Genomic DNA, 72,089 nt, shown 5'->3' on the forward strand with positions numbered 1-72,089 from the left:
ATGAGCAAGAGAATGAAGAAGAGAAGTGACTCACAATGTATGGGACCCAAACTGTCTGCCTAAGGACAAGTAGAAAAATCCCCTGGTGGTAGAAAAGATATAGTAACAGCAAAATTTTCATTTTAAAAAGTACCAGATACTAACCAGCTCACCATTCCAGAAAGCATCCATGACTTACTGAACTGTTGCAAAAACAGCCATTGTGTTGCTGAAAGAGAGCTGATGTTTGATTTAAACACAGCTGCAAGAATACCTGAACATAAACTTCAGGTCTTCGGTCTGGTACTGTTGTCAAAACAAATTAAGATAACAAGGTAGACCTACCACATGTAATATTCCCGTTTTATTCTCAATCACAGTTTTCAGTATACATGTAAACAATCGTGAGGCTTCTTGTTTTGTAGTTCAATCTTACCAAGCTAATAACAGATAAACTTACAGCATAGAAACTCCTCAAACTTCTGAATCAAACCGCTAATGGTTTGCCTGTCTACAAAATGAAGCCCTAACATGCGCACTTCCATTCTCATATTTTAACTGAGACTCTGAAACACTCTTGGAGAATTATTCCACACAGCAATTCATTTCATGCAAAACCAGAAAGAATTTCTGAAAAAAAAAAAAAAAAACCCACACACAAAAACCCACAAACAAAACAACATAAAAAACATCTTTTGGGTTGGAAGAGACCCTTGAATGTCATCTAGTCCAACTCTTCTGCAACTAACAGGGATGCCTACAGCTAGATCACATTGTTCAGAGCCCCATTCAGCCTGACCTTGGGTGTCTCTAGGGACGAGGCATCCACCACCTCTCTGGGCAACCTGTTTCAGTGTGTCATCATCCTTATTAGGTAAAAGTTCTTATATAAAATACTTCTTCCTTATACCCACATTCAAATTTCCCCTCTTTTTCCCCTTGTCTTGTCACAACAGATCCTATAGAGTTTGTTCCCTTCTTTCTTACAAAGAAAAGTCCCCTTTAAAACAGAAAATAAATTGTTGCCTCTTTCTTGTCAAGGAATACTGTTGGCTTTACTTTGGATGAGGGATATATATGATTAATTGTAGGTGTCTCAAAGGAACACATCTACATCTGCACAATCACCCTGAGCTGCTTTAGTAGTGAAGAGGTTTAATCCGTACAATCAATGCAGATTGCATGTGATGTAGCTTGAGGATATGACTGTGTTTGGACACATGAACTCGCAGGACTGTACTGACAGACCAGATGGAGGGATAGCAAGTAGTTCTCTTGCAAAAACTATGCTGCAGTCACCTAAAGGTAGGACAGCTGAGTATCTTCCAGAGATACTTACACCGATCTCTGTCCTAGGCTTGAAAGCATCAAGACTGGAGTACCCGACAGAAGAGGGCTCCGTGATTTACTCCTCAAGGCTTTTCAAGCCCAGGCTGCATGAATAAGAGTTTGAACTCCTGATAAGGCACTCAGTGTAGTCGGGATTTGTTGCTCTAGAAGGCAACTTTGGTTTGAGGAAGTCTTAAAAGTTTCAGTGCATCCCGAAATATTTGTTGGCCCAATCTCAAATGACAAAGTGCATTTGACCTTGTTACCTTCAGTTTTAGGAGATAGTAGATATACACAACTAGTAAACAAAAACAAAATGATCTTCTAACTTTTTGGTATTACCTACCTATATGCTTGCTATTTCACCAGCATTGTCTATGCATGTGTTAGCGTTAAAGTCTCTTCTGGTCCCTGTTCATGTGAAGACCGCTGCACTTTGAACGCAGCAGCACTAGAGAAGATGGTCCTTGTTCCTAATGCCAAGAGATAATAAAATTTTTAGAAATGCTTGGAAACACATCTGTCCCAGTTCTGTTGACCATAACACTTCAGAAATTAAGTTTAACACTTCTGTAAACATACGTACTGCCCAGCTTTACATCAGAATTAAAGAACAAAATCGCATTCAGTGGGAATGGAAGCAAGCAGGTAACTGCTAAGGTAGCTTCTGGTTACAGAGTGCAGGACAGGAAAAATGAGTTCAGCTTGTGGCAAGGAAGATTTACGTCAGACATTAGGAAATACTTTCTAGATAAGAAAAGCAAAGCACAGGAATTGCCTGAGGATGCTGTGACGCCTCTGTACTGCAGGTCCTTAAAATCAGGTCACAGGCACATCTATAATGAGTGTCCTTGGTATGTGAGATTTTGTCTTGGGCATGTGAAAGTGCTGGGTAACCTCCTTTCAGCTCAGTGCTGCCACCATCTATGTTAGTGTCATATAATCTCTTTATTGGAGCTAAAAAAAAAAGAGATAAACTGATCAGGTTCTTTGGATATTATTCTTAACAGGAAGCTCAGCAGGATGCAGGGAAGTTTCCAGGAAGATTTCAGTATCTTGAGGCCCTCACCCATTCCTCCAGTCAGAAGCAATTTAGACTCAAATTTCCTTGCTTCACTCAGATGATACTCAAGACCACAGACATGGTAAGATGTTTGCAAGAGTGGGGCCCCGAGCAGTGGCCATGACCCTTTGACCATTCTGTCACCCGATGTTTGAGCTCTGGGAAATCATCAGGCGACATGCAAAAGGGAAAGAGTGGAAATATCTCAGCATGCAGAGCTCAAGTATGAGAAGCAATGAGCAACACAATATGGCATTAATCAAGCAGAAAGACTTCAAGGCTCAGTGAAGCAGGGGAAGATAAGTCTTCACTGAGTGCTAACCACTTGCAAATTGCAAGCCTAAATTAAAGCATATGTGGAAAATGCCAAGCACATGGCAGGCACATTTCAGCCAGCACATCGAGAGTGCAAAATTCAGCTCTTGTCTACAGTAATCTCTCATGAGTTGCATCACAGTAGTTTGGGGACTATGTATATCCAACCTTTGCTGTCTGAGAAAATGAACTTCCCAAAAGTGAATTTTTGGTGTTTTCACCTATGAATTGAATGACAGCTATACAAAATAAAAAGCATTTTAAGTAGCACTGCACATTGACATGTAGGGGAAGAGGATGCAATAAAGAATATACATATATAAAATCTGTCCAACAATAAATAATAATGTTATTTAAGTGCTCTAACTTTTCCTCTGCCCTCCATCTGGCAAACAAGAAGGAGCTCAGACACTGATACAGCATAAGCAGATACAAAAGCTCTTTATAGATTCTTTGTTTTCGTTTAAATAATAATGAATAGAGTTGAAATATCTTCATATTTTTAACCTTGCTTATTCCCAACATTTTTGTTTGTTCTCTTCCTCCTTACCAAGGAGAACATCTCTTCCATCAAGTTGCTGAGGGTTCCAGCAATTTATAAAATTTTATAATATAATTAAAAATAAAATCCATGTTTTTCCAAAGCAAAGAAAAGTGATATATAGAGTGACCCCTGATTATCAGTGTCTCCAGTAAGTGCGTGCCATATGTAACTGACAAGCAGCTTTTGGGCTAGAGTTCTCTTGTACAGCAAAAAATTCTTTTAAAAGGAATTCAAATAGTGAATAAAGATCTAGAAATCTGCTAATTCCCAAACTAACAAAAAAAAAAAAAAAAAAAAAAAAAAAAGTGAAATGGCCTCAGTTCTCTACATCATTCATTGTGATGTCTGATGTCAAGTCATAATTTGCTTTAAAGAATAATCCTACAAATGTCACATGCAGTGAAGAAATTGCCATCAAGGAGTAAGTGTGCAAAGAAGAATCCTAAGGATTGTCCATACTATAGCTCCATCTATCTATCAAACCATCTTTATCAAGCATTAGAAGTAGGTTTGCAGGTAGCTCACCTTGAAAATGCAATTTGGTCATCATCGGGAAAGATGAAGAGGAAAGATATTCCCCTATTAAAGTGCCAATGAGCAGTATCTAACAGCGCTAATCGATGTTGCACGAGGAAAGGAGTGTGGCCTTAAAAAGATAATGGTAAGTAGCTGATGGACAGAGGGATTCTGTAGTGACTCATTAGGCACCCCCTGTGCTGCTCACTGGTGCTTCTGGACAGCTGTTTCATTAGAAAAACTTTGCATTAAGCTACATTGCCTTTTCAAATAGAAAACTACCCAATTAACAATCCTATTTCTTCTGAGCGTCCAACTATGTAGGCTTAACTGAGCTGCTGCAAATGATTAAATCTTTTCAGCCCTTGCAATATAGTTTTACTGTGAGCCCCTGTGTGAGACAGAAATACTTACACTGATAATGACAACAGGGTAGGCAGGTACATGTCAGGCAGAATGCTGTGACTAAACTCCCATTTACAGCAGGGCAGCAAGCTCAAGCACTGGCAGGAAAAGCTTCTCGTTGAATCAGCAGTTCCCAAACCAGCGTGCGAGACTGAAACATGCAGCAGCATTGCCAGGTTTTGCAGCAGAGAACAAAGGATGTCTGGGAGTTGAACTGGATTCTAGCGTTTGAAACTTAGCTGTATGGGATACTGCCCTACTTTGATTCTTTGGGCAGCATACATTGTATTGGATTGGGTATCTCTCCACAGCACTGCTCTACATAGAGCAGACAGACAGACTCCTGCTTTCTTTATTCATCCATTCTCCCTCCATTTTGCACACTTTTATCTCTTTCTAGGATAAATAAATAAACACTGCTCAGCTCCCATTGAGCAGCAATAATAGCCTAAACCATGGGAGTGGGAAAATTTCCTTGTTTCTCTTGCCACATTTTGCAAGGCATGCTGCTGAAGGGAAGGGTGTTCACAGGGAACTCAGTGATCTTGGCTTTACACGCATAGAATTCCTCGCTCTCTGGGAGGGCTTTGAGAAAGAAATCATCCTGTGACCCTATTTTTGAGAAGCTTCAGGCTGGTATAAAACTACACTTGCCAAATTGTGGGGAGCTGAATCTTCTGCAAATGGCAACAACTTTAATGCCATTTGAGAACATACTTTAGATGTTCCTCTAGGAGACTGCACATGTCCTGACTGGTGAAGCAATGCAGTTATTACAATTGACCTAGACTTAACCTTTGATCCTTGGAGAAGAGCTCTTAAGTCATTTTTTATTAGTCATCTCTTCTGGGTCATGCCTCTGCATCTTCCTCTGTCACAATCCTTTGCTAACTCACCTTCAGGACAGATGCTGGCTGGCTTCTAGCTGAATATGCCAAGGGAGAAATACATGCTACCTACTTCTGCTAATACCCCAAGGGCCTCACTTATCTTTCTGAAGGGAGCCTGGGAAAGTCTAGTGGAAGCAGGCAGGGCTGTGCTTTGTACTCGGCAGCATCACATGAGAATAAGAAATGCAGCACACAGAATAACACTGACTGAAGTTTTGCCACAATCCCACCATCTCTGAGAGCAATCTGAGTAAGAGAAGCATGGCCATGCTTGTTTCCTTAGAAACACCACTGTGGTGGAAATCTCTGTTGGTATAGAGCTATCTATATGTTTGCACAGCCACTTGCAGAGGGACCACTAATGGAGCTGCAGATGATAATCCATCCAAACATGGATGTCCAGGCTGCAGTTAGTGTCACGTTCTACCAGGCATACACAAAGGGACTACCCAGGCCCTGAGCCTGCCATATAAAGGTGCCTTCAGTCATTAATTTACTTCCCCCTGTGGTTGGGGTTCACAAACCCTATCAGACTCCTGATCGTAGTTTGGAAACATCAACATGCTCCTTGGCAGCATGCCACTGTCACTGTCTGCTGCAGCCAGGCACCATCTCGTCTGTGTTCATTTTTGGGCCTTAAATTCTCCCCAAGCACTTTGACTGACTGCTCCTCATGGTTTCCTTGTTGGCTGGCCAGTCGCTGCCCTTCCCGCCTTGGAAATGTCCTCTGGGGAAGATTAAGAATGTTTAGCTTGCTGCAATTTTCACATCAAAAGCATGAAGCCCGGGCAATCCCTACTAGCAGATCTGCTCATTTTCAGAACTCAGAGATCTTGGCATCTCAAGAGTGTATTTTTCTAAAGGCAGCTTTATCTGAACTACCACAGCACACAGTGAAGGAAAATATGGAAAACACACCAGGCATATAGATGGCTATAAACATGACTGCAACATTGCAGGCTGTGATAGAGCTAATACATAAAACATACAAGATTAAAATGCACAGCACCTTGACCCAGCTGTTATTGGAACTGAGATTCCAACACTTGTGACATGGGTTGTTAGTGCAGAAACAAAGAAATAATTAATCACTGACTGCACACCACTGGCCTTTGATTTTAAATAAAAGAGATTATAAACGCTGTCAGATGAATGTTAGTGTTCTGCTGTGTCCGATACAGATCTGTTAATGTTTCCTGCAGAGAGCACAGAATAGAGTGATGCTGTTCCCACTGTAGTGGAGAGAGGCAGAACTGGGAAGATGGCTCTGTGGTGGGGATGCTGCTGGGGCAATGAGATGCACAGAGGTAGTTGTGCTACGTTCCTTTCCTTTCTTCCAGCTATCCCCAATTATCCCCCACTCCTCCATGACTCCAGTTTGCCTGTCCAGTATCCTGAAATACCCAAACTAAACACCAACACCATAAGCACTTTTGCAGTCATCAGTCAGATGTCTGCCTTGCTCAGCTCCTGACACATCCTGATTCTGAGATACAAATGATGACCACAGAATTGTGTACAGATCCAAATGTCAGTTTCAATGCATTAGAAACAGTGGTGGCAATGTTGGAATATAGCAGAGTTTACACCAGGTGGATCCCACAAAAGCTCAAGCAGAAACAGAAAGAACACTAGGCAAGTTTGTCATATTGAATCAGTATGAGGCTGAAGCTGACAATTTCCTGGATCACATTATTACCAATGGCAAGATGTGTTGTCACTGCCATGAGCTGCAGCCAAAATTGCAGTCCATGGAGGGGGACACATGAAATCCCCATCAAATAAATGCTTCAAGACACATCCCTTGGTGAGTAAAGTGATGTTTGCTGTCTTTTGGGATAGGATAGGGATTGTTCAATAGGATTTATTGAACAAACCATCAACGCTGACTGCTGCTTCATGACACTGACTAAGCTGAAGGTTCAAACTTCCAAGTCAAGCCAGAGAAGAAGATAGCCCTTCTTTTGTAACACAATAATGCCAGACCCCATACGTGTTTGAAGACCATTGAGCACACTACCCGTCTAAGCTGGGCTGTCCTACCACAGCCTCCATATTATCTGGATTTGTTGCCTTCTGTCTTCCATGTGTTTGGGATGATGAAAGATGAACTGCATGGGTAACATTTTCCTAGCATCAACACTGCCATAGCAGCTGTGAAACAGTGGGTCACCTCTGCTAGGGCAAATTTTTACAAGTGTGGCCTTGTGGGCTCTTGTTCATCACTGGCAAAAATGCATGGCTTATGATGGTGATTGTCTCGAAAAATAATGTTTTGTAGCTGAAAATTTGCTCTATCAAACAGTGTTATTCTTGTATGCTCCTTGTATGCCCTGTAGTTTCCATGGAAAAAAAATAGGAGGCATTAGTTTCAGAGAGGCCTACACATAAGGGGTAAAGCAACTTCAGCAGCTGAACCAAAGCTCAGTATCTGTGAAACTGAGTTTAGATCTAGTGCCTGTTGAAATGAAAAGATAAGGAGGCTCCATGCCAGTCTTGCAGATCAGTGAATCAATCCCTAGGTGGCAAAACGCTTGTTTTGAGTCCATCCCTGAGAAGGTAAATCACAGTGTCAGCTATCTTGTTGTTTGGTGGTTTTTTTTTTTGCTTATTGTTATTGTTTGGGTTGTTGGCCTTGAGAAATAATCTCACATCACAAACATATGCATCAGACTGTCAAGCCCACTTAATTATTTTGTTTATTTTTCTGAAAAGCAATATGGGAAAGAGCTGCACTGTTTTAATGTGCTGGGTCATGGTCAAAAGAGTCAACTAATATTTTCTGTAAAGGCCAGTATTTACTATATGAACCAACTATCAGATTCGACTGACAAGTTAATCCATTAACCTAACCTTCATCTAATAAATACTGAAGAGAACAGCTTCCCATTGATCTCAGCTGTCACAGGGATTTTGGACTCTTTAAAGTCAGTATTGCCTGTAGCTAATGGGTCTATCAGAGTTAAACCCACCACGGACGTTGTCTACTTTCACATGTCTTATAAGTAATTCCCTGTGCTGTTCTTATCTGCTCAAGCCACTTCTTCACTTACTTATTTGTTTATACTTACCTTGTGCTCTCACACTGAGTTCATCCCTGAAAAACTTCAGTGAGCTCTTTTCTGCTTCCACAGGGCTTAGCCCACCTAATCTGATTGCACATTCTTAAAGAAGTCATGTCATAAAATGCATCGACTTGTCTCCTGTGATCACCTTTTCTGTGCTCTGTCAGTGGTACGTGAGCCAGGAAACCCTCTTACCCATTCCACTGGGAATTATGCACGTGGCAGCTCACCTTTCCATTGAAAGACAGCGTAAGTATGCCAGTAATGAACAGCACAAAGACAAGCATCCACTGGCTGTCAGAAAGCACCCAATTTATATCAGAATTACACAGTTTAAGTGCAGTTTGAAAATAAAAGTCTCTTTATAGGACTTCACATTAGAAACTTCCTACCAATTCAGCTACTGTTCAATCCACATTTGGTTTGCCAGGTTTAAACAGACAGAAAGACTTTAAAGGTAGATCCTCAGAAGCTGCTGTAATATGGGAATCAGAATTCAGACTGGAGGAGTTACAATTGGTGGATCAACCGCCATGCAACACAAGTAGCCTTTGTAATCCCATCTCTACTCACCAAATCTGTTTCCCCTCCCAGGATTATTTCCCCCTTCTCTCACTCATGTTCTCCATGGTCACTCCATCTCTTTCTGTGTCAATCTGGGGTCTTTTTTGGCTCCAATCAGTTGTTGAACACTTTTAGAGTGCACGAAATATCAGCGGTGACTACACTCACAGAGAGCAGCCTTTTCTGCCTTCCATGAGCCTCAAGAAACCCAAACAATGAAACATTTCTCATTGCTACTGTTTCTTATATTCTCCACAGCAGGAAAACTGGACATTGCTTCATAGAGCTTCTGGGGCGTTTCAAGCCTAAATGTATTTTGCTATATAATCAGCCTTTGGAAATTATATGCATAAAAGCTATCCAAATAAGTATAGCTTCTGATCTTTGGGGGAAGAATTATCTCACACCTTTCCTTTAGATTAGCCCTGAAATTTCTATCTATCTTTTAATTCCTTAATGATTTATTATTATCATGTTGACTTAAAGCTTGGTTGTTGGAGCAGACAAGCTTAGAAAGTCAGTGCTGACACCACAACATTTGCAAAGGGGATTAAAATCTTGGAAGAATCAGCAACATCTTGTTAATAAATTCAATCAGCTTTTTAACATTTATTTTTCCCATTTATTAGAAGAATGGGATTTCTCTTCCAAATGCTGTTCTTTGTAAACATAATCTGTCACTTAAGGTCTGCACTGCTATAGAATGGGCTTCTTTTCCTTTTGTTTTTATTCTTTTTAAAGGAAAAACATCACTGAAAGGAAAAGGGAAGCTACACTAAAGCATAAATGTCAGGAGTATAAAGCAAGCCATCCTCAGCCACCCCTAGTGAATAATAAATGCCAGTAAAATTCATTCCACATCTGGAATGTGGTCTGTAGAAAACCCAACAAGTATAAATCACCACCCTCGATCAGAATATAAATCCTGCCATGATGCAAATAACGCATAGCTCGTATGTTTGTGTATTTTACTGCAGTATCGCAAGGAGGAAGGAAGGGCCAGGTGACAGGATACAGGGAAGTTAGAAAATAACTTTGTCCATTTCAAGAAACAATGCACAGCTTCCACCAGCAGAAGAATATACTTCAGAAAGGAAATTTACTCTCTCCTCCTTCACCGCTGCTAACTCCTCCTCCCCCAGCACAGAAGCCTCTAGCAAAAAGAAATGAAGACATCTTGAACTCTGCACTCAGAAGGTCATGAAATACCAGCTTGGCTCTGCTACCTACATTCGCTTTTCCTTTGTACGGCAGTTATTTCAGATCAGATGTAAGAGCATGTCCTGCTTCATCTCCTTGGAGATGGTGCTCCTTCCTCCCTCACATCGGTTCACCAGCAGGTCACATCAGCAGCTTCTCACTGCTTTGCAAGAAACCGGGTCTCGCAAAGGTGTCTCTGAACACATGCAGTTGAGTTAACGCTGTCTTTCTCTGATCTATCCCAGGACATGACATGCAATCTTGATCCAAAGACACCAGAACCCAACAAAAATTCAAAGGAGAATCCTTTTTAAGCATTTCACAGTCTGGGTGTGTGGCAACTAATACTTTTTGAACTCTGACTTTGAAAAATGAACTCTATGGCACGTCAGCACCACCATGGTAACTGACACAGACTTAGCATCTCTTCCATGGATTGGCAATTGGATGCTTTCATAAAGCTCCTACTTTACCTTGCAAAGGGGGAAAAAAAAGAGTTCTTGTAATTCATGATTGAATGATAAAATATCAATCTGAATATCAATTCAGCACATATGAAGGAAGGTCTCACAAGCCTATTTGTCTCCCTTCTATATTTTCTTTAATGCAGGTCTTAGTATTTACATAATGCCCATGTTTCTAAATAGAGGAGATTCCTTTCAGCATGTTACTATAAATCAGAAAAGCTCCACTTAACCAATTATACTGTCTCTGTGTACATTAGAAAAGGAGGAAAAAGGGATTTGAAGGAGCACATGACCAATGTTCTTCACACAAACATAGCAAGGCAAATTCAGCTCCCGAGAGGACGGCTGTAAACATGGAGTAATTCCATTTGAAACTTATACATGAAAATAGAATTAGTGCATTGAATGCTATTTCACAAAGACATATTTTTGATCGTACATCATCAGTGTGTGAGGTATCCCCTTCCTTATGAAGTCGTCTAAATACACATTTATAACAATTATTGAAATTGTGAACTACAATGTAAAACAATCTACATGCAAAAGCACAATGGGCTGAACATTTGATCACTTCCAATTTGCAGTGATTCCCTCAGCATCTGACCCAGTGACGTTTATGTATGATAAAGCCAGAGTGCGTATGGAGGAAAGGTAAGCCTGCTGAGACACAGGCTGCAGATTAGAGTATTCCTCCTTCCCTAGAGGTAATTCCTGTTATGCAGGAGAGACAGAAACCTCTAAGTCAGTCCTTACAAAGCCTCACTCTTCTGTCATTTGAAATGGTACGTTGCTTATCAAAATAAGATCTTTTTTTTTTTTTTTTTTTTTTTTTTTTTTTTTTTAATGTAGGCACACATTAAGTACTGCAATTCAGTCCACGGTCTGTAGGTAGTCTGAAACAGCTCTCTGAGAATCAGACAGCATGGACATGGAGTCCTTGGTGCAACCCGTCCACATTGGTACTCCTACAGTGCAGAACCAATGAACCTGCATACCTGCCACTGCATTGTAACAGTGCGCTCTTCTGAGAGAAAGTTCCCATAATTTACTGATGGTATGATAACTGTCTTGGTGTTCAATACAGATGCACAAAAAAACTGGTATACCTTGATTACCTTTAAATTCCAGTTCCCTCTCTTCCTGCAAAAATTAATCACTTTTTTGGAGAATTTTTTCCAGTTAAACATTCATTTGTCCTGATTCCCCTAGAAAACTGTTTTGAAGAACAACTCATGAAATTGCAGGTACCAAAACCTTTTCTTAAAACCACAAAAAAGGTTTATTTGCCACTTTACAGTTCATCTTAAAGAAACATGGTGTCTCAGTCAGTCTCAGGTGTGTTGCTGCTGGTGCCAGGCGTATGTGTTGCTGGTGCCAGGTGTCAATAGGAAGCTCACTAATGACTCATCCAGTTAAAAACTTCCCTTCCTCAAAAACAACTCACTGCATCTTAATAATTTGGTGTATGAAGCTGGATGTATGGTAGCTGCCTAGAGAATAGAGTTTGTCTCTATCAAAGGTTATTCTTAAACCTCTGAGGCTTATTTATTTATTTATTTTTAAATCAGATTTTTAAATACATAAATGCTGTGACATTGTGTGTATTTTGCTATTAAATTTGGGCTGCTTTTTCAGTTTTGGTGAATCCTCAGGAAAATATAAAGACTGTATCCTGAGAGTATGGTCCTTCAGTGACAAGAGAAAATCTGATGGAAAAAGTGTGCCGGAAGACAGGAAGGAAAACAGTCTTTATAATTTCTGGAGAGTAGTTAAGATTAACTCCTTCTCTGATTTTATGCCCAATATATGCTGCCTTGTGAGCTATTTATGCATAAGATGTGAACTACAGTAACTATGCTTTTACTAAATTTCATGTTCATGCTTTAAAGTCTATATAGGTTCCATAGCAGCGTAGAGTTTGGATGTGTTTTCTCCTGTAAAAATACATAAGCAGAAACTTCACAGTAGAATGGTTTAAGCTACCATAGAGCAGAAAGAAAACTCCCACTTGGGTCAGTCACAACTGTCCCACTGTGGCTCAAGTTAGCCACAGTGCAGGGATGCCACCCAGAGAGACCTAGATAGGCTCAAGCAGTGGACCCAGGAGAAGATCATGAAGTTCAACAGATCCAAGTGCAAGTCTTGCACCTGGGTTGTGGCAATACCTGCTATAGGCACAGGCTGGGGGATGTAAGAATAAAGCAAAGGCCTGAAAAAAAGGTCCTGGGGGTACTGGTGGATGGCAAGCTGGACATGAGCCAGCAATGTGCCCTCACAGCCCAGAAAGCCAACTGAACCTGGGCTGCATCAAAAGAAGTGTGGCCAGCAGGGCAAGGGAGGTGATCCGGCTCGTCTGCTCTGTGCTGGTGTGGTCTCATGTAGAATACAGCATCCAGATGTGGAGTCCTTGTTAAAGGAGAGACATGGATCTGTTTGAACATGTCCAGAGGAAGGGCCACAAAAATTATTCAAGGGATAGAACACTTTCCCTACAGGAGAAGGCTGAGAGAACTGGAGCTGTTCAGTCTGGAGGAAAGAAGGCTGTGAGGTGATCTGATAGTGGCCTTTCAGTATCTAAAGGGGAGCTACAGGAGAGAAGGGGACAGACTCTCTAGCAAGGTCTGTGGTGATCAATCAAGGGGAAACTAAAAGAGGGAATATTTAGATTGAATGTAATGAATAAATTTTTTCTGATAAGTGTGGTGAGGCACTGGAACAAACTTCTCAGAGATGCCCTATCCCCAGAGACATTCAAGATCAGGCTGGATGGGACTTTGACTGAGCTATGGATTTCCTTGTTCATTGCAGGGGAGTTGGACTAGATGACCTTAAAAGGTCTCTTCCAACTCTAAAGATTCTATGAGTCTATAGGTCCTGAACCTAACAGAGTCTTCAAAAAGTTTTCAAGAAAAAAACAACCAGGAAGCTGCCAAAAGAAGTGGACATCTCTGACTTGACAGTTGGCTCTTTTGTTTGAAACCAAGAATAGTACCATTCAGGAATCTAAGTGATTAAAACTGAGTGCAATTGCCAGAGCACCAATAATTGCTGGAAGAGGGCAATGGTCACCCAAATGCGTTGTCACTTCAGAGGAAGCTGAACACTAACAACCAATCAAGTAGCATTAGTTAAAAGTAATCTTTTAGTGACCCCTTATTTCTCCTTCAGGAAATATTTTCAATACAATTTCTATTATGTCTTATGTCTATTACGTCTTTAATTCTAGCCTGAGAGTCTTTTCACTACTGTTTATTTTAATATTATTACTTTTTAATTTTTATTTTTTTTTAATATGCAGAAGTCTTAACTGCTCTTCCTGTCCACTTACTCTAAATATCTTCCAACTTGTTTTCCAGACAAGCCCCAGGAATTCTGTAACTCATCTAAAATTGTCTCACCCTTGCAATTTTTTTTTACAAAAAAACTCTTTTTTTTTTTTTTTTTGCTAATTCTTCCATAGCTGCTGTTACCTTTGTCTTGTTTTGTTTGATTACTTATTCCTGATTAACTCAGGCTCCCACCTGACATAGTTTTATTTTCTCATTCACTCACTCATGTCTAGTACACACTTCTTTGCTACCCGTAGTGTTGTATTCAGCATTGCAAAAAAGTCCCATAAACTTTATGTGTTCTTTACAGCCTGAAGGTTGGATTAAGATGTAAACCCTGGAATCACCACTCCCATTTACAGAGGAAAAAGGGGAGGAATTGCACTTCAGAATTTTTTCAGTAAGGTTAAGAAATATAATACTGCTTCTGAAGACTGGGGGCAAATAAAAAAACTCTCAAAAGCTTTTTTTTTTGAGGGGGGGTGAGGGGAAGAGATTACCATTTTTTAAAATGATTTAACGATCTATGAAAAATATCTAATCTTCAACTCATCAGGATTTTCCTTCTAAAGGAATTACTTTCTCTGTTGTGCCAGAACTTTTGGAATTATGATACTGTTTTTATTTTATTTGGATTGAGTAACATATTTCTTCCGTACAAGCATTTCCCTAAGTGATATATGCATATTAATAGGTCTTTTTATAAATCACAAATCTGTATTACATAAAAGAATAAAACCAAGATACATGTCTTGAACATCCAACATCCTTGTGGCCTTGTATCTTTGTTCTTTCCTCTTCCTGGCTTTTTATTTTATCCTTTACAGTATTATCTAAAAATACGGTGGAAATACTTAAGACCAGGAACTGCATTTCATATGTTGCCAAATCACCAGACGCATATAGAATGCTGTATAAACACCAAATTAATAGAAATTAATAAACATGAAAAAATGGAGTTCTGAGAAATAATCTCACCTTGCCAGGACAGAAGAAGATATTTTACATGAAGAGGCCTGTAATTAAGCAGAAATGTTTTGAAACCCAATCAGATACTCTGCGTATTTAGATCTTTATAGAGGAGATACATACAGCAGAACTGGTCTTTCCATTCACTGTCAGGGGAGAAAAACAAGCCCTCCCAGGGTTTCTTGATCTCAATCCAAAGGAGAAGGCTCAAATATGTTGGATTAGTAGGGGATTTTGGTTTGGTCTGCATGTCAGGCATCTATAAACTACAACATGGGGAACAAATATAATTTTTCACACTGGAAATAAACTATTGGTGTGAGCAGTGCTGCCACTATCGGATGAGTATCAGAGTGCTTGTCTGCACCAAGGACTGCCGCACTTGGCTTCAGTGTCTCTGAATGTGGGATATAAGGTGGTGGATGTTTTGGTTTTCAGTCTTTTCAAAATGCCAAAAGACATTTTTACTTCTCCTAAGGCCTTGTTTTATTGTTCCAAACTGACCAGAAGACCACTGCGGGTTCTCTTCTTTCCTCTGTGATCTTAAAATAGTGTTGTCCCCTTTTCCCTCTCATTTTATCAGTGGTATCAAAGTGCTGCATTCCCCACTTCAGCTCTCTTTTCATGTTTTAGCTCCTTTTGTTAGTTGAGGCAGATGATGCATTTGGGATTCATTTGTAAGGCTCAAAAGCTTTTAGGTAAAACATCTGTTTTGTCAGAATAGCGCACGCTGCCCCTGGTGCTGGGGAAGGAAGGGAATGCTGGGCTGCAGCAAACTTGCTGTGTAAAGGGGAAGTGGCCATCCCTCTAGGGTCAGAGTCCAGAGGATCTGGACTTTGTTCATTCTCTCCTGCCTGCAAACATGGCATCAGGAAACATAAACACCTACAAGATAAAAGCAAAACCTAATCCTAAAAAAACAAGCCTGACTATTTACCCACCCAGATCTAACTCTGGATTAGACCCATGCAACTCACACTGGAGCCTAACAGCAGCTACTGCTGTTCATGCTACTGTGAGAGAACATTCTGAGAACTGCCTTCATGGAGAGCCTAAAAATCAGGCAGGAAATCAGATACAAAGAAGAAAATGGAGTAACAAGATAGTGCCACGTTACTGTAAGAAGAGCATAAATCTTTATACAAGGGGGCAGACTGGAGAACGTCAGGTATGTACATAAAATAGTAGGTTGTTGCAACAAACCCTGAATATTTTGTTAATCTTTGCTGTTGCAACAAACCTGAAATATTTTGTTAATCTTTGCTGGGAAATCAGCACGAAAAATTCATCACTGCATAGTCAACTGTTGTATCTGTGGCCCAATCTACTTGACCCAGCCTATGATAAAAGGAAAGGCAAAAGAGATACTGATTTCTGATGGACTTTCCCTAGAGAACATGCTGTGAGAGGGATGGTCTTGCTCGTCAGTTTGCAGAGCACTGCAGAGTGTCTGTGGGTGTCCACAAGGCCCTACAGATCTCCCTCTGTATGTTTCTCTCTGCCTTCCTTCTCTTCATCCATTTAACATAAAACGTGACTGTTTTGTAAACCGCATCAGTGAAGCTTCAGTCCCATTCAATCAAAGCTAAGTGATGTGGCTTGATATGGTGATTCTAATTTCAGATGCTCCGTCTTTTATCAGCACCAAACTGGTGTAACTGAGCACAAATACTGACTAACTCTGCAATCCCTAATTTTCTTCTCCTTCTCTCAGGGATTTCCATGTGTGAATGTTTAAAAGAAAACCTTATTCGTGCTGGAGTGGGGAAGAAAGGAACTGACAATCTGGGAACACAAAAAGAAAAAAGGGGGAACCTTAAAATATGAAGATTGGCCAAGTCTTGAATTCTGAAGGTGAGACTTGTGCAATGAATTCCCTTCACCACTCTTAGGAGTAGAGTTCACACAGTTATCTGACACCATGCAGCATCCTCTCTTCTGCTGTATGACTTATCTGTCAGATCCCAGTTTGCCTGGGAGGACAAGAGGCTGTAGCACAGGGATGCAACCTGGAAAATCCTCCTTCTGCGTGGCTCCCCGTCATCCTTTTCTGCCTGGCTACTTATCCGCACGCCAAATGTTACACCTACTTTGGGTTTTTCACACACTTCGACTGGATAAATTTCAGAAGTCAGAAGGAAGAATAAACGTTATAGACATTAGGTAGATCCTTCCACACAAATTGTCTGATGGAGAGGAAAATGGTGTCTTCTGCTTTCAGAGAAAGCAGTTGGAATCAAGCCCAGAAACTTTTTGCAGCTACTTTAACTCAGCCACTCTGCACACCAACCTTTAGGCATAAAAATGATACAATATTAAAAAGAAAGAGGTGCAGCAATTTCAGTTAAAATTGCACTCGTTATCACAATTTCACATTTCTCAGCTATGTGTGTGCTTCAGCTCTCAGCTAGAATGTACTAATTGTAACTTGACACAGACAATACTGGTAAAAAGGATTATGCAAAAAGGTAACACATAATATTCTCTCCAAAAGTGAGAACTGTAGTCCAGCTTTGGAACAGACTGTGCTTCTTACTGGCTTTGCTGAGAATTTTCTTTTGGATTGATGGGCAGCATGCAGTTCTCAGAGCTTTCAGCTGGCCACTCCAACAGGTGATGTGGTATCTCTATTTCTTTAATCTTTAGTTCCCTGTTGCACTGCCATAACCAAGTGGACATATTTCAGTGGTGAGCACATAGAATCGAATAATGTCCTGGGGGACAGCAGGTTGACTCAGCAGTGTGCATTACAAAGAGAGTGGCCAGCACGTTGAGGGAGGTTCTCCTCCAAGACTCCTCTGCCCTGAAAGGGCACATTTGGATCACTGTGTCCAGGTCTGGGCTCCTCAGTTCAAGAAATACAGAGAACTTACAGAGAGACCAGTGGATGACTGCAGAAATGCCTGAAGGGCATCCTCATGGGGAAGGCTGAGAGCCCTAAGGCTGTTCAGGCTGGAGAAGACCGAGAGGGGATCTTATGAATACTTATAAGTATCTATCAGGCTGGAGACAACTGAGTGGGGCCAGGCTCTTTTCAGTGGCACCCAGAAACAGGACAAGGGGCAATGGACACAAACTGGAACATAAGAAGTTGCTTAGGAACATGAGAAAAAAAATCCTTATTTTGTGGGTGACAAAGCACTGGAGCAGGCTGCCCAGAGAGGTGGCAGTCTCCTTCTCTGGAGATATTCAAAATCTGTCTGGATGCTTTCCAGCGTAAGGAACCTTCTTTAGCAGGGGGTTGAACTAGATGATCTCCAGAGGTCCTTTCCAGTCCCTATGATCCTGTAATCCTGTGATTCTCTGAACAAAAAAGCAGGCTAAGCTCACCATTGCTATGTACTTTTTTTGTAACTGGCTGTTCTCCTGCAAGTTGGGCATGGAAAGCTGCCAGATCCTAGTAGTTGCCTTTCACGCTTCTATTGTGCAGGTTATTTCAGTAGTTACAAGGCAATGAAGCTATCAGACACATATATCAACTTACAATTGCATGTGTACTTTCAGAACCAGTTTAACAACAGCTTGTGTTTGTGCATCTGTTGAAGGGTTCAAACTTACACACTGAAAGAAAAGGAAATGCAGAACAGGCACCTGCATTTGTTGTTACAAGTCACTGTGATCCTGTTCACTACTGTGGTGCTTCGTAAATTTTTACAGAGCCTGTCTGACTCCAGGAGCTGGTGGCTGGCAGAACAGAAGAAATGCTTATATTGAGGCTATCTAACAAACAGTATTTTAGAGACAAAAGGCAAAAGGGCAGAGAGTCTTTACGAAGGTGCTTCATCAGCACTGTTCATCAGACTATTGCTATCTTCCACCTGGCTACCCGGATGTTCTTAGTAAGCATATTTTTGCCTTTTTAGGGTGGTCAAAGATCATTTGCTCCTTATGGTAACTTACTGAAAGAAATCTAGAAGCACAGAATACTACATTATCAGAATAGTAAAAAGTTATGTATTATTTACAAGCACAGTGTGAGCTGTCAGGTCAGTTAAATCAATTATTCACCATTTGTTCAATTTAGCTTTGTATGAATCTTCATTTTCTCACTCAGCAAATTCCAAGTTTACCACAAAGCCTTCTGCCATGTCTGTAATGAGAACAGACTGAAAAGTATAAAAAGGCAGACAGCTTACTAAATTTATAAGCAATTGCTCAAAAAATAATGCTCAATGTCTATACTTCATCTGGAGTACGATTTTTGAGCATAAATCATACATGATATAAATACATATATATATAAAATTTACATTTCAAGATAGAAGGATTCAATTCTATCCAATTTTTGACTGTCAGGTAGAGTAAAAGACTGAGACATTCCTGTAGCAAACTGAGTGACTGAGGAGGAATTAGCAGATTTAAAACCAGAAAGTACCGTTATGATCCATGACCACTTGGATCACAAGCAGATAAAACCTCAAACAGGAACATGACTTCTGATTGAACTAGACCATTTGGAAGAGCTTTCAATTTGGCCATACCTTGATGCTTCATATCAACGGAAAGGTCAAAAAAGAAATAAATGCTTCATTGTGCGACTAGACAGCCAGCAGGCTAGATTCAAAATCTTGTCTGTTCCATGATTTACAAATTGAAATGCATTGCTAGGAAAAATTGTTGGTATTAGAGACTTAAATGCAGCATGTTCAGGAAGCATGGAAACTGTGATCTTACCTACATTAACTATATGCACTTTGGCCTTGCCCAAGAAAAACCCCTCAGCTAAAAAGTCAAGAACAATCACTTTTCTTCTCATACCTGGCCTTTCTTGACTGGGACTGTGTTAGTGGATTAGGAAAAAGAAACATATGCATGACAATGACTCATTTGTTTATTGATTTATTTGTTTATTGATTAAAAATGATCTTTCATTAGCTGCACAATGGGAGCTGGCCATATATAACTTTACAGTGTCCCACTTGTGAAGCAAAATGAGTTGGATCAAACTACATGAAACTTGTCAGCTTCCCCCCCCCCCCCCCCCCCCCCACTGTACCCACTGTAGTTGTCATTAGCTAATTGCTTTCTGTAGTAATCATTGTTTTATTCACTGAAATGTTAATAATGAAGCCTCTGGTGTAGCAAGTGAGAATTTTCTCTCTATACTTCTCTCCTGGTGGATGGAATTCAATTATAAGAAAATATTAAATCATACCATCATTTTATTTTCTATGCCCAAAATTTGAGGTGAACAGAATTCTTCAGAGTAATCAGAAGGTCCAGATTCTGCATTTTATCTAACATTGTGTAGGATGCAGCTTTACCCCTTGCTCCTTCAGAAAAACATTTCCAGTTCTATGCACGTTGAATTAAGCTTACATAGCAAAGATGTCTTCACTGAGCCCAGCTGTCCTCATGAACTGCCCTTGTCACTGCGTAGTTTGAAGGTGAGTTGTATTACTAGGAGTAGAAACTGGAAGTGTGATGGAATTGAGCAGAATAATTATAACACGTGGAAGACATCTCCTGAACAGGCAGAAATATGGCTGAAATCTGCAAGGTCTGAATTCTAGCATTTCACTCACATTTCATTCTGATAAATCCAATGGGTTAGAAATAAAAAAAAGAAATAAGGCAATCTATGCAATCTCCAGACTTGCCAAATAAAGATAGCATGAGTTGAGATGAAGGATGTGTATGCATTTTCATAGTCCTTCATTTCTGACTATCATAATTACTATTGGTCTTCAAGGCCTCTTACCATACAGAATGATATTTTTTAAGCAAGGGTGATATTGTTTCTCTGTAAGGAAGCATTAAGGGTTACCTTAGTAGAAGAGAGAGCTTTTCAGTCTGTCTGTATTAAATAAGTAGACAGTGGAATAGGGAAGAAATGGGCTGGTTACTTTTAAGAAAATTTGAGCATAGGGGAAGATTTATGTGCTCTACAGCAAAAGAATAGCTGGAGGCAAGTTGCAATTCCTGCATATGCAGGAATTTGTGCTCACTGTGAGACTGTCCATGTGGTTGACTGGACCAAATTACATCAAATGAGACAAACAGTTCACTACTACAGAGCAGCCTGCTTTCAGTGTCACAGTTACAACCTTCTTGTGTGACAGATTGAAACACAAATAACCAGTGCAAATTACATATAGGCACATAGACAAATTGCATATAGGCAAATTACATATAGGAAAATACAGATTATTACATAATAGGTTGAGTGGGAATGGTCACAAGTTGCAGCAGGAGAGGTTCAGGTTGGGTATAATGAAAAACTTCTTGTCCAAAAGAGTGGTGAGGGATTGGAAGAGTCTGCACAGGGAGGTGGTGGAGTCACCATCCCTGAAAGTGTTCAAAAAGTGTAGAGATGGGGCACTGAAGGACATGGGCAGTATTGGTGGTAGGTGGACAGGTAAACTAAATGGTCTCTTCCAGTCTTAATGATTCTATGATTCTATATAAGTCCTGGAACTTTAATTTCAAAGAATGGTCTGGAGAGATCTTTCAGCATAAGTGCTGAATATTCAAAATTCATTGGAGCCTTTATATTTCCTAGAGGAGCTTGGTATGGAAGAGGAGTTTAACTTAAAGCATCACTCATGTTCTATATCTTATATGATTCTTATTCCCATTTCAGTAATCAGTGTTTTTTTCTGTGCCTTTTGTTTCCTCATTAACTGGACCAGGACACTATATCTCTAAAAAGGTAAGAACATAATATTTTCAAAGTATTATGAAATATCATTTTAAATTATTATATTTATCTGTCTTTGAATGCAGCTTGTTTGGAATCCAAACAATACACGAGAGATCCCAATAAAATATCAAAAGCCACCTCAGAAAAACAGCTTTATGAAGTCATTAATTCTTTAAAAGCTCATCAGTTTAGTTACTTACTGAAGACACTTGCTCCAGAGAGGCTCCTTCAAGATTTTTATCCCATGGATATTAACATGCCGAAGTACATTGCAAGTCTGACATTTTTTCCCTGTCTATCCATGCAAGAATGTAATCGAAGAAAAAACTAAATTAAACATTTATGATGGAAGCTGTATGAAAGCTGAGATAGTAGCTTGTGCTAATGTGACAGCTTTCCAGTCTGGTACCTCGCAGACAAGCTTTGTTCCTGTCTGTTCTGCCTATGTTCCTTCGCTATTTAAAAAGTATTTTCGTCGAGAAAACATCCCCTGCTACTCAAGTAGGAACTGATGTGTTTTCTGCCACTTCTAAAAATGATTTCTGTTTCTAAATGGCAAAGTCTGCCCAGTTGCTTGAAGCATGTACAACTGTGTAGCCAAGAGAGAAACTGACCAATAGTCTCAATGGTGATTAGAAGACAATTGGTCCCTCATACATGTCTTCAAAAGTGAGAGCACCTGGCAGCTTCTGAAATAGCCAACTTTCTGTTCCTTCTCTGCCACGATGGTGGGAAAACTGGATTCCAACACAGTGCTTCTCAGAAATAACTACAATTTTGACTTCTTTAGTTCAAAGGCCTGAAGCAATGCAGAAAAGATGACACACATAATGACCCAACCAACACTTTGTAACTCTACAGTGATTCTTCAAATCCTGCTTTGACATCAAGGAGCTTCAATTTGTTGCAGGTACCAAGGAAGGAGCAGAGAGGAAAAGATAATTGGGACAGTGCTCCCATTTGAAAGGGAGCTTATGGTTTCCTGCATGGATGGAGATTAAACATGTCTTGCCTACTTGGCACTGACCACATGAAATACAGTATCTAGAGAGACTTTCTGAGCAAGGACTTGACAGGCAGACATTTAAGATCGTTGATTTTCTTTGCATCTTCTAAACTAGAAGAGAGATTTTGGTGAGGGATGATTGTAAAATTAAAAAAAAAAAAAAGAAAAAAAAAAAAAAAGAGTTATAACAGAAGTAAAAGGAACAGCTCTAAGCCCTGAATCATCAGGAAAACCAAACAAACTAGACTTTCACTGTTTGTGGTCACTGCTGAACACCTACAGTACAGTGTAGGAAATGGACCACTGTCTAATTTATTGTGTTGTCCCGAGACTCAGAATGCTGCTAAGTATCCTGGATGTTCTTTCTCACTCTGAGCTCTCTATGGTCTCTATTAAAGTAAGCTCATTCTATGGAGGATGAGATATTTTTCCATGAGCCACTTCTCTTCTCTTAAGGGTCCTCTCAGGGCAACTGCTAAATTGTCCTGCAAGGCTGACTATGCTCTGGTGTCAGAGCATACCAGCTGAAATGCTCAGCAACATAAAATCAACTGGAGATGCTATACAAGAAGAGTATGTTGGCACTAATATTTTCCAAATAAACCCACTCAGGATAAAAATAAATTCCTTTTTTTTTTTTTTTTTTTTTTAATAATGTCATATTAAAGGACAAGCATTGCATCAGCAGACTTACACAACACATTAAAAATCCCAGGGAAACAATACATCACACATGAAGAGCTTTCTACCAGATTCATGCAGTTAATGAAATTCTATGCAACTTCTTCCAGGAAAATAGCTTGCGTACTCTGAAGCTATATCTAGGATTTTTACAAACTGTTCTGCATGATTCATTCAGTGCTCGGTAGATTAGATGTTATTGAATTCACATGAGTTCATGTTAAATAAAGTGAAACACAACATCTGCGGCTACTCATCACTCAAACATATGACATCCATTGCCAAACACAAGAGTGACTCAGTAATGTTGTAATTACCAAACTGGGTCAGTGGTGAATTAGAAAGTGGAGATTGTTATAACACCAACTCCTTAGATTATCTGTGATCAGAACAGACTATCAGAGTTTGTGATATACAGCAAGCACCAACAATCCTGGACTGTGCACAAGGAATATGCAGGACTGGCATTTCATTCTGTAAAATGTAACTGCACAGAAAAGTGTAAGATGGAGCAGCCTTGTCCCACCTGTTACAGTGGATTGAATGGCCTATGCTGCAAGTGCCACTGAAATTCAACAGAGACTGGGGAGGAAAAAGGGGAAACTGTGAGTACTATATCTGCTTCTTATTTCTGACTCTAAACTTCCAATGATTTCTTCCCAAATGGCTGTTCAGAACTCAGTCTGCACTGTGTTTTGACAGGGCCAAGCAAAGAAACAGAAGCAAAGGAAATGAATTAAAAACAAACAAACAAACAAACAAAACAAGTAAAAAGCAATTCTGTGTCAAGTAAGAGCCAGAACATGAGATCAGTGTGTACCAAGCACAACTAGAACAAACTAGATATCACACTAAGGGACATGATTTAGTGGGCATGATGGCAATGGGTTGATGGTTGGACTGGATGATCTTAGTGGTCTTTCCAACCTCAATGATTCTGTGATTCTATGGAAAGCTGGGAGACTACAGCTCTGGATAATTCAAAGCTGTGTTATTCATGGTATGATAGCCTGCATGGCAAAGGTCAATCTCAAGTCTATGCACCATGCAAGCTAGAAATGCTGATGTGCATCAAGAGGAGACAGGGCTATGTGATTAACGTGGTTTGGCTTATTTGGACTTTCCTAGCCTGCAGGACCAGAAGCAGTTGGGGAGAAGAGAGTGGCCTTTGGCACACATCTACTACCATCTCAAACTCAGAGTTTCCACTCCATAGGAAGACATCTCCACTGCTCAGTGCCCCACCCCTGGCATGTGCATACTCATTCTTTGTTTTGATAAGCAAATCAGTGAGTGCTTTAATGTATTATACCTGGGGGAATTTAACTCAGAATTCTGTGCTCAGGTTCCAGGAGGATGTAGTTATTTTTTACACCAGCAATTTGTGTTTTGTTTCTTTACCAAATAGGACAAAAAAAGTTAGAGGGTGGATTTTTGCCTGGTTTCCCTTCTAAATCGCCATTTATATCCTGACATCAGATGACATCAATGGAACTGGCAAAAAATCTTCTTTTTGCAAGACTTCAGAAACAATGCAGACATAGGGAAAATAAAAATAAGGTAAGAAGACACAGGAGTCACTGCCTTGCCCTTACTCTCATCCTTGTTGCTACCCTCATGAACATCAAGAAGCCCTGCCTCACAGCCACCAAAGAATGAACATTTGGCTCTTATACTACGTTCGCACCCTCTGCTCAGCTCTTATCCATCTAGAAGCATCTAAAAGTTAGTTTTGGCCTCAGAATAAGCATAAAATTTCCTTTTCTAATACAAAAAAGCACTTATCTTTCAAGGGAACAGCAGAGGAGGGTAATATACAAAATTAGATATTAGTTGTTTCTCACTTAAGAGGGCCTTGCTCTGAAATCTGAACTCTGCCCTGGCTGACATAGCAGCCACCATATCCTTGTCAGACTTAGGTTTTTGGGATGCTGAGCTATGGAGCTGATGAATGTGAAAGAAAGTTCAAAGAAATTGAGTGATGATTTCAATATAACCAGACTTTCACAATTGGGTGAAAATAGCACAGCACTGTGGTTCAAATCAGTAGTTGATAGCTGACATTAAGAGCCATATACCAAGTCACCCAGATCCATTTTTCTTCCTCCCAAACTCTTTATCTTAATGTTCATTAACTTACCTGCTGTTACAGCAAAGACTTCTGCCAACTCTTTGCTCTGATTTCCAGATACTCAGCCCCTAAGAACACAGTGCTGAAGACAGGAGGCTTCAGCAAGCTCTTCAGGCAAAATTTGAGAAATTTTAATAGCAGAGGAGTTTAGGAGTGCAAATGTCAACCTTTATCTGTTACACCTTTCTAGGAGAGCTATTTATAATGCACCTACCAACCCAGTTGGCATGAGGGAAGCAGGGCCATGGGATAGAAATGGTCCACTTAATGCTGAGGCTGGCACTTTGTGAGGCCACCTCGGGTCAGGGAAGAGGGAAACGGATCCTCCATAAATAGCAAATGTCTCACAGCTAAAAAATCGTGACAAGTCTTTCATTTGAAACAACTGCAAGGAGGGTGCTGAGAAGACCGAAACTCCAAATATCCCTTGTTCAGCAAGCTGCCTGGCTGGGCTAAGAGCATGTTGGATCACGCAGTCCTTGAGTCAAACATGCTCCTCTGTTCACTCTTCCTTGATTTTATAGCTGCTTTTTATAACAAGCACACAGGCACCTTACACTGCTGGGTGTGCACTGCAATTAGATTTTAGCTGCTGCTTCAAACTGCAGCTGGTATTTTTAAAAAAGCTGCAACGTTTTCCTTTCAGTTTTCACTACCCCTTGAGGCTACTTCTGGCATTTTGGGGCAAAAAAAAAAGCAGAGCACCCAGATGAAGCATTTTTTGAGTGTGCTTGTGTTTTTATGGGAGAAGAGTGTTTGAACCACACCCCGAAGGTTTTCAGTAGAGCCAACCACTGTACTGAGATATGGATTTATAGGGCAGCGTCAGCTCTCCTCCTGGGTCTGCCAAGACTCATGTGTCATAGAATCATAGAATCGTGGAATGGCTGAAGTTGGAAGAGACCTTAAAGACTACCAGTTCCACTGCCCTGCTGTAAGCAAGGCTGCCACCCAGCAGATCAGGCTGCCCAGGGCCCTGGTCTTGAATGTTTTCAGGAATGGGGAGATGCCCCAAACACAAAATGCACACAACCCATTCCTCTTCCAGCAGTTACCACTGCCTCCTGGCATCTCTGTGCCTCCTGCATTGATCGCACGCCCCCTCTCCTTCACAACCTCTGAACTTCTGGACCCGGGTAGCCCAGCATGTGGGCCATCTGATCAGCTCCACTTCAGCCATGGGCTCAGCTGTCCTGGCCTGGCCCCGCCAATGCTGCAGTGATTTATTTACTTTTTCCTCCTCTGAGTGGCCACATGCCCATCAGTGAGCCCCTCCCTGTCATCTGACCACAGATAGCACTGACTCGTGCATCAAAGCTGAGGCCTGTATTCGGTTGCAGATGACAGCTAGCAATCAGCTTTTTCCATGTGTGCTGTTACTTATACCACTTCATTCGGGCCAGCATTTGGCCAATTTTATCAACTCCATCTCTGCTAGTATGAGACACAGGCATTACAGGCTCAGCAAAGGTGTGTGAGGCCCTCCAAGCTTGTTGGACTAAGGATCACATTCCAAACACTGTGCAGATTTAGGGCCATCAGATCTGACCTCCTGAGTGATGCAAGACATTGACATCCATGTGGGCATTCCTACATTCAGCACTGGTCTGTTTGTGCAAGATGGCAAACAGGGAATTGTATGGAGCAGATAGTTGACCATGAGGAGGTACCAGCACTTCAGCAAACAGGGTCATTCATTGCTCCCATCCCACCCAGTTTTGCCCTCTGAGACTGCAGTTAATTGAGAAAGTCCTTGAATCCAAGTAGCTGCCATAAGACCCAGCCCCCAGCCTTCAGAGTTCAAGGAGGAATTCGGGGTGGCTCCTGTGTGATCCTGCTTTTGGCAGTCACTTCTGATAGAGTGGAGAATGGCAACAGATGAGGAAGCAAGGGGCAGGCTGGACTGGTGCCCAGGGGCAAAGGGGTGCATTCCTCATGTTGTTATAAACACCAATGGTAATTACAGGATCATTTGGGTTTGATTTCAAACAGCACTAAAGCCCCTTTCTGCCACTTCGGACACAGAAGACAACCTATCTAAGTAGACAGAAACAGCCAGTAAGAAGATGGCCGTGGCATGAGTGTGAGCAAGGGAGAATATGCTGATACTCTCAGTGCCTTTCTAAAGGGCAGGGTGAAGATAATTATACCCAAGACCTCCTGGCTGCCACTTTCCAGCCACAGCAAGGCAGGTTTGTTGTGTGGTCTGGGAGAACAGGTTGAGCTGTGGTCACCACTGAGCAAAAGGTGACAATTGCAGATAAGGAGAGGGGCTGGGGGTCCTGCCCAGCACAGTTCTTCTCTGGCAGGATGCAGTGACCTCGGATAAGCTGACGTTGAGCAGTTTTGCTCCTAGCTCCCATTGGGATGGGAAAGCCTGGAGGCAGGCTGGGGCTGGAGGAAGCTGCAGCTGCAGCCCGGAGTGCTCTGGCTAATCTCTTCTCAAAGCCGCTGAGATCTGGACAGCCCCAGGCTGCCTAAGAGCAAGGGGAAGAGGAAAGGTTACAGAAAGGCCTGTGTGCCCTCTTCCTTCTTTCTTGCCTGGAGCACACAAGGCTGAGTTGGGTCTGCTGGATTTTTACAACCAGGGTGTGTTTCTGCAGAACAAATCGTGACTCTCAGCTCTGTAGGACAGTTTAGAAGAAAATCAGTCCTTCCTTGCCCCTGCTTGCTACAGCAGAGGGGTCTCTGTGTCAGGACCCCACACCCAACACAAGACCAGGGGCTGGAGGTGATGGAGGCAGACAGGGGCGACCCACCCTGACGTTTCATTTCGTGGATGCCATGCTTCAAAACTTGCTACGCCTGTTGGCTCTTTTGTTTCGTGATATTTAACACTGAGCGTTTACAATCCAGAGCAATTATCTTTTCCTTCTGCTTTTAAGGAGGACTTTGGCAAAGGAAAACACTTAACTTTCGTCTCTTTTATTTCTCCCCACCCCTGCCTCCTGCCTGGCTGCCGGTGGGAAGGAGGAGGGCGGGTGCCCCGGCGGTCTCTCGGCAGGGACATGCTGCCATCCAGCGGCTGCGGCCACGCGGCCCCGAGGATGGGAATGTCCCGGAGCACCGCGCCCCGCGCTGTCCTCCGGGGGCGGAAGATGCTCCGAGGAGTGGTGTTGGGGCCCGATCCAGCCCCCCTGCCCCACTGCTCTTGTAGCCCTTCAGCAAAAATGTTCATGGAAGAGAGAGAAGAGCATGCCCTTTCTATTTTGAATATCTTTTTTTTCTGTTTTCTTCTTCACCCCTGGGTGGACAAACATTTGATTTTAAAAGATTGGGAATTTACAAAGCTTTCTAAGTGATGACACCTAGGGAACCCAGCTTCATCTTTTCTGAATTGCTGATTCTTCCTTAAATTAGTGAGTGTTTAGCAGCAGTGGAGGTCACATCCAAGGCAGGTTCGTACACTGAAGTGAAATCCCTGGGAATTCACAGACTGAAACAGGTTGCCCAGAATGTTTATGGAGACTCCCTCCTTTGAAGATCTTCAAAGCCACCTGGATGTGATCCTGGGCACCCAGCTCTGGGTGTCCATGCCTGAGCAGGAACAGGAACTTCTGAATGAAACAGAGGGACCCAGAAGTCCCCGCCAGCCTCAGCCATTCTGGTATTCTCTGAATATTCATAGAATCATAGAATTAAATGTTTGAGTTGGAAGGGGCCCTAAAAGGCCATCAAATCAAACTCCCCTGCAATGAACAGGGACACCTACATCTCGAGCAGGTCAGAGCCCTATCCAGCTTGACGTTGAATATCTCCAGGGACAAAACATCCACCACATCATCTGCAAACACTCTCTTCTTTATGTGTCTCATGCACAACAGAGATCACTAAACAGGACAAACTTGCCAGCAGTTGACACCATGCTATTATATACATCCCACTAACTGAGATGATGTTATCAGCTCAGGTATTCACAGAATCACAGAATCACAGAATCACAGAATCACAGAATGGCCAGGGTTGGAAAGGACCTCAAGGATCATGAATCTCCAACCCCCCTGCCACATGTAGGGCCACCAACCTCCCCATTCAATACTAGACCAGGCTGCCCAGGGCCCCATCCAGTCTGGCCTTGAACACCTCCAGGGATGGAGCATCCACAACCTCTCTGGGCAGCCTGTTCCAGCACCTCACCACTCTCTCTGGAAAGAACTTCCCCCTGACATCCAACCTAAATCTTCCCTCCCTCAACTTAAAACTGTTTCCCCTTGTCCTGCAGTTATCTACCCTTTCAAAGAGTTGATTCCCCTCCTGTTTGTAGGCTCCCTTTAAGTACTGAAAGGCAGCAATGAGGTCACCCCTCAGCCTTCTTTTCTCCAGGCTGAACAAGCCCAGCTCCCTCAGCCTGTCTTTGTAGGGGAGGTGCTCCAGTCCCCTGATCATCTTTGTGGCTCTCCTCTGGACCCTCTCCAACAGCTCCCTGTCTTTCTTGTACTGGGGGCTCCAGACCTGAACACAGTACTCCAGATGGGGCCTCACAAGAGCAGAGTAGAGGGGGACAGTCACCTCCCTGTCCCTGTTGGCCACCCCTCTTCTGATGGAAGAAGTCCTGAAGAAGTCCTGCCCATCCCGCCCTCTGTCCCTCTGTCCACCACTTCATCCTTCCCTGTCTTCACTTTGCCCCTGAAGTGTATCTGTATGTTTCATTTTCATACAGGTTTCTTTCCTGAACAGAGATTGCCAGATAATTGTACTACAAGTAGTGCAAGCATGAACTAAGATACGAGTATCGAAGCAGAAATCAGACCATATTCCAGGACACACTGTGTCAGGTTATCTAACATTGGCTTATGCAGAAGCTCTCAGTGAGCTATAGAACGGTGTCCAACAGTGGATGTCCTAACTACAACCTTCAGAATGGCAGACATAGAGCAGTTCAGCACCCAGAACTACCTTCAGCTTTGTGACCTAGCTTGATATCCAAATGTGTGAGGCACAGGAAGAAATGCCCTACTGCGCGGAATACCTGAGGTGTTGCCTCACCTGTGAAAAATTTCAAATGAATCATGTGTTCACATACAGCACAAGAGGTCAAGATAGTCCTTTGTGACACAATGGATGTCTACTTTGCCTGTAATTGTATATACACATGAAAACACCCACTCTTGATGAGCCAAGACCTCAAACAAAGCACGAAATTTGAGTAACTGACGTCAGGGATGTTGTTTGACTAATGAATGAAGGAAAGATCTTATTTTCCCCACTGTTGAGCCCTGAATGCTTTGTTTACTATCAGGATTAAACCTGGCGAGAGTGACAAACCATAGCTACAAACTCCAGCTGATAGTACACCAGAGATGCTGGTTGTTCCCATTCCACACAGCTGGGCATGTATGTGTAGATTATGGATGAACATGGGACATTCCTCACTTAGACAAACTTAAAAACTGAAACCCAGACAAATCAATCAACCAAGTAATTGTGGGAATACAAGAAAAACTATTCAGAGCAGCAGCTGTGGAGAAAGATAAACAGCAAGTAATAAGCTCAATGCAACATGAAGGGAAGGAGGACACGTGAGGGGAAAGAAGGGAGGATAGGGTATCTGGGGCCACCATTTGCACTGTGGAGCCTGCTGGTATTTCATGGAGTGGAATTTACCAGAGGCGAGGTATAGTCATGCCAAATTCCAGATGGGTATCATATAGCTGTGTGCTCCACAGCAAAGGAAATTGTACCTTATTTTTCAAACCCTCCAGCAGGAAGGATCCTTGATGCCTCTTCTGAAGGACTCAGTTGTCCAGTCACTTGGTTTCTCTGTGTTAAAGGACTCATTCAGCTGTAGTCTGAAATGATCTTTTTCTTTTGCATTTTCCTTTGTTTTTCAGTGTTTGGTGAAAGAGACGTCAAGATCTAGGATTAAGGACTAACAGGAACTCCAAGATACTATGCAGATTTATATGGAGAGTTTTTGGTTAAGTGAAGTTTTAGTTTGTCTTTTTTTTTTTTCCTTTTTTCTTTTTTCTTTTTAATGAGAATTCTTCTTCTCTGCTGCCTCCCTGTCCATAGTGCCTTGCTCCACAAAGGCTCTTGGGCTTTGGGCTTTCCATAGAGCACAACCCACTGATCCTTAGGGTTACCAAGTGAGTGAGTAAGATGAGGGCCATAGGAATATCATGTGTATAGTGGCTAAATTACACTCATTATCCTTCAGCAGTCCAATCCTATCTATCTGTCCTGTCCTTCTCACTCTGGGCAGAGCAAGGCTTCTGGAGAAAGCAGGGAATACTGTGAAGCAAGCAGAGATCTAGTTTATCTTCATTTATCTTCACTGTCACTGTTGATGGGAATGAAAAAAACAAGGGCTTAAATGTCCAAGGATCAAATGGGATCCAACAGATGGTGGGGAGACATGATCAACAGCACAGTAATAAATGGAAAACTCACCCCACTGAATTCAAAAGGAAGAGTGAGGACTGTGGGATTTCAGCAGTTTACAGGTGCGTAATTTTCCTATAATTTCTGTTCATTCTCAAAGGCATTTATCTCAAAATCTGTTAGGGACACTTCTGTTAGTTTTCTCTCTGAGGAATAATACTGCCGTGCTGAGGAACAAGAGAACAGGACACCCTACACCACCTCAAATCCTCAAATGAACAAAGGGAGGGGGCTGTTTCTCCACAATTTTTTTTCCCCTCCAACCAGTTTAACTGGGCTGCTGATGGGCCAGGCAGTCAAAAGAGAATTCCATGGGTTTATGTAAAAAAACCAACTCCTTCTGCTATATCCCGCTCTCTGCCTCTCCTCCTCTTCTGTGCATCTGAAGCTATTCACAAGCCCTTTCCACCCCACTTAATCTCCCCTCCTCCCCTTCTCATGGTAAAATCAACCCTCTACACTAGGCTTCAGCTGTTTTTTGGAGCTTGTCTGTTCACATCACTGAGCAAGGGATGAAGTAATGAAAATTACAAGCTGTGGAAATTTGATCTCTCTATTCTGTAATTACTACTCTCTGAAATCTGAGAATATATATTTACTTTAATACTCTTGCAGAGGAGGGGAAGTTTCCCCAAGGCATAAAGCAAAGAGAGAGCTAGGAAGAAGGAACAGCATGAACCATTTGTATTTGATTAAATGTTATATACAGTAGTGAGTGGATCTTGTCTTTAAGGCTGGCACAGAATCGCAGCATTCAACTCGTCTTGGTATTTAGAAGCAGTCAGTGTTTCCTCTTTGCTATGAACATTTGTATACGGTAATTTGAAGGAGTCCTCATCTTCTCCAGCTTCCTCTACACATAATTGACAGTGTTTGCCATTTCATGATAAGATACAGGCATTTTTCTTAAAAGGATTGATCCTGAAGTCTTGTGAACACAGTAAGAATCATAACTGTCTTTCAAAAAATAAAGACAAAAAAACCTCACTTGTCAGTCTCAAAGTTATCATAAAAGCTGGAAAATATGAACAAAATAAACTGCCATGAATCCAAATCTGAAATAAATTATATGTGTATATATATATATATATCACTAGAATGTGTTTTAAATTTGCCTAGAGCTTTTCAAAAATATGACTATTTTGGGAAAGCAAGTTGGTGTGAACTATGCCAGTACTCCCGTTGCTGTTACGGTATTTTCTAAGAGTTTCCAAACATACCTGATTTGGTACATCCTTTAAAAAAACAAAGCCAGCCTCTGCCCTGAAGAGCTTAGACTATCATCTATAGGTTAGCTTCATTATTCAGACGGAACCATGGAATAAACCTAGTAGTCAATTTCATCCACAACCAGGAATAAGGGACTAAAGAATCCCTGGCCTTCAGAAGCCTCAGTCTTCCATGTTTTATTTTGCTGCCCATTCAAAACCTGTAAAGGGAAAAGCCCACTTACATTTTCAGAAATATTCTTCTTTTCAGAAATAGTCTTCTTTTCTCAAACATTCTTCCGTGTCTCCATGCTGTCTATTTTCTGCCTGGCTCTATTGTCTCTTGAATTCCTTCATTGGAGAAAAAATTAGCTCACGAGATTGCATTAAAAAAATTGCTAAAAACTGTTGACTGCAAAATATTTCATATCCATCTGAATGCCAAGATTTTTTTTCCTGATTTGATCTAGTCCAAAAGTCATTGCATTCATCCAGTATATGTAATAAATATAATTATTGCTGAAATATCAGTTGAGTAACAACAACGCTTTGGCAGTTGAGTAAGCTTCAGAAAGTCAGCCAAATGAGACTTGCAAGGTTTTCTCTACTTTTTTTCCTCCTTTTTTTTTTCTCCTTCCTTTTTATTTTATTTATTTTATTTTATTTTATTTTATTTGCATTTCAGGGACATATGCATTGTTCAACTATTCTTTACTTCTATTGAGTACTTTCTGCTCACCATACTATGAGGGGTAGGGGCATGAACAGCTTCTGTCTGTTCTGTGTCACTCTTTTTCATAAGTGCTGAGAAGATTTTCTTCATATAACGTTATTCTCATTTTTCCCCACATTAATTATATCAGTGAAGAATCTGCAGCCCTATGTTACTTTTGCTCACTGTTCTCATGACATTGATGCACCTAGCTAAGTAATTCATACATGCAGTTGACTTTACTTTGTGTTTTATTTGTTGCCTCAGACAAATGTACCTGTCAGCAGCAGGCCAAGCCTAAAGGATACAGCTTTCGCTATATAGCCTTCTGTTGCTATTGAGAAGAAAATTCAAAATTTTCTAATAAAAGTTTTACAGACCAAAAGTTAAGGCAATCTAAACAATCTGGGAACCATCCTACTTAGTACAGGTTTGGCCCTTCAAACTGCTGCTGGAAATTTGGCCAATGTAACTACTCAACTCAAATTCTAAGAAGTAAACTTTTTAAGATTTTGATTGACTAGACAACAAAGCAATAAAAAAAATTAAGATTTTCAATATTCTGGTTTGCCTATGTTTGAATGTGATTTGGAATTTGTCTTGAGATTTTTTCATACTTTGTGCTTCAATACAATTCTTATGCCTCACGCTACCCTCTTCCACTCTAGAAGAGGAGGCAAACTTTTTTAACTTCAGTACACTTCTATCAGTCTGTGAAAGCATCTTTCTAGTTTGAGTTACTAAATCCTGTCATTTACTTTTGCATGAAGACTAGAAACTAGATGTATAAACTCTCTGTCTTCCCTGCAGACAAAACAGACACATCCAGAGACGGGTTCTTGTCATCAGCTCAGAAATACTGCAGGAAGTCTAGATGACTAACAAATGAGATGTTTAACTTCCAGATGCCTTAAATCAGATAAAGTGAGTCAAGTCCTAAGAGTTTCTTGGATGTCTCTATGGTTTATACCTAAATTCAAGTTAGGTTATACCCACCTCCACACATCCTGATTTTTAATAGGTCAAATAACTCCTTCTTTTAGGTGTAATACAAGGCATTGTGTTTATATACACCTAGTATCTTTCTTAACTGCAGACTGATGAAAATATAGCCATTTTTCTTCCTAGAGCTTTCATCTGCTTCTGAAGTTCTGCAAGTGTACATGATAACAGCCAGCCAATGAAATTCAGATTACCCCCAAAATCTCCAATAATTTTGTCTTCACTGGCTAATCCACAGTTGGAATATCTAAAATAATACACTGAAGAACAAGTTGGTTAAAAAAGGCTCACTACATCCTTCTGCCACAGCTCATGTCTAAGATAAACTCAGGATATATAAGAATAACAGCCTTAGGTCACTTTTCCATTTCTGAGCTCCAGTCTTGTTTCTGACAGAAGTTAGATGACAGTGCAGCTCAAAGCTAGTGCCAATGGAAGTTCCCTCCTTGCTTTAGGGAACTGGATATGCTTCATTTGCAGCTGCTCTACTTCATCAAAACAGTGCAGAACAATCAAGGTCTGCATCTGATGGATGAATTTCTCTGCAAGGAAAGTCACAGATAATAGAATGGGTCTTTTTTGCACATAGATTCAGTACTTTTTTTACCTTATTTACACTAGTCCAACACCTGATAGATCTTTAGTGAAACTATGACTGATTTTAATCAGTGCATGTGATAACATCATAAAGAAACAATCCTTGAAATCAGGTATAAAAAACACCAAATAAGTCACTTTTCTTACTAACTGTGACTGCTCTTTACGGTATAGTCCAGTATACAGGCAGAGAGACTCTCATCCAAAAAGATCTAGTGCACATTAAAAGTTCAAAACAAGTTGTTCCAATCAATTGGATTAATGACACACAAACTAAAACTAAACTAAGTAGGGCATTGATACAATAAACTATGATAAGACTTTGGTACAGACTGAACCACAATGCCTTGTATAATAACCCGCATCATCTTTAAATGCAGACAACTCCTTTTAGGTGCTGAAGTCAAAAGAGTCAAAGCAGTGAACCGATGTTTTGTCACAGACCAAGATGAGCAAGAGAAAGGCTGGACAGAGTTGTCTGGATTTGTCTTTCTCCCCTTCTCTTTCTCCAGCAAATACCAGGACTGGTGTTTGTAGCTGGTGTTGCTTTCTCACAGTTGCAAGACACAGGGGTTTGTTTTAGCAATAACATGAGGCAGTTCAGGAAAGTACCTGTATTTACTAATCAGTGGGCATCAGAGTAAAGGGGGGAAGCTGAGATAGTTATATGCAAGAGGAAAATTCACCCATTGCTTGTGTTGACACCATGTAGTCATTGAGGAATAATACTCTGCCTATAGGAATAGGTAGACTTTTAAAAATAGATGTGTAAACTTTGGTCCATATGTTATACCATAATCATTTCCAGAGCAGATATTTTTCATTCTGAGTTGTGTAGGATATAAAAAGTATGGAAGACCTAATTAAAAGGGTATTTGAATGATAAATTGTTAGAAATATCACAGATGTTTCCTACAGATCAGCTAGTTCATGTATGTGTAAATATGATCACAAATACTCACCTTCTTTTCATACAACAAGGAGGGCAACAGTATCCTCAGGTGGAAATCCAGCCACAAATGGTTTTCCTTAAGTTTTCCCACAGCTTGTTTCCCTAAGTTTTTGGCATTGCCAAAAAGGAATAAAACTTTTTGAACCATTTCTAGTAAGAAAAAGCAAATGTTTTTTGATAAAAGATCCTGCAACACAGCTAGGATCCAAACATCCAGCACCTCATAGTATACATAGAATCATAGAATGGCCTGGGTCGAAAAGGACCACAATGATCATCTAGTTTCAATCCCCCTGCTATGTGCAGGATCACCAACCACTAGCATTCTCGTGTGGTAGGTAATATGCCAGTTAATATGTCCCATATCAGTGGGAAATGTGATAAAAGCTGCTGGGAAAGATATTTTGGCAAAGTAGTTAGCTGCAGAACAGCAAGTGAGTCTCTAGATGCAAAGAACATGATGCAAGATTCATGACTGAGTTCCTCTCATCTGTGACAACAGAAATAAATCCAGAGGTAATGACAACCAATTGCTACAAACTTCAGTGATCTTGAATCACTTCAGATTTACTTTCGTACAGATCCAGAGTACCCTGCAGGCTTCACAAAACTAGGAGGATCTTGGCGTAAGCTGACTCATGACTTCACTGTTCACCTGTTGGAGGACACTATTATTAAATGCAGGGGTATATGTCACAACAATTTCAGAAGAAAGGTTGAAGCAGAAAGGGCAATAACCTGATGATAGAGAGGCATGCTGAATCATGGTGAACCAAACAGAGTTGTGTAAGCACTCCTTTACTATGCCTCAAATTCAGACTAGAAATAGAAATGCAGCAACCAGCAACATCCACAGAAAAAGAGCATTTGGACAACTTGTACCCATAAAGCTATACATACATTTAATTCAGAGAGGCTGTTATTCTTCTTTTATTGTTGCTACTGTACTACAGTAGTGCCTACGTATTTCCTCCGAGATTTGTGCACAAGTGTGCTAGATGCTATATAAATAAAATAAAGTAGTCTCTGCTGAAGTCACAGAAAGATGCTTCAAGAGAGTTTGGATCAAGCCACAGATGTCCTGAAATCTGCCAAACAGTAGTTATTCATAACTTCATTCTTTGTCTCTAAATGCAAATTCACATGGGGGAAACTAACAAACAAAAATACCAGTGTGAGGTTTAGTATGATGCAAAAGATCTGATAGAAAAGATAGTGAAAAAAAGAGGACAAAGGCAGGTGTATCCTGCAAAAAGTGATATTAGGCCAGATGTTGATCTTTAGTTTAAGGTATTTAACAGCCTGTAGAGCATCCATTTAGCCAGCAAGGTCACTCCATCTCTGAACATGTGCCAGCTCAGACTTGGGAATATTGCTTTGTTAAATCTCCACGTTCTCTTGTACTAATAGTGTAAATATTCCCCTCCCTCAAAACAGCCCCCAATGTTTGTCTTTATCATCTTCATATAAATGTCAAACACTATTTGCTTACATTTGCATAGAGCCTCAGTTCTTGTCACTATGATTAAAGACCTGGTATCATAGCTGCACAGTACAACCTGAGGGGGAAGAAAGAAGAGTCATTTTTTTCCTCTCAGGCAGAAAATGTGGAATTGCTGGCACACTGTATAGGTGTACTCATTCTAGTGAAAGAAGGGAAACAGCATTCATCAGAATGAATAGCAGAAACAAAGCAAGTTAAATGATAAACCATATTTGATACCCAAGGCTAGAAATTTGAACATCCTTTTCTTTTCCCTGCCACAAACTGACTTTGTAATTAGGCAAGTCACTTCATCCTCCTGCCCAGTGTTTTCCTTTCCACAATGTATTTTAATCTGCTTAGATCTTGATGTCTTCCAAGAAAGGTTTGCCTCCTGTTCTATTTTTATACTGTACCTAGCACAAAGTGACCGCAGTCATTGTTTAAGCTTCTATTTGCTGCAATAATAAATGATCTAGACAGTTATTTAGAAAGGGAAGTTACGATGCTTATGGGAATAGATCACTAAGTAGGAAGGATATGAATACATTGAGTAAAGAATAGAATTGATGTTTCAGGATCCCTTCCAATTTATCCCTAAGGTCACTGAGTAAAAAAGGGAAGCTTATCCTCAAGCCTATTACATTCTCTCTGCTTCTGGAAACACTCAGAAGGACAGTTCTTGGACAGCTCCAAAACAGCTGATCTACACCTGCCACAGAATCATAGAATTATCAAGGCTGGGAAAGATGGCTAAGATCATTCAGTCCAACCATCCCCACCATGCCCACTAAACCACGTCCTTTAGTGCCACATCCACACATTTCTTGAACACCTCCAGGGATGGTGACTCCACCAACTGCCTGGGCAGCCTGTTCCAGTACTTGCCATCACTCAGTGTTTTGATAGTCTCCATCTTATTGCTAATAACTTGCATTTGTATAGTTTCATATCAGTAGTAATCAAGTTCTTCTTATTCTCTTCAAAATACTTGAATACTCTGATGCTTGTTTGTGAGACTTTGGACAATTCCATACCCACAGTCACAGTAAGGCTGCAAGGCCATGCTGGAAATGGAGCACCAAGTGAGGGGTTACAATATCTTGATGAGTTAGGGTTGTGTGGTTAGGCTGAGGTTGGACTTTATGATCTTTAAGGTATTTTCCAACCTGAGCAATTCTATGATTCTATGATTAATGACAAGCTATGCTATAGCCCTTAGAGAACAAGGCCAAATGTTGCCAATTCTATCCATAAATAAATTCTTCCCAAACCCACAACATGCAGGTTCAAAATCTTAACGACACTTCTCTTCTCCAGCAGAATTGCCAGTCAGTTCATATCAAATTATTTTTAGGCCCACGATTTCAAACTTGGATGTTAAAAACTCCAGTTAATAAAAATGTTTACCAGGTGCATAATTTCAAGGAGAGAGGATTAAAAAATGTATTTGTCTATTTATTTATTTTAATTTTATTAGAGTCAGTGATGTCACATGATGCTGACCTTCACCCTGTAGCTTATATATAAGCTATATTTAGGAAAAGTTGTACATATATAACTCCTATATAACTTAGGAAAATTATAGAATTGTTGAATCACAGAGTGGCTTAGGGTGGAGGGCATCTTAAAGATCATCTAATTGTAACTCCCTGCCATGGGCTGGTTGCCACCCACAAGATAAGGGTGCCCAGGGCTCCATCCAACATAGCCATCGATTCTTCCAGAGAGGGGGCACCCACATATTCTCTAGGCAGCCCGTGCCAGTGCCGCATCTACCCAGAGTAAAGAATTTCTTCCTAACATCTAACCTAAATCTCCCCTCTTCAAATTTAAAGCCATTTCCTCTTGTCCTATCAAAATATTCTTCAATAAGCTACCAACCACCGTCTTTCCATGCCACTGAAATTCTAACAACAGCAGAAAAAAAGGAGTACACATATTAATTTTATTCCATATTCCCTTTGCATATATATGCATATATTTTGACATCATTGTTTCTTCAAGGGCCTCTTTCTGCTTCTTTCAAGCCTATAGGAAGATCCTGGATAACATCATTTTAGAGTGTCTCTCAGTTCCTCTGTGTGGTTTATGTTTCATGCTTCTGACAATTTATACCTTTGCCTCTTTCTGCCTTCGCCTTTTGCCATGTCTTGCTACTGCTGGATGTAGACTTTCAAATATTTTCTGTTATACTTTCTGCTCTCTCCCATACTGTTGCTTTCCACTGGCTTGGTTACAATCTACCAGTCCAGAGAAGGAAGGCAACATGTCAACAAACCAAAGCTGCTTCCTGTATGTTAGCTATCTCTGGGCATATACTTGTAGAATCCTCAAAATGCCTCTGTCTTCTGTTCTATCTGTGGGACTTGAAAGGAACAGGATTCAGCCATGACGGCTTTTGAAGGGCGGTGAGATACAAAACAGTTAGCTTCTTTGCTTTTACCTTCCTTGGGAAGCTCAAAAAACGACAGGGGGATCTCTGTGCAAATGGTCTGACCTTCATACTACTATGTATTTGAGTTAGCATCATCCATCTTTCCCCGTAAGTCCACTGATTTGTATAATCTTATTCAGGCTTCTTTAATAGCTCTTTATGTCCTACACATCTACTTCATGGCCACCCAGCTCTAATTGCCCTCTGGTCATTGCTCAAGATCTGTGCATTGGTAAAGGTTTCTGAACTATTCTCTTGCACTCAAGAGGCCAAGTGCATCTGTTAGCAAATACTGTGCAAGGTGTATGTTTCTGAGGAACTGCTTTACAGAAAATAAAGTTCTCCATATCAAGATCAGTCTAGAAATAAAAAGCCTTTCAGTGGATGATTCATCCTGTCTATCTTAGACACAAAAACTCGATGTATAATTAAATATTCTGTGCTGCAGCACCTCTCCTATGAGGAAAGATTGAGAGAACTGGGACTGTTTAGCTTGGAGAAGAGAAGGCTCTGGGGAGACCTTATTGTGGCCTTCCAATATTTGAAAGGAGCGTATAAACAAGAGAGAATGACTGTATACAAAGGTGGATAGTGATAGGACAAGGGGAAATGGATTTAAACTGAGACAGGAGAGGTTTAGGTTGCATATTGTAAATAGGAAAAAAAGGAAAAAGGAAGTTTTTTGCACAGAGGGTGGTGAGGCACTGGAACAGGTTGCCCAAGGAGGCTGTGGATGCCCCATCCCTGGAGACATTCAAGGCCAGGCTGGATGTGGCTCTTGGCAGCCTGGTCTGGTGGTTGGCGACCCTGCACATAGCAGGAGGGTTGAAACTAGATGATCATTGTGGTCCTTTTCAACCCAGGCCATTCTGTGATTGTATGATTGTATGTTTCTATGATATTCCAGTATTTTTGAGGCCAAGTAGCATATAAGAGATCGTGTGCTGACTCTCACAAGTTCCAGAAATCCATAATTGCATCTAGTCCATACCTAGAATGAGTGTGGAGAGTCAAGTCCCAGTGCCTGGGTACATGCCTTTACTTTTATTCATGAACTTGTGTTGTTGCAGCCTTAGGGTCCAGAAGGGCTTTGCTGGAGTTGTGCAGCCTGGCCTCTGCTTGAAGACAAACTTTCATCGGGGAAGAGATGCTATTCATTCTAGATTTCGTGGCATAGCTGTTCTCAATTCAAGAGATTCCTGTAGCCTTCAGGCTAGAGGTTATTTTGGAGCTGATGTATTATTCATGCTTCTTGTTGAAGCTGGCATACTGCATGGAAGAGAATTCAAAACTGTTGGGTGAGGTAAAAGAAGCAGAAATAAGCCTGGCTCTATAGCTCCATGAGATCATTCACTTGGCAGAGGAGTCCTGAGTTCCATTCTTCTCCATTAGGGATTATTCATGCTTTTTTCGTCAGTGGAGTATTCTGTGTAAAATGCATAGTCAAATCTATGGAGCAAGTTCTGTAGTCCAGAAGTCATCACCTAGGCACATACACTAGTCACTGTGCCAAATGCTGCAATGCCTAAGCCCCTCTAGGGTCTAGTTCACACTTTATATTATATAAAGAGCTATTTCATTGGTAGATAAACAGAGCCAGCCAGTCACAAAAGAAGATACTTCAACAGAAGGAGCCACCATAGGACACGTGATAGAAGAGTATTTGGACCTAGGAGCATCTTCCCCCTGCCCCCTTTCAGAACCCAGCCTTTGTGTGCCTCTTGCTGCTACAAATAAAGGCACAGTCCCTCTCCTCTGAAGGATTTGTCTCTGACAAGTCAACAGGAGATGGCCTCAGCACAACCAATCCAACTGCTGGAACAGTCAAAAATCTATTCCAATAAAGCTGTTGTATCCTATTAGAAAAGAATTTTTGGCTTCTTCTTGAGATTCGTGAATACTAATTATTTGCTAATTGTCCATCTCTTCGATGGAATGCTGGACTCTGCCAAGAGGCAGTGCTCTAGGCACTGCTTTCTACTTAATTTGAAAACACAAGGCCAAATCTACTACTGATGTATTCCCTGGAATACAATGGAAATATATTGGCTTTAATGAGGTTGTGTTGCTTGTGAATCAGGAAGGATTTTTACTTTGAAATCCTGATTGTATTGATTCATAAATTAATAACTATAAAGGAGCATCACGCCATTCTAGGCAATGACAATTACTGAGCCAAAAAAAGTAAACTTTGTCTTTGGAAATATATTCCTGCTAAAGAATAACAGATTGGCATATCATGCTCTTTGAACAGCACCTCTGGGCACACAAACCAGCATGGTTACCCGCAGCAGCAGAGCTGTAGGAAAGCAGGGCTTAGCATGGGCTCTAGCATCCAGCTCAGGTACAAGGAGAGATGGCTTGTCATGAGTTAGCAGTGGGATTCACCAGCTCAGGATTACCTACATTGTACTCACTCTTTACTAATTGGCAAAATACTGAATTAGCTTTCCTCTCTGTGCCGTACCAGTGCCTTAGTACCTCCACTCCCTGGTTACTTTTGCTTACCATACATTGTTCCTTCTCTAAAATGCAGGTCCTTCCCCACATTTTCCTTTGAAACCAGATGCAGGAATTACGAGCGCCACTACATACAGCTTCACTTTTCTACTCCCTTCCTGAACTGCAGAATGCTGATAACTTCCCTTCTTACATCCTAATTTAGGTGAGAAGCTCTTTGCTGAAGACAGTGACCTTTACTTCTCTGGAAAAGCTATTCACAATCATGCTGCTGTCTAAATAATATCTGTAGTTATATTGAGGGGAACTAGGCACCTCGTAAAGAATTCCACTAAATTCCATTCTGCTGAAAGAAAGGAGTGAAATTTATTTATGGGAGAGGTTTTCAGTTTGAGACACTGTTCCATTTATTCTCATTCCTTCTCCTGCCCACATTATATGGAGAGATAGGGCACTCTGAAAAAAAAGGAAAAGAAAAGAAAAAGATCATAAAAAAAGAAAGTTATCTTTCTGAAAAATTGTTAGCATTATCTTTATTCTAGATATTCAGGAATATGCATTTGAAAATTGGAGCATTTTGGCAACTTAAATTGTGCATTAATAGCTTTATCAAGTTTCAGTAAATTTCATGCATTTTACCAGATGTATAACATTAACTCAATACGGTTTGGCCATGAGGGCAAAAAAATGTGTGTAACAATACAATTATATTAATACAATACAATTATATTAATGAAGACAAATGAAACTCAAGAACAACAAACATGTTTCTAAGTTAAAGAAATGCTGCTCTTGCACGTCTTTCACTGGATATAAAAGAAAAAATCATTAAAGATACTGGAATACATGATTTTATTGTTACTTTGAAACTTGATTCATTAAAAGCAAGCACACTCTGAAAATGAGTGGTCTTTGAAGTTATCAAGAAGATGTGAAAGATAAAGACCCATCTGCAGTTGTAGGATTTAATTTACTTCTCACGATCACTTTTCAGGAGTTCAGTTTCAGCATTTCCTTCACAAAACCAAGCATAGATGTTGCCCAGATTCATTTCAAATGCTTCAGGGAGAGAATTATCAGGGCTGTCAGATCACTGAAGACATTTTGATGAAGGATACTAGTAGTTAGCAATAATAGATTTTATTTTTATAAATATTAATATGAGTTTAAGGTAGGCATATCTGCTATTCAGGACAAAATAACTAATTGCCAACCGATTTGCTTAATGACTAATGACTAGTGACTGCGATCTCAAGAAGACTACACAGACAAATACATGGTTGCAACAGCTGCTTTCTACATGATTTTTAATTGAGTTATGCCTCCTCTTTGGAGATGAACTCTGATTTCTCAAGATCAAAATCTGTTCCATGTCATAATGTAATTAATATCTATTTAAGGTTATGAATTATCTGCGTGAAAACATTCCTATGCAGTCACTTAAAGCCACTCATGCAATTATGGTGGCTTGGAGGGAATAGATGATTTGACATGGAGTAGATCTGCAGCCAAGACCCCATCGCAAGCAGGACCTGACCTGAGTTGTTTGGAAGAGTCATGAGCTGGGAGTGCTTGCCCTGTGGAGAGAGGTATGTTCAGCTTGGGGAAAAGGTGTTGGGAGGAATTAATAGCAAATTTCCAGCGCTTATGTGAATGTTATTGGCAAAACAGAGCTAGACTTTTCACACTGGTTCATGGTGGAAGCACCAAACAAAACAGGGATAAGTTAAAACAGTAGTTCAGAGCAGTTCTAAATAAAACTCCTTTACAATAAGGAGAGCCGAACAAAGGAGCAGACTGCCTAGCAAAGTGACAATTCCTCCTGCAGGCTCTCAACAACAGTTTGGATAAAGCTCTGAACAACTGAATCTGACAAAGTATCTGACCAAGCTTTAAGGGGTACAGTAGACCTCCTGAGGGCTCATTCAACCTGGTTTTTCCTGTGATCCTGCAGCCCTCTGCAGTGTGGCTCCTGGTAACTCCTATCGGAGGAGGTTCTGTATGTAGCCCATTAACTGATTGGTCCTTCCTTTTTATTCTTCTCAAATTATTCTCCCTGCTCTGCTTCTGCCTTCATGTCAGAAGCGTATGTGGCTGTGTGCTTTACAACTGAATTTTCTATCAATGTCTGCACAGCAAAGGCCTCTATAATTTTCTTTAAGCAGGAGCTGCATCTCTTCTGTGGTTTAACGGTGACCTTAAACCAAACTGCTTGTTGTAGTAATTCCAGCTCTGAATCAACTTACAGGAGTGCCACCAGCAGTTGAGCCTAAAAACCAGCATTATGCTATCTCTTGTAATATGACCACAGTTTGATTCTAATACATACAGACTGATTACAACAATTGGTACCAGACTTAGTTCTTTATACTTTGCAAAGGACAAAGAAAAAGTGGACAGAGGGAAAAAGTTGCATTTGAAGATATAGGCAAGCATTATGTTACCTTCTAGTGCAGTCCATGTACTTACTTTCTTAAACTGCAGTTAAAACCTTTCACTTGAACAGCTTCCTTATAAATGCACATATTCCGAAGGTCAAGCCAGAGCCATTGTGAAATAGGCTTTAAGAGAAGCATAAAACTCCTATCTGACACAGAGTCAGTGGCAATCGCAAAAGCAAAGACTGGAAGGGTTAAAGGTTAATTACCAGAAGAAATCTGGCCTGCTGGCCTAAGGTATTTTGGGTAGGAGCACAGTCAAATGGCAGTTGTGGGATTAATTGGTTGAAAGACATTGTCACCTTGACATTCATGAAAGTACTTGGAAAGAGCACTGTTTCCTGATATACTGCAGACAGTTCATTTGAACCATGGAGGTAGGATATCTCTTTTCCAAAGATTTTGCCTTTGCTTTCTAATTGGTGTCAAATATAAAAATTAAAATCTCAAATGTGAGAAGACTTTGCACATATTTTGTACAGTTTGTAACACTCTCTTTCTGGTTGGTTCTCATCATTATAATGAATAGTAAACGTACATGCCAAGGACAAAATGTTCAAGCCCTTGGCTTCATAAAATGAAGAGAGCAAAACTTGCAAGCTACAAGCCCCTTTGGAACTCTTTGTGCTATTGGGAACATAATTAACAGTTCTTTGTGCTTCTTATAAATAACTTCAGCATTACTGATTAGCAGTGTGCGACCTCAAGCCAGGCAATCCGGATCTCTACTTCACTTTACTCAGAAAGTGTTGTCCATGCAATAGGTATCTTATGGTCAAGGATGAGGGCGCTCTGTCTGCAGGGAAATAGGTCCAGTCCTAAGCATAATAAATGCTGTTTGCTGCAAAATTTCACCGCACTCGTGTCACATCAATGCACAAAATTGCTCTCTTGTTCTGCTCCATCATTTAGCCAGAACAATTCTTCTGTCCCATCTGATCTGTTATAAAAGTTTACACTTTACCTCATTTTTTCTTTTTCAGTAAAGAGTTCTCCAGCAATCTGCATTCAGCCTTAAGAGTACTTTGGAAGCTGTGTATAGAAGATGCTAGGGCAATTACGTGAACTGGAAATGTAAAGTAGCAGAGCTGAATCTTCCTTATTAATGCTTCAAAAGACATCAAATCCCCTAACGAAGAACAGTCAGTACAGAGCAGGGCTCTCTCATTGATCGACTTGTCATTTTTCTATCTCAGCATCACACAGGAGTGGGGAATACAGGTGCTTTTGGGAGAAATCCCCCAGCTCACAAATCTGCCTTCTGTCCAGAAAGTAAGTCTCATTCCTGCATAATAAATGTGATAGCCTGGTAAATATTGAGCTGAGAGAGCACAGATCCACTCTGGTTCAACACACACTTTGTGCAGCTACCAAAGACTGCATCAGGTTTCTATGTGAGATTATAAAATAACCCCATAATTCCAACCGAATCACACCAAACCCTCTCAAGGAAACAAAAAATTTGCACAACTGCAAGTTCAGTTGGGCCAACCATAACGGAAGGACTGGGTGACATGACTTCCCCAAAGCTGGCCAGCAGTTCCCTGGCTCTGAAGCGAATGAGATGATGCTGCATATTGCTTTCCTAGCTACTTAAAGATAAAAAAAGTACTTCAGAACAGAGAATCATCCTCCAAATCCTTAACTGAGTTATGATTCTAGAGAAAGGAATGGATCATATTTATTAGAGGAAGAATTACCTTGTTGTGTTCACATTGTTTAAACCTATGGTATGAAATATTCACTCTTTTGAAGCCAATCAGTGTTTCATTGCCAAAGGAACTGGGTGCATGCTTTCAGGCACAGAATATCAATGGCAAGTTATGTGGTTGTACAAGTGAGAGCCAAAAATCCTTTACTTTCTCTTGAGTTCAAAAGAGAGTATGCATCTAGTATTGTATTATAAAAGTGAGCATCTTGTACAAAGTGAATTTCACCTTAACTGAAGAAGGGAAGAAGCAGAATTACAACTGAGTAAGAATCTTTCAAAATCTTCAGGAAGTGAAATGTGTCCAGTATATGCTGCCCTAAGGGTGTTATTACTATTTCCTACATTGAGGAAATCATCAAGTTTAAAATAGGAGCAAATTCTCAGATTGTCAATTTAAATTTTAAGTTTGAGGTTGCTGTTCAGTTTCAAAGTACCAATATCTCAAGCCAGAGATCTAAGCATCAAAAAGCAAAATCAAATGGGATCAGAGTAGATTTAGGAGAACACTATATTATGATCTGAGGAGTCAAACATATGGAAACCTTCCATCCTTACTAAGAAACAGCCTCACATCATCCACCTGGGGCATTGTCTTCATGACCTATCCTGTTCCCTGCCAGGGTGGGAAAAGCTGTGCCATGGTGCAAGAAGGACCAAACACTGGACCTCAGGCTGGATGTATTCCTTTTGTTTGGAACGCAGTACCAACCAGACATGCTGCCAACTAGCAGTGTTGGAAGTCTTGCTCAGAGTAAGAGAGGGCACTCTGTACCATACATGTTCAGGAACAGAGGTGTTACACATTGACTATCAAAATGAAATTTGCTTACTCTGTTGAGAAAAAGAGACTTCCTACAGTGGTCTCCAATTTTAGAATTGATTTTCAGTCCACATTCCTGACTTCAGTCCTCATCAGTAGTTCTGCCCCAGACTCTTGCATTATGAAAACTAATTTGCATATCCAAATAAATGGCTCTCAAAGGAGAAATTCAGGCTGACATAATGTAACTCATCCTCATCCTTTCAGAGCTATTTTTGCATAAAAAAAAGATTAGCAAACAAAACCAAGGAGATAAAGAAAGAAATGTCATGGAACCTCTGGGATTTTTGAGAGACTATTCAACTATCCCGTACAATCATGAAGATGGGGTTGTGGGGAGGGAGATTTCCCAGCTGACACGTTTCTCCACTTGTGAACATGTTGAAAGATCACTCATATGTTTTCAATGAAGTCACTGACAGTCAAGAATGCTAGAGGCAACAGCTGTTGGGGATTGATTTACCCCAAGGCTATTTAATCTCTCAGCCTCTCATAAGGATGCTTGCTAGGGGGAAGGTAAAGAAGCACAACTAAAAATTGTATTGCTTTCAGCAGCTGTTGTTATTCCTGAAAGCCAAGAATGGGTCAAAAATATGTGATGAAAGTCTTGGATTGTTATCAGCTATAGGGGTGGCCAAAGCTTACTGCTTCCTTTGGGAGTAAAGTTTCCTTTGTGGAATGAAATACAGTAAAATTACTAACTCCCTTAGGCTTAGTTGCCTGGGAGTTACCATGAAGTGTATATGTGCCTTGGAATTTCCAGAATTATAAGTATATTATGTCAGTCGGAGTGATACAGGTTGTGAAAGGCAGCCCTTGTGTTCAGTAACAGGAGCTGAGACAATCAGGCAGCAAGAAAAGATAACATAAAACATTCATTAAAATGGTGGGGGAAAAAAATGACTGAAAAGCAGAGTGCAGCTGCTGTTATGTGTCAGTTACTATTTCAGAATGGTCTCCTGTAGAACTCTGGACTTTCATGAAATCATACTGTCCAAACATGCATTAGACCCCTGAAGTGTAAGGTATTTGCCTACCTCGTTGAAAATAAGATACATGCATCTCCCAGCACAGACTCTTTTTGTAAGCATGCATTTTTCACTCTTGGCTAGCAGAACTTTTCGGAGAGAATTAGTATGGATTGCATTTTCACTTGGGAAGGAAGGAAGGAACAGTTGCAGTTTTGTTTCAGCTAGGACTTCATGGCTGTGAATATAGGTGATGCCTTGGGGCTTTAAAAGTGTGTGATGAGCCACAGAACTTATGTCTTTTCCCTAAAGCAATCCAAGCTGTTTATGCCAGTGCCCATCCAGGACGTTAGCAATGTACAGTCTGACATCTCTCTCATCCCTTCCAAATCCACGCAGTAGCTTACTCAGGATGTGTCTACACCAGAGCTTTCCTTTGGCTCAATAATACACTTTTGAAACAAATCTCCCATTATCCACACTTACCTTGCTTTGTTTCCCATTGTGGATCTGTTTTGTAAAGCATGAGCCAGATTTGTTCTGGATGAAACCGAAGTGGAAAGTGCTCTCCAGGAGCATACTCTTGTACTGCACCACAAAGGGCTCCACAAGTTATTTCAGTGTAGAACAACCCTAAAATGTGGATTATAGGGACATCAGACACATAGCTATTTCATTATGCAGATACACTCATGCTATCCACAAAACTTGCTTATACAAAGTCATATAGGTGTCACTTAATTAGAAACCTCCTCATTAAAAACAAACTGAAAAATAACAGCAAAACAAGAAACAAAAACCTCCAGGCATGGGTTGGAAAGGTCACAGCTATCCTGGAAATGGTTATGTTCAGAGGAGGATGGGTATTCATCAGGGCAGTGCTGTCTCCTTATACTAGCTGAGTTCTCAAGAGCAACATATAAGTCTGCAATGACCAAAAAAAAAAAAATTGAACACATCAAACTTTGCTTAATGTGGACCTAAAATCTCTTTAAATACTCTTTAGATGCTGAAAAAAAATGGCAAAGCTAAAGAAAAGATCATAATGCAGAAAAATAAGTAGTGTGTTTGTTCATTAAATGTATCTTTACATGATTTATGGAATCACAATATCAAAGAATCAGAGAGGTTGGAAAAGGGATCTCTGGTGATGATCAAGTCCAGCACTCATCACAGTGCCATGGGATTATTGCCTAGTCCTGAGGATACCCCAAACTTGGTGCACAGCTAAAGTTCATCCAACAAATTCAATAGTTTTGGTTCCGAGTAAAATGGAAAAGAGAAATTTTGGACAAGTGCTTTGGGACTACAGGGAAATAATAATCAAATTACTGAAAATCCCTGTCCCAGAAGTATTTACGAAAACAGAATAGTAGTTTTTCTTGTGGCTTTTCAGCACTTCTACCTCCAGCATAAAGTCAAAAAGGGAAAGAGGAAAAATGTAGAAATTAAGACAAATTAATTATGAACTGTGCCTGATAGAATTCAGTAACTGTTTTTTTGCTGATAATACCAAAGTTTGGATTGGGCAGTTTTGGTCTTCAGAACATTCGATAGCTTCACAGTGGTCTGACTAGACAGATATCCAATTCCTGTTTTTATCCACCTGCCAAGCTGACAGGCATTCTATGATGGAATATGCAAGTCTTGTAACACAATGCACTTCCCCAACAAAAAGTGTCATGAAAAGATTATTTGATTTTCTAACAGCAGTCTTAAGCCACAATTTAAACCAAACCAAAACAAAGCTCAAAGCTTAGGAATTATTCCTTAAAAATGAAAACATACATATTAAAAAAAAATAAACACCAAACACAACCACCTTCCTCCCACCAAGAGACAAGGTAACAATGGAAAAGCAGAATAATGAAAACGTTTGATACTTACATATATTTACTCTATAGCACTCTAACACTGTAAGCTTGTACTCACCAAGCTGAAGTGTAACCACATCTGGGCCATGGATAGTCTTGTTTTCAGAGGAACACCTGTACAATTATCTGTGTTCTTCTTTGTAGTAGTATCAGTCACAAAGGGAGCCTTGCAAGGACATGACTGAAGTTCCCACTAATCTCACTAGCTGTACACCCCAGCTTCTTCATAGGGACAATCCCCAATCACTGAAGGAATAGGGATTTGTTCAACTCTAGCTCCAGTGCTTATAGAAGTGTTAAACAGCAAAAATCCATCCATACTGGTCTTCAAGAAGATCTTTTTCAGTTTTATTCTCTCTTTCAGCATTTTGACTTCCAGGCATCTGGAGAGGCCTTAGTGCAGCTGGCTTCCTTCCCATCTTGTAAAAAAAAAGGAAGAGATTATGTTATTTTCAGCCACCAGATAAATAAACTTCTACAGTTTACTTGAAATGTATTATTTTTTTAAACCCAAGTTGTCATTTCTGTTTATTTAGGAAAGTGTTTTCAGTTCTCCTGCAGATCTCCTAGGCTATGACACTGTGTATTCAAAGACAAACCTTGCTACAGGAAACCTTTTAAATCAACAGAAAATGAAGTGTCAGTGCAGGCACTGAAGGTATGGAGATGCTGTCATAGAATCACAGAATCGTTTGAGTTGGAAGAGACCCTTAAAGGTCATCTAGTCCAACTCCCCTGCAATGAACAGGGACACCTACAGCTAGATCACGTTGCTCAGAGCCCAGTCCAGCCTGACCTTGAATGTCTCCAGGGATGGGGCATCCACCACATCTCTGGGCAACCTGTTCCAGTGCTTCATCATACTTACTGTAAAATACTTCTTCCTTATATCCAAATCTAAATCGCCCCTTGTTTAGTTTGTAACCATTTCCCCTTGTTCTGTCACAATAGACCTTCCTATAGAGTTTGTCCCCTATTTTCTTATAGCCTCTCCTTTAGATATTGAAACCTTTCTTCATCTCACCTAGCTAAGCTCCAAGACGCTTTTTAAAAATTGGCAGAGTTTAATTTTGAGTAAATCAGACTCCGTAACTGGCTCACCACAAAGACACCTGAACACCAATACAGGCAATAGGGAGAAAAACAGTGGAAGCATTTTTTTAAAAGAAAATAGGTTAAAAAAAAAAAAAAAGAAGCCTTGACTTACATCGATTTAAAGTGATTTAAAGATTTAAAGGCTCAGTGTAAAGCTCACATAAAATAGCAAAGTCCCAGTGACAGGGAGTAGCAGTGTGTAGGCTTAGCAAAGGGCCCATCATATCATGAAATATTTTAGTTTGTTTTATCTGAGTCCATAGAGTTTTGTCAAGATGTAGCTACAGCAGATGCCATTATAAATGTCTGAGCTCAAGATGTTACGAACCAGATAAAGAATATACTTCTCAGACCTTCTTCTTTTCAGACATGTTTTTTAAACCATGGTTCTTCAGTAGGACTGTCATAATTAGTCCTAAAGCCTTTGGAAAAATATAACTCAATTTCACACAAAGAGTCATGATCAAGGTATAATCTGTGAGGTCTCTGGTCATTTTAAAGCCTTCTAATAGTACAGGTCTCTTTCAAACTGTTGATGGAAGTCTTGGGGGCAAGAAGACAGTTGCTTCTGTCTTGTTCTTAGGTGTGAAAATCAGTAGGAGAGAATGTGAAAGGCTTAGAACATACCATCCCAGAGAACTGAGTCTCAGCTTGCAAAGGAGACTCCAGTTAGGCAATGACAAATTCCTTCCTCTCATTAGAGACACGTTCCTCAGCATCAGGGGCCTTTCCTGGAATGTGCCTTTCAGCTCCAAGGTCATTCTAATGATGAAAAAAAAAACACACGAGAGATCATGATGGTCTAAAGCAAAAGCTTGTGAAGCAGCTTTCTCAGACCCTTCAAGCCGCTTGTGAAGAAATGAGCAGCAGTGTGCCTGGGGACATTGAGAAGCACAAGCTGTGTTCCTCCAGAGCACGGAGAGGTCATCTCCTGGGGCAAGGCATGGAGAGGGTGATAAGAAACCACATCACCTGCTGCTTCAAAATCAGTGTCTGTGCAGAAGGATATTCATCACAAAGCAGCATGAAAAGAAATAACAATTTCTTGTGTCCCTTTTCATGAATGGTAGGGATGCACTGATGATGGCAGAAAGTGAGGAAGTAGTAGGTCCCAAACTCTGAGACATAAGCACGACAAAGTACAAAAGAATGAGGAAAGATACAGAGAGGGTAAAAATAAACATTTTGATTTATCTCATCTTGTGAATCATGAATGATGGGCATATGTAAACTCAAAGAACAACATTAGACCAGACAATGCATAATTCAGAGCCACCAGGTACATCAGAAATAAAAAACAGAGGTACAGATATGAGAGAGGATTAGTCTTGAAGTAGGACATTGTTTCTGTAGGAGGAGGATAAAAATAATGAAGGGTTCAAAACTTGCTGAAGGTACTCTTGGAAACTTAACTAAGAAGACTACTCCTAAAGTAATACCTCCTATTTTATTATGTTGGCCCATGATGTCAAAGGTGGGTGTTGGTGGTATGGAAGTAGATGTTGAACCTTCCCACTAATATTCCATTATGTTTTTGCCCTGTGACAGATGGCAGCACTCTGTGCAGGGACACTGACAGAATGGCATCTGACATGGAAGTATATATGAAGCAAAGACATGGAATTGAATTCCTCCATGCAGAAAAAACAGCACCCAATGAAATTCATCAGTGCTTGCTGAATGTTTATGGAAACCAAGCAGTGCACAGGAAAGTGGTTCATGGAGCATTTCAGCAGTTGCAACCATGATAAGAATGACAAGCCACATTCGAGACTGCCATTCACATTTTTATCAGTGCAGCACACAGGCTCTTGTTCACTGCTGGTGAAAATGCACAGCTAATAGTGTTGACTATGTTGAAAAATAGTAATTCGTTGCTGAGAATTTGCTCTGCCAAATAGTATTATCATGCTCTTTGTATCTGTTGTAGTTTTCATGGAAATAAATAGGAAGTATTATTTTGGAATGACCTACATAGTCCTGACCTCTATGCCAAGGAAGACAATTCAGTTATATTTAGGAAAAATATATTTTCTGATTTGCATATAAAGGCCTAATCAATTACACATTACTTGCATGTAACACAAACACTTTTTGCTTTCCACTGTCACTGTCTGAACACCAAATTAGATAACCTGAACTTCTGAGGGCAAATCTAAGTTCTGAAATGGTCCTCACATCTTTTGGGATATCTTAGTAGTTAGGGGGAAATAAGTTCCTATATTAGCAGATCTCATAGAATCACAGAAAAAATTGAGTTGGAAGGGACCCTAAAAGGCCATTTAGTCCAACTGCCCTGCAATGAACAAGGACACCTACAGCTAGATCATGTTGCTTAGATCCCCATCCAGCCTGACCTTGGGTGTCTCCAGGGACAAAGCATCCATCACCTCTCTGGGCAACCCATTCCAGTGATTGAAGCATTTTGTTGTTGAAAATAAAAACACACATTATGTAAAATTAAGTGTGCGTATGAGTAGAAAGTATAAACTTAAACAAGTATACATTCATTTATATAGAGTTACCTCATTACAGTGAGCACTAGTCTCAAACTGACAGTAATGCTCTCTGAAAACAACCAACCACGTTGTTGTGTGACGTTGGATGTGGAGTTTTTCCTCCGAAATATTTCTTCATACAGAATATCTTGAAGGGGAACTGAATTACAGGGGTGTGCATCTCTGTGTATGTGTGACTGCACTCATGACTAAAGCCTGGAAGAAGGGAGGAACCTTCTGTAATGCGAGAGAATTTTGGTGTCCCAGATTATTGCAAAAGGGGTGAAAAATGATATAAAATAGTACAGTGCCTGGTCCTACTTCTTAATTCCTCATGGAGCCTGAAGGCACAAACTATTCAGCAGCTGGGCTGGGAAAGAAAATTCCCCCTCCATGAAACATTATAGCACAGTTGAGAACATTTACGGTTGCACAAAACTTTTCATGGCATCAGCTATTTTCTTTTGGGAAAGACAAAATACTTGAAAGCATAGCCCTGCTGTACTGATGCAATTTTCTAAAGAAATTTTCTTTTTTACCCGAAAGAATAGCCAGTCATGAATATGCATGTGTATGCAGGCACTGGGCAAACCGGGAGAAGGAATGCTTTTCCCAGGAGCTGCCTGGGGGAAAGCTTGAAGGGTCTGGTGCACATCCCTTTGGCCTCAGCACAACCTAAAGGACTGTTGACTGTGACCCTGATGAATGTACCTAAGCACGGTGCAGGAGCGCATTCCCCTAAGGAATCAATTGCAACACTGTTTGTTCTAAATTTCTCCTTACTCTCCATCAGGCAAACCAAAATGAGACAGCTGGATAAACAGAAAAAATGGGAAGCTTTTTATGATTTAATATCTGGAGACTAGAAGTGACAGCTGTGTTGCTTGTTTGCTGTCATTTCTTTATCACTTGTGAAGTCATGTTGTCTATGCAGGATATTTTTTTGTGTTTTACTTTTCCTTATGTTGGGTTCACAGTGATTCAGAATTACTGGATAACGAGAAGGCAATCCCCTTCCAGGACTGTACTGACTCTATAAGAAGGAGGACCTTAAATGCTTTAGCTCCTTGCATGTTCTCCAGAGAATCAAAAGAATACCAAGAACATTATAAACATGGCATGAGTCAGGAAAGAGCATGTATATCAAGGTTCAGAATAGGAACAAGCACTCTTCTGCGACGAGGGCAACTCTGGGGCTCTCTGCACCAAAATCCTAGGAAGAATGCCTAAGAACTAGAGAGCTACAGGGAGTTCATTGAGCCTTTCTTCTTACTAATAGGGCTTTCTTCCTATACTTCCCCAGTTTATGGAGATTTGGGTTTCATAGAATCATAGAATGGCTTGGGTTGGAAGGCATCTCAAAGATCATTTAGTTCCAACCCTCTTGCTGTGGGCAGGGTTGCCAACCACAGAATCAGGCACTAGATCAGGATACCCTTTCCCCCCCATCCAACCCCACGGGGATACTTGGAGAAATTCAAGGCCAGGCTGGATGGGGCCCTAGGCAACCTGCTCTAATGTCTGGTTTAGTAGTTCCGCCATGTATCCTAGCTCATTATTTTGTGAAGCCACAGTCCAAAACCCTGAATCAGAAAGTAGTATATAAGCTTTTATATACTGAATTGATTAGAAGAAAAATATTTTTGACAGATTTTTTTACATAGTTCCTAATTCTGGTTGCAGATCTAAGATACTAATTTCCAGAGTGTCGATAAAAATTGCAGGTACTCAGCATTTCTGAAGAACAGGACTCAATTTGACTCAGCATTTTCTCTCAAATTTTATAAGCCATTTTTGAGCCTACATTTTCAGAACAGCTCTTTTAGTTATACTCCACCTTCCTATCACTTGCTGTATCTTATCACCAAAGTTATTTATGTAGAAATAAGATCCTGAGGCCATTTTCTGCCTTTTTGAATCATAAAATGAGCAAATGTGTTAACATCAGTTGGTCAAAGGAAATTTTATCTGCATCTGTGGGAGAAAGGACGACAGATACTACTTCCCTAACCAACAGGATTTACAATATCTAGGATGGGACATCCTCCTGATCCAGGTCTGCTTTTTCACATTTGACACACTTTTTTCTCAGAGCAAACTCCATACAATCATAAAAAATGTACCAATCTTCCTCACAGGAATAAATAAACCTGATACTGGGAAAAGAGTTCATCTTACTAACTTCAGAAGGAATGCCTGGAGATACTAACTGATAGATATCAGCCTGTCTGAAGCCAACTGTCATGTCCATTACCAGTACCTGCGAGGGTAGGGAGAAGTACTGAAGAAGTCATAAGGTTAAAAACGCAGCAGAACAGAGAGGTCAGCCTGCTTGACAAGTTGGGCAAGTGATCACTTGTAAAATGTTACCACCCCTATCCGTGTCTCCCCTCTTCATGAGCCCAAGTACTAGAAAGTGTGTAGGGAAGAGAAATATGATGTCAGACTCAAAGCAAATCCACCAACTCAAGCTCTTTGTTCATGAAGCCTCTAATTTTTGGAGTTTGTTTCTTCCTAACTTTCATTCATTTACAAAAGACTATTGCTCTAGTCATTACTCAGAACTCACCAGACCCATTTTCAAGAGTCTACTCTGACTTGATGATGGGACTCTGCTTTTTGGTATTCTGGCTTTGAGCTGAATGCTATTCAAGGACCTAAACTTAGACAAGATTTTTAAACATCTAACAGTCACACTGACCTTAGCAATGATATTTCTCAGCAATGTTTTTGACAGTTTTTTTGAATCTATGTTGTAAAACTGATGAATAAGACACACTGAAAGCATTTTCAACCATTGAAGGTTTGACGTTTCTTTCAAACAAGTGGATTCAGAGATGTTACAAGAAGTCTTCATCAGACTGCATGTGTTTACATTATACACACATACATTTATGTTCACTGCCTGAGCAGCTTTTAGTTAGTTATGAGTTATTCAAGTAATTTGGAGTTTGCATTCATACTAAAACAGTTTCACATCTGGTCCAGTGAATCACATTTTAAATGCAATTGACTGTATCAATCCGATTTCCACTAGCATTTAGGAGAGCTCAGACACCTCACTCCCACATAGATTTTAGATATCTAAATAAAAGGATATAGACACCAACTTAGGATCTCACTTTCATTAAAATAATTAGAAAAAAAAAAAAAAAAAAGAAAGAAATACTTTCTAGATAGATCAATTTGCTATAATAAGGGTAAGGTTTGCCATTTAGGTTATTTTTCTTAAAAGCTAAAGAGCATTTCCCTCATTCTTTATACTTGGATACACTTAGTTCCATCATCATCTAACCGCTTAGTTTTCTCTCTCCTCTAAAACACGTTAGCTGCAACTTCAAGAGAAAGGATGGACCTTTCCCAAACAGTTATTTTTCAGTACTACAAATTCATCTGGGATTAAACTCAGTTCTTCAGAGTTTCTCAGAGATGCTCATGCAGCATCTTCTCATTTTTTCTTTCCCTTTTTAAAGAAGTTGGTGCAGCTTTATCTCACATATCCACAGGAAGGGAAGCAAGGGAAATGGCCCCAAGACTGCAATGAGGTCCCCCTCCAAAGAATACTAATGTCAACACTACACTTTGATCTGCATAGCCAGCCAGAAATATTTCAAAAATGCCTCTTTATTCAAATATTTACAGACTTAAAGAGAGCATCTCTACATCTCATAATTTAGAGGTTGTATAACGCAATTCCATAATAAAACACGCTGCTCCCTTTTTGCTAAGCTGCACCACATTTTGCTTTCAGAGCACAGCCAAAGGACCTTTTACCCTGGTATAGATCTGGGAAAACCCTGCCAAACTTAACAGAATTAAAAGGCTGTGAAATAGAGTAAATCACAGCCATAGTAACTCATTTAATTTTAGCAGAGCTACTCCAGGTTCCCAGCAGTCTAACTAATTGCTTGGCCTTGCTCCACTTTCTCTAAGGACAGAAGTATATATATTTTTTCCTTTTTCCTGTGAAATATTATAAGGAAGCTATGTGTTGATTGCCAGAAGACACCTAACAAGCTGAGCATCCTTCAGTAGCACCTCTGTACCCCATGCTGGTCTAGATTTTGCTTCTCTCCTAATCCTAACCTTAACTTTCATCCTAATGTGAGGCAATGCCTGAGTCTTAGCTTAAGATCCTCAGACATGCTGCAGTCAAAAGCATTTTCAAGGGAGATGACTTTGTGCAGTTTACCCCTTCTTTTGGATTCCCCTTGTCAATTCCAGCTAAAGCTCCCCACTCCAACTAAATCTGGTTTGTATTTAACAGAACAGTGAAGGGTGAGCAAAATAATAGAAACAGAAAGCACACCCAAAAGGAAGATGGCCAAAGGAAAACACAGAGAAATATCTCAAATTCTGAGTGCTAAGAAGGATCACTCTGAGGATAACAGCAGTAAGGTACTGTCCCAACAGCTGCACTCCATCCACTCCCGTATTTTTCAGCCTCTTTATCCTTTGATCATTGATGTTCCTTGTCATACTCTTCAAACCTCACAAGTTTATTGCCATTTTTACAGTGTAGCTTCCATCCCTAAAGGCTATATGCTTGACAGGTTAAGAAATATATACAAGTATGACTTTCCCTATGTTCCTCTTGGCAGGCAGATAGCTCCATGTCTTCCATTCTGAAATCTGACAGTTATAAAAACTTGCCAGCTACACTGGTGGGATGTGGGGCCAAAACAGTAGCAATATAGTGAGGGACACTGAGACAGAACAAGTATGACTGCAAAATAATCTGGGCTTTGGCTGGAGAGTTCAGATCTACGCACAGACTCCCAAAAGGAAAGGCAGATTTAAAAGTGATTTGGTGCCCTCTAATGGCAAGGATGCTTTTTACCAGAATGTTCTTGTGAATGTTAATCCAAAAACCTGTCTCCTTATTACCGAGTTCAGTTCAAGTAGCATAGTCTTATTTTCAAGTGTTACTTTCTTTGGCTTTACTGACAGTCTCTCTCACTGGCAAATTTATATATTGCCATTTATCATCTGGGCTTTTTTGAGGATGAGGTATATCATGAAGGCAAATCATTGAGATCCTACTCCACTTTATGTGCACAATGAGGATGTGGCCACCCTGTCAGTTCTGTCATGCCAGAGATGATGGCTGTTTGCCCTGTCTGAGTTATATCCTACACTACCAGAAAAGTCTGCTGGTCCCATGGTGGGAATATATGTCCCATCTGTGGTGAGATCAAAAAAAGCATCATGCAGTGCAGAACATGTGCATGCCTATTGAGTGGATGGATTTGATGAAATGCAGTCTATTTCTTAAAGATACAGAATTTAGTGGAATACAGTGAGTTCAGAGTTTTGTGATCACTCAGTCATTCACTTTCTGTACTCCGTCATGGGTGCTAGCTTCAAACTAGAGGATGCTGTGTACCTTGACTTCAGCAAGGCATTTGACACTGTCTTCCACAAGATCATGTTATGAAACTTAGAAACTGTGGGATAGATGAGTGGATGACGAGGTAGATTTAGAACTGACTGATTGGCAGAGTCCAGAGGATTGTCATAAGCACAGAGTCTGGTTGGAGGCATAAAACAGTGGTGTTCCTCACGGGTTGGTGCTGGGTCCCGTCTTGTTCATCATCTTCATCAGTGACCTGGATGAAAGGATAGAGTCCACCTTCAGCAAGTCTGCTGATGATACAAAGCCGGGAGGAGTGGCTGACACACCTGAATGCTGTACTACCATTCATCAAGACTGGGACAGTTTGGAGAGACGGGAGGGAGGAAACTGATGAGGTTTAACAAGAGCAAGTGTAGAGCACTGCACCTGGGGAGGAATAACCGCATGCATCAGTACAGTTTATGGGATGACCTGCTGGAGAAGGAGCTCTGTGGATATGGCATTCTGACAGCAGGTTGGCCATGAGCTAACAGTGTGCTCTTCTGGCCAAGAAGCCAATGATATCTGGGAGTACACTAAAAAGAGTGTGGTCAGCAGGTTGAGGGAGGTGATTCTCTTCCTCGACTCTGCCCTGATGAGGCAACATTTAGACTACTGTGTCCAGTTCTTGGCTCACCAGTTCAAAAAGGACAAGGATTTCCTGGAATGAGTCCAGGGGAAGGCCACAAAGATCATAAAAGGCCTGCAGCATCTTCCATATGAGGAAAGGCTGAGTAACCTGGGTCTGTTCAGCCTGGGGAAAAGAAGACTGAGAGGGGATATCATAAATGTATATAAATCTCTAACGGGAGGTGAGAGGCAAATGGATGAGGCCAGACAGGTCTTGGTGGTGTGTAGCAATAGGGAGTAATGGCCTAAAACACAGGAAGTTTGGTACTAACATAAGGAAGAACTTCTTTACAAGAAGAGTGATGGAGCAATGGAACAGGTTGCCCATAGAGATTGTGGAGTCTCCTATTATGGAGATATTCAAGACTAATCTGGAGTTCTGGAGGCCTACTTGTGCTACGTATTGTAGGGTAGCTGCTTTGGCAGGGGAGTTGGACTCGATCTCTTGAGGTTCCTTCCAACCCCTGTGATGCTGTGATTCCGTAGTACATTGCTTACACACCGATCAGGTCAGATTGCCTGAGAGAAATGGGAAATCAGAATGAAAATAAAGCTTCCTATGTACACCTAGGCTTTTCCTTCTCCTTCCCCTCTGCCATCCCAAGCTGGTGCTATTGTCTCCAACAGTTGTGTAAATATCAGATAGATCAGAAGATTTAATAAAGTAGATGCACTTGGAGCAATGCTGCAGGTCTTCTGGCTGAACAGAAGCTAGCTGTAAAAGGATGCCTTTTGTTCACATGCTCTTGTTTTTCAACTAATAAACCCTTCAATAACAGCAGGAGAATCACAAGGTGATGAGTGTCTGGGTGATAGCATAACAGATGTAATTCAGCTTTGATAAATCTATAGCAATAAACATAAATAAAAACAAACACAACTGTATCCAGATTCAGTGATGGCTTCTAAATCAGATTTTACCACTTTGGGACATGATCTTGCAATGACTGTAGTGATTGCTCATGCAGTGACTCTGGAAAAGGCAAATTAAATCACTAAAGACGAGTAGATTAAACAAAACATCATTATGACATTATGTTCAAATCCTACGAAATGTCTAGAGCTGCCTGGTAATCACAGCTTAAAAACAGACTGTAGAACTAGAAATCAGGCAGATAAGCATGACAGGGATGATTAACAGTGTAGAACAATTTCCACACAAGAAACAATTAAATACAAAAAGGTGCAGAGAATCACAGAAGATGTGGAACAGGAAGTTCAGAGAGTCAATTTGCTGTTTTTCAGAGTGCAAGATGTAGGGACATCAAATACTTTTAAGCTGGCAGTTTAAAGACAGAAGGTATTCCCTTTTCTCTCTGTCCTCTCCTTCCACTCACACACTGCTAAATGTTGAAATTATTGCTTTGTGGGTCAAAAATTAGATGAATCCATGTCTGAAGGTTGGATCCATTGAGATGTAGAGAAGCATGAAGGACCTTGAGTTCGGGGACTTCCTATCACTCATGGCTGGAAACTGGGTGAAAAAAGACAGGACTTGTTCATGGAAGTAATAGACAGGACACAGTCAGAAGTTTGAGGAAGATCTACAGCTCTTCCAGATCTGCTGTCATTCTTTGCATTCTCTGTCTTTGTGCTGTTGGACTTGAGGAAAGGAATGTCTTAAGCCTGACCTATGGCTGAAGCAATAATGAAGGAAGGTCTCTCTTTTGGCTTCAATAGGTCCTGCACTCTTTCTGTGAAGAAACATGTAAAGCAGATACAGGTGGTGCTTACTGTAGCTGTTACCAATAGAATGAAAGTTTGGCTTTGCTCATTACACTCATTGCCAAAGCCCTTTTCTAGAAGATTCGGGTATTAACACAGTTTAAAGCTAGGAGACACTGGTTCTTTCCATCTGCAATCCAAATATGGCTTTTTTTTTTCATCTCATCTATCTTTAAATTTTGCCAAGTGACCTCTCCTCAGTTTGTCTGACCACCAGTTTGGATGCAAAGGTATCAGCAGTTGCAGATACACTGTTCTCTTCAGTTCATTTCAGTGGAAAATTTCCTTCATTATTTGAAGTACTTACATAATTACCAACTGAATTCATCTTGTTTTTGCATTCAACCAGGCTATGTTACTTTTTTCTAATAAAGAGACCTCTAAAGTTGCTGATTTTTACCATTGCGAGGTGGTTACACATTCTAATCAAATTTCTTGCAGTGGTAGAGTGTACTGCAGGTGCAGAGGTGTGAACAGAAAGCTCTAGATGAAGGGCAGTGTTGCTCCCTTTCTTTTGCCTGTACATCACTTAATGTGTTCCTCTAAATGTCCCCAACCTTCTTTTAGAAAGAAACACTTTTTTTTTTTTTTTTTGATAGACTGAGCAAATAGCTCAGTTTCGAGGCTCCAAGGCTGTCAAGAAAAGTATCATTCTTCAGCCTTTGAATAGCATTGATGGTTCTATATTTCTCACTTAACATCCTTTTTAAAACATGGACAATTGAATTGTATATGGGATTTCTGCAGCACCACAAAAGGTGCCAGAGGCAAAAATCTTTCCACTCCAACTGTAGTATTTTTATACAAGACTGTCACACTAGGTCTTTACATCCAATTTCTTGCCCAGTAATCGCTCTTTCCTTCTCAGTTTTATTTCCAGAGTGTCTGTGAATGAGGATATGGTCCCTGCTCAGTAATTCTGACCCAAATACTCTTCTCCTAAATGGCACTACTACTGTGAAAGCCAATTTACTGCACAATGGGTTCTTCAGATCCGTAGCTTCCCAAAATTTAATATAAGTGCTGGAAAAGATACTGGAAAAGAGATCAGTTATGGATAATCTGAGTCTTGATGTGCTTCCCCAGGATTTGTAGTTAACCTCTGACTTAATTAAAGGCTGTGGAGGACTATAAACCAAAGCAGAGTGCTGTAGTTCCTTTCCCTTGTATTTTACATCCCAAATGAATATTCTGTATCTACAGGCACCACAAATGACAATTCAGAAAGTCAGTTAGAAGTCTCAGCAAAGATCCTGCTGTCTTGGCACAGGACTTCCTAATGGGGGTCATTCAGAGGGCAACCTGCTGAGGGTGACTGGAAGGAACCATTGCCTCCAAAGGAGCCTTCTGTCCATTTCTCAGGACTTTTACTAAATAGTGACACTGCTTCAGAAAGAAAGAAAGCTTAAGCTGTTAGAGCAGAGAACATTTTCATTACAGTACTCCACCATCAGGCATGTGAAAGACAAGCAGCTCAGCACCTTCCAGAGTTAGGCCCGTAAAGATGAAAGGAAATACGTGCTGAAGCAGTGAGCTATTAAAAGACAAGACAAACCATTCAGACAGAGGCATTGCTTGGTGTGGATGTATAAACTCCTGCAGCACGGTTACATATCTCATTCTTGCTGTTACATACATGCACAAATGGTAAGTATTGTGGGAGACAAAAATCAATGTGTGGTTCTACAGTAGCATGTCAAAGTGCTTTCTTTGGGGTCTCTGCGTAGAGACTCCTATACAATGCGTAGTCTGAAATACAGCAGTAGCTGCTTTAGTCTGCTTTGAGGTCTGCTTTCTCCACTGGCAGACAGCTGTGGTATGGTCACATTCTGCACTGAAGCAAGGAATTGCCTCAGCAGGACAGCCAAATTCCTGGCAGCTAGGAGCTGGTAAGTGCTTTAGGGAGAGCACCTCCCAGGAGCTCTGCCAGTGGGATGAGCAATAAGAGCATGGCACAGCACTAAGAGCATGGAATGGTCATTTGTGTAGCAGTTGGCACAGGCAGGGCAAGCAGGGAGGGAAGAGTATTAGAGTATCCTTCCCCAGTCAGCAGACCTGCTCACCTGTAGGCTGCCTCCCAGGCAACAAATCTATCCATGACCTCCATGAGGCAGAAAGCTCTCACCAAAATGAATGTGTCTACTCAGACTGTGAGTGCATCTCCAGAGATGTGGCTGTTCAGGTCTCTGGCTGCAGGGAGCACAAAGCCCACTGCTGCCTGCTCAGGACGGTAGAGATACCACCTGCGTGAGGTGTGAGCAGGTAGATGGTCTGCTCAGCATGGTGGCAGAGCTCAGGGAAGTGGAGAGGTTAAGGAGCATCAGAGAGTGTGAACAAGAGAGAGACTGGTGGAGTAACTCCCTACCGTACCTATGAGTCATAGAATCATAGAATTGCTCAGGTTGGAAAAAACCTGAAAGATCATCCAGTTCAATCACAACCTAACCGTACTACCCCAACTAACAGTCTTCCACTAAATCATGTCCCTGAGTACCACATCCAAACAGTTTTTAAACACATCCAGGGATGGTGACTCAACCACCTCCCTGGGGAGCCTATTCCAGTGCTTAACAACCCTTCCTGTAAAGAAGTTTTTCCTGATATCCAACCTAAACTTACCCTGGCCATTTCCCCTCGTCCTGTCACCAGTGAGAAGAGACCAACCCTGCTCTTGCTGTAAGCACCTTTCAGATTTTGGAAGAGAGAAATAAAGTCTCCCTTCAGCCTCCTTTTCCCCAGACTAAGTAGCCCCAGTTCCTTCAGTCTCTCCTTGCAGGCCATATTCTCCAAGCCCTTCACAAGACTTGTTGCCTTTCTTTGGACCTGCTCTGGCACCTCAATCTCCTTTCTGTACTGAGGTGCCCAAAGCTGAACACAGTACTCAAAGTGAGGCCTCACCAGTGCCGATTACAGGGTGACAATTACTTCCCTGTCCTGCTCACAATACCACTCCTGATAGAAGCTGAGATGCCATTGACTTTCTTGGCCACAGGGGCACATTGCTGGTGAGAGCAGCAGTGTGAGATGAGAAAGGCACCGAAGTAATATATCCCAAATAGTGGTGGACTCCCCCAGCCCTGTCACTGTCAAGCAAAGGGAGCTGACCTAAGAGATGAAGAGAAGTGAAAACAAGTCCCTGCTTGGCATTGCAGGAAACCCCCCTTCCTATCTACCTCACCCTTGCAAGTGCCCTTACACATTAGGTTTGAGGCTCTGGAACTTGAAGGACAGGTAAGTGAGGATGTGGTGGAAGGTCCTCCCAGGAGGTTATCTAGGGCAAGGAGGCTGACTCCACATCCCAAGACTACCTCTGCCAAGAAGGAAAGACAAGAATCACTGTGGGCAACTCCCTTCTGAGAAGGACAGACAGCCCCATATGTTGGCCAGACCTTACCTGTGGGAAGTGCCTCCCTTGGCGAGGGTCAGGGATGTTACTAGGAGACTCCTTAGTATGGTTCACCCCTCTGTTTATTATCCCTTATTGGTAGTTCATGCTGGCAGTGATGAATCACTGAGAGAAACTTGACAGCTATCAGAAGGGACTTCAGGGGGCTGGGGCAGTTTGAGGACAGAGGGGAAGTACAGGTTTTCCTGTGTCCCTTCAGTGGCAGGGAGGGACATTGAGAGGATCAGGAAATCCCATCTGATAAATACATGGCTGAGAGTCTGGTGCTGCTTCAGGAATTTTGGTTTTTTTTTGATCATAGGGCAGTTTACTCAGCACCTGGCTGCAAATAAGGTCCACTTAGGTCAATGGAGGAAAGGAATTCTGGCCTAAGAGCTGTTTGGACTTGTTAACAGGGCTTTAAACTAGGTTTGAGGGGGAAGGAGGTGATAGCGAGACTGCCCACGACAAGGAGTAGGACGGCATATCTAAGTTAAAGGGACAAGGTGCTAGCAGGGGCCCTCAATCTGTTGCATCTTATGATAAATATAGTAGGCATCAAGCTGTCTGGGCTCATCACCATGGCTTTAAAATAGATTTAATGGTGGAAGGGGATGTAATGCCAAGGAATAGAGGAGAGTCAGGGAACATTGTTACTTTAAGAACAGAGGAGAAAACCTCAGATTTGTCCCAGAAGTTTTTTGGGAGGGCTCCTCCAGGAAGGAAATGTGGCCAAAAGCCCGACTGAAGTGCCTCTATACCAATGCACACACAGAATGGGAAATAAGCAGGAGGAATTGGAAACTGTGATGCAATTGGAAAACTGTGATCTTACTGCTATCACAGAAACATAGTGGGATGACTCATAACTGAAATACCATGATTGAGGGATTAGCATTTTAGAAGGGATAGGCAAGATTGGAGAGGTGGAGGAGTTGCTCTATATATTAAGACAGGGGTAGTCTGCAAAGAGCTTCCCCTGGGAAACAGTTATGAAGGGGCTGAGAGCTTGTGAGTTTAAAAATTACGGACTGGACCAATAAAGGACATCTAGTGGTGGGGTCTACTCCATGCCACCTCATCAAGGGGAGCCTGTTGATGAGTCCATCTTGCCTCAGCTGCAAGAGGCATTGCGCTCACAGGCTTTCATCCTAATGAAGGATTTAAACCGCTCAGATACTTTCTGGGAAAATAACAGTGCAGCCTGCAAGCTGTCCAGGAAACTCCTGAAGTCCATTGATTACAATTTTCTAGTTCAGGTATTGGACAGACACAGCAGAGGTGAAACATTTCTGGACCTGGTGCTCACCAACACAGAAAAGATCATAAAAGAAGTTATGATCAAGGGCAGCCTGGGCTGCAGCAACTATGCCCTGGTTGAGTTTTTGATCTCAAGGCACATGGAAGCAGTGATGGGTGGCCTGGAAAGAATATAGGGATGCTGTCCGGATGTGCAAGGATGGAGTCTGGAAAGCTGAGGTGCAGATGGAATTTAATTTGGTCAGGGATGTGAAAAACAGCAAGAAGGGATGCAAACAAGACAAAACAGAGGAGTCAGCATTCTGCACAGTGACTCCAGTGCTATTACAGAAAAGGACATTTTAATGTGCTGCTTCCCATCCAAACTTCACAAAATGGGAAACCTCCCAGAACTCTCCCAGACACCCAGCTGGAATTCCCCACCATGAAAAATGCTTCAACATGATTTAGAAAGTTTGCAAGAAAACCATTGTACTTCCCAAATATTATAAGAGGATCTCCAAAGAATGTCATTTTTGCCTTGACAAAAGTATCCCCAGCTACTCCCATCAGCAAGGACAACCTCTTTACTCCACTCTCGGATTGTCTGATGTCCCAGCTATATCAGAGGTTACACCACGGACATCGTGACAGGTTAAAAACCTGAAGTACTACGTCATCTGATGGTACATGAGTGCTTCCTCCTGTGCCTGACTTTACTTTGAACGAGAGCTAAGACAAAGCATGGATTTTCTGTCTCAGCGTTTGCAGACACCTCTATTACATGATCACGTTATAGCACTGTTGAAAACTGCTGTCAGCCCGTTAAATAACAGTGGACAGGTGCTTAGAATCTTCCATTACCACAGTAACTACGTATCTCCTAAGTTTTGAAACATCGGCTGAAGTTGCTCCCGGCTGTTCCATTGCAGTTCGTTTTCCTGACAATCACCACATGGTGGTGGTGTATCACCGTGAGTTCAGTGTTCGGGTCTGACTCCTGGGAGCTGAATAGTTGCTTCAAGAAAGCTGGATATTTACAGCACAGCACGTTTGCAAGAATGCTTGTAGAGTGAACCCTCTAAATCCAGTTTACCTTTGAATTTATATGCATTGCTTAACTGCTTTGCACAGAGAACTATCTGGCATTCCAGTCAGGCATCTCCCAGAGTATTTCAAACAACATATTTATAACTCCAGGTGCATCCACATGCAGAAGTATTTGAAGTCAAGTGTGATTTATTTCTTAATCTGATTAATCTCAACCTATTTTGTTTCATTTCGTTTGTTTGTTTGCTTGTTTTGTTCTGTTTTGTTTTAATAATCCTTTGATACTTAATCCATTTCCTAGGGGAAAAAAAGTGCTCCTAAGAATTTCAGTAGAGTCAAGTAAGTGCTTACTGTTCTGAATTTGTTCCTAAAAGTCTTCTTCTGCAAAGCTTTTCAGCCACCCTTCACCAAAGTCAGGTAATAAAACGAAGGTGTACTGCATTGCCATTGTGTTTTTCAGCCCATTCAAATTATAGAGCTTAAATTAGCTACTGTGTGTCCTTGGCTGAATGTAGACAGTGACAGCCTGATCGAAGACACAGTGAAGTCAATGAGATTCTTTCAGTTTTCCCCATTTGGCCCTGAATCAAGTTCAAAGTTGTCTGATTCAAGAAACAGACCTTCTGTGTTTTTACAGAGATGATTTCTCTCCAATATGGATGTAGGTTACAAAAAAATCCATTAGGACTTTGTGCACAACAGAAGCTATATGTAACAATGACAGCGTGTCTCAAACCAATAGAGAGATTAGCTCTGCTTTAATTGGTTTGAAACAAGGGCACATCATCAACAGGGACAGGAGAACTGGTTTTGACTTAATGAGATATGTATCATTTCCCACTCATAAACTTACTGCAGACTTGCCCTGAACTTTCTGAATCAAAACTGTTTTAACAAACTTTTTTTGTCGCATTGTTTCAGGCCTTTCTATGTTAACCTTTTATCAGGGATCAGAGAAACTTAAACCACCATTATGAGAGGGCTTTTTTTTCTGTTAAGGGGCTCACCATGCACAGGAAATATCAGATATTCTATGAAATACTGTATTCTTGGATACATTCTGGACCAAGTGTAAACAAGCTCCAACAGTCCATTTGGGGCACTCAGTAGTCTAACTTGAAAATCCTTTTGTGCTTTGTAGTGTGGTGTTTGGCACCTCAACTCTTTTGGTGAAAGCAAGCCTCAGCACGGCTCCTTAAAATCTTTGTAACTTGTGAAAATACTGATCAACTATCACCTATTTCAAGCAGTTATTAGTTACTTGAAGTCCCTGTGTCACTGCTGCTTACTTAGGAACAACTAAAATTCTCCAGATATCTGCCGAATTTCTTTTGCTGCTGAACATTTGTGGATCCATCCAAGTCCTCCTAACACTAAGGGTTTGGAAGTCTACTTCCTCTGCCCTAACTCTGAGGCCAGCTCTACGAATGCTTTCAGGAAACACATACTGGATGAGGGCTCTCTGGAAAAGCTGACATGCATGACCTTCTGCTCTGCAGCTGGAACTGAATGAGCTAGAGCTCTTACTGAGATCTGACATCTTCAGATTTATTCTGTCTGCTTTGAAGCAGGTCTTCAATCATTGTCTTCAAGAGCATATGCTGAACCTGGCTAATATGTCACTCTGAGGTAATCTTCAGTGCTCTGATTTTCTGCATAAATTTTCAAAATATTCAGAAAATTTATATTGCAAATTTGTCGAGATATTTCTGTGGCTAATGTTTTTTGCTTTCCCAAAAATCCACAGAGACTGAAACAAGTGAGTTATCTGCTATGGTTGGAAAGGAGATAACACTTGAAAACAGAAATAGATGCCTGATAGAGAACTACCAAGTCATAACTGTTGCAAATGGGATCAATGAATCCTCAATCCAACTTAGACATAAAAATTAATTTACAAAGTAGAATACTGCAGAAATGAGACCACCTACTCCTGCACACACCTTTTTCTTTCATATTTTCTGGAAACTGGCAGGCCTTGCTAGAGTTTGACAGGAAGTTCAACCAGAAGCACTAGCAATACACAGAAGGTATGAGGCATTTTATCCTCTTTTGGAAGATACTTTGTTCTACACTTGGCCCTTTTCTGGGCATAATGTGATCACCACAATGTCAAAAACAAACAAACAAACAACAAAAAAAAAACAACAGAAAATACTTCCAAGTCTAGTACTACGAAATCTAATATAATCAATAGAGGTACTACCAGCAATCAATTCTCTTCTGACAGTCCCTTAATGCCTCACTGACATTAATAATTTGAGAGACAATCTCTTGGCTTTTGTGGGAATGACAGAAGAACATCTCTCCCGGAATTACAAAGTGAGACAAGTTAAGGCAAGATGAGATGTGCAATCCTTGCTTAGTAGCCTTCATGAAAGTGAGGTAATGTTAACCAAAGCAAAGATTGCAGAGTTCCTTAATGCACAATGTGAGTGGACATGTGCTTTCTTTCTCCACTTCCCCCTGGCACAACAGGCAAACTTCCTATCCTCCAATAGCCTGCCCAGGCAGGAAACACACACTTATCGCTTATCAGGGACTGGATATTGAAGCTTCACTGTCCTTTTAACAATGTGTTTGGAGGGAAGAAGCGGAAGCAGGAAAAATCTGTGCTTTGATCCTGAATGAGCAAAGGACAATTCATTCAAATCACTTGACCTTTTGTGCCAGAGGCAACCCAGCTGGGAAACTGAGTGAAAAGAACTGCAGATGAAACTCAACCTCTGCACTGAGCTCTCCCAGGCCAGAGTTACTGTGGCTGAAATGGTTAATTTGAGCACAGCATCTGATTGAAACCTGGACAACATGGTAGAACTGACAAAGTTAGTTCTTCATGAAAAAGCTCGACAGAACTTTGGCTCAGAAACATTGCTCTGCTGGTCAAAGCTAATTCCAGAATCCCAAAATGGCTGAGGAAGTCAGAGAGCAAGGACAACTAGAATAAAGTTTTACAGACTTTAGTAAAGGCACGTAAACCAAAATCCCACATGTTGTGAAGGACTCACGTGGCCTCATGTTTTATGTTTCTATCTTTATTTTAGGTAGTATGAGATCCTTGGCAGGTTAATGGAAATTCAGTCAAAACTGTCAAGAGACACTTCATGTGATCCACATAACCAAATGTAGGCATGCACAGAGGGGAACTGCACTGTAACTCCATTGAGTCTCTGAAGAGAGCCCAGAGTGACTTGCTTAGCTGTAGGTATTCCATCTAGATGCTGTCAGGTAAGTTAGTGACAGAAACTTGTAACACCTCAAAGTCTATGAAGCTCTGCATTGCCATAGGCATTCCCTTCTACAGCTGTCAGTCAGGAGTCATTGTGGTATGCTTCAAACTGCTCAGGCATATTTATTGAATGATTTTTCAGTAGTGTTGAGCAAACCTGTGCCGTCTGCTACAGCAGCACTCAGACGGGAGCCTTTACAGGATCTAAGATGGAATATTTTTAATGAAAAGTACAAATGGATAGTAAATACAAACAACATCTGTGGACTTTCTTTTCTGTTGCGTTAACCTCCTTTTGACACTCTATCACATGTTAAATGTAGTATCTGGAGACTAGGGATTGACATTAGAGCCCTAACTCATCCCCAGCTGAGCATCATGTGCTGCTCTGCACTGTTCCTTATTGCTCCCCAGGTACAGGATGCCAAGCTGAGTGGTTAGTGCTTTCCCTTTAACAGCTTGCTAGAAAGTCTCCTTCACTTCAAGCCATTAGACTGTCTAATAGGAGTAATAAAGCTGATATTGGGTACATTTATTTTAACTATACAATAAGGCACAATGTTAAAACTGCAAGGTGCTAGCCTGGTTTTCAGCAGTACATAATATGTCTTGCATTTTTTACAGTAACCAGCAAGGCATAAACATGTCAGAGAAACTACCCAGGATGCAGAAATATTCCTTGCAGCGTCGCTTAAGGAAAAGCAGACACCATTCTTTAAAACCAAGCAAGCACAATTAACAAGAAAAATATTGCCAATAAAAAGGGGAAAGATGGCCAGCAAGTATAATTAAATGGGATAGTTCAGGGTGTGGGTTTGGCAGGAAAATGACAGCTAAAAGTAACAAAAGCACTTTCAAAGGAACCAGTGCTTGTAGCTGCAGCTTCGCTGCTTTCACTTTGTTGTGTGAAAATGGCACTGTAAAGGCTTTTGGGTGCAAATGGAGCTTTAAAGGCAGGTCTTTTGGCCAAAGCACGTGGTTCATGTTTGTCAGGTAAGAGTTGAGTAGGAGCCCAGAAAAATGATAAATGTGAATTCCTAAGGAAAAGAATTTCTGTCATTGTTTGTCTCAGTGAATGAACAACCCAGAAGGTGTTGAGGAATCAAGGTTTCAAAACTGAGATCTAAAATCTAATTTGTCAAAGTTCCTATTAATTAATTGTATAAATATTTCTGAGGATCTATACTCAACTAACCTGGGGAAGGTCACAGGGAAGCAGTATAGACAGTTCAGAAAGAGTCACACCACAATATCTGTCGTGGCACCCATTTTTTTTGCATTATTCCTCTTCACTTGTGCATTGACCAGATGGCACAGTTGCCCTCAGTCCTGTTATGATCCTTTTTTTGCCAGTGCCAGACCTCTGGTTTCTGGCTTACGGTTTGTCATGAAACTCCCCTGAAGCAGGGGAACATAAACTGTCCCATTGGGAACTAGAACACAGACCCATATGGCCATAAGAATACATTGTGGCAAAACAAGTACTGGACTGTGTCCCATGCCTTTGTTTAAAATCCTTTGCAACCAAACTATTAATTGCCTCATTGTATTTAGGAATATAGATAATCTCTTGTCTCTACAGTGCCTCGTTAATAAACCATTCAAACTCTGAGGGTTCAGCTTTAAAAGCCATCCATATGGGAACACTCAATAAAATCCAAGGCCTTCATTGCAAATAGCCAGCAAATATACAGAACTGCAGGC

The 72,089-nt window shown here is 40.9% G+C and overlaps 2 long non-coding RNA genes across 3 annotated transcripts; both read left to right on the forward strand.

The window, feature by feature from the left end:
• The first annotated feature begins 15,490 nt into the window (after positions 1 to 15,490).
• LOC125691219 (uncharacterized) lies at positions 15,491 to 22,465 on the forward strand. Of its 2 annotated transcripts, XR_007376042.1 has the most exons (3): positions 15,491 to 15,803; positions 16,350 to 16,489; positions 17,130 to 22,465. It is a non-coding gene; the product is annotated as an uncharacterized LOC125691219 (long non-coding RNA). The 2 variants fall into 2 exon arrangements; XR_007376041.1 differs by having other exon boundaries at positions 16,350 to 22,465.
• Positions 22,466 to 42,410: 19,945 nt separating this feature from the next.
• On the forward strand, positions 42,411 to 46,121 carry LOC125691222 (uncharacterized). Its single transcript, XR_007376045.1, has 3 exons — positions 42,411 to 42,533; positions 43,729 to 43,917; positions 45,750 to 46,121. It is a non-coding gene; the product is annotated as an uncharacterized LOC125691222 (long non-coding RNA).
• Positions 46,122 to 72,089: the final 25,968 nt, after the last annotated feature.

This window comes from Lagopus muta, chromosome 3 (assembly GCF_023343835.1).
Source record: "Lagopus muta isolate bLagMut1 chromosome 3, bLagMut1 primary, whole genome shotgun sequence".
Taxonomy (NCBI): Eukaryota; Metazoa; Chordata; class Aves; order Galliformes; family Phasianidae; genus Lagopus; species Lagopus muta.